Below are 72,089 nucleotides of genomic sequence, written 5' to 3'. Positions count from 1 at the left end.
ACCCCCACCACCACCACCACTACTACTACTACTACTACTACTACTACTACTACTACTACCACCACCACCACTACTACTTCTGCTACTACCTCTACTTCTACTAGAGTTATTTTTTAGTAGAAGGAATGAACTAGAAAAAGAAGAGCATCGTAGTGAAAGGGTTGAATTGTGTTATTTTTTTTTTTACCACGTGCTAAATATATAAATAACGCGCGTGATGTATTCCTAGCGACGCGCGCCGTATCCACGTGTCCAGTCCACCACGTGTTATTTGCCGACCACGTGCTTCGTCTTTATTTATAATGTGCTTTATCTGAGAGAGAGAGAGAGAGAGAGAGAGAGACAGACAGACAGACAGACAGACAGACAGACAGACAGACAGAGAACTAGTGAAATGTATAAGTGAAAAATAAGTGTGTGTGTGTGTGTGTGTGTGAGGGAAACACACACACACACACACACACACACACACACACACACACACACACACACACACACACACACACACACACACACACACAACTCTACGCTCACAAGTTGCCTTATTTCACTCAAAGTACCAATGAAAGTAAGAAAAATTAACCATCTTTATCACATGGTCTTTTTTCTAGTATTATATTCTAACTAAACCCTTTTTACTCTAACTTGGCCTAAAATTACCATCTCTCCATCTTGAATACTGAGGTGTAGCAAGAGATTAACGCTAGAATATGATGCTAGTCACGAAGAAGTGCTAGGGAGAGTGTAAGAGCGATAGTGTTGTCATATTGTCACTAAGGTATCTGTGAATTTATATGCTACGGGACGAAAATCTTGGGAGTTTTGAAATTAAAGATATAGAATCAAATGGTTTTATTCAGCTGAGAGAGAGAGAGAGAGAGAGAGAGAGAGTAAAAGTCAAAAGAAAAACTAAGATGATACTGAAGAAATTATACAAATATAGTTAGAGCATTAGAGAAAACAAAAGTACACACACACACACACACACACACACACACACACACACACACACACACACACACACACACACACACACACACACACACACACACACACACAGCAAAAACCAAAGGCATCCTCCCACAACAACACACACACACCGACGAAAGCAAAAACAAGGGTAATTCTCTCTCTCTCTCTCTCGGCAAAAACAGAGATACAGAAATACGAGAAGGGTAATGAAGGAAAAAAGCGATGGGGGAAGAAAGATAGCAGCTGAATTTTATCTTTAATGAGAGAGAGAGAGAGAGAGAGAGAGAGAGAGAGAGAGAGAATTTTAACCTGAACGAAAAACTGGATAATATATACTTCAGTGTATTCATTATGAAAGGGAAGATGAAAGAGAGTGAGAGAGAGTGAAAAAGTGAGTGAGGGAGATTGAGAAAGAGAGGGAGTGAGAGGGGGAAGAGTTTAAGAGGGAGGATGAAAGCGTGTGAGGGGGGGGGATGAGTGAGGGTGTGTGTGTGTGTGTTTGTGTTAGAGAGGTTGTGAGATAATCAGAGAGAGAGACAGAGAGAGAGAGAGAGAGAGAGAGAGAGAGAGAGAGGCTGCGAGGTGAGCGAAATGGTGTGAGAGAGGGAGGTGTTAGTGTGTGAAAGAGAAATATTTTAAAGAAAATGTGAGTGGTAGCGTGTGAGTGAGAAAGTGTGAAAGATTGTAGCGATGTAAAAGGTGAATGTGAGAAAGAGTGAGAGAGTGTGAAAGGAATCGGGTGAAAGAACAGCGAGACAAACGTCCTAGATGTATGAACATAAGAACATAAGAAGAGAGGATAACTGCAGTAGGCCGGTTGGCCCATGCTAGGCAGCTCCTAGAAGAGTAACTGAACTACTAGAATGAGATAAGGATAGCAAAGAAGAAGGCTGTCCCCCGCCCTCCAAACCCTCCAGCTGAAGCCGGCAGGAAAAAGTCAGAAAGAACACCACGCAGTACAGAAAAACTGGCGTGGACATTTTACAGGAAAGTGTGAAAGGAGAATAGAGACTATCATAGTGTAACCTGAAAAGGAAAAATTATGAATTAGTATTGGTTATAAGATTTTCTTTTTTCTATATCCACTCCTTATTTGCCATATGCTTATCTAGCCTATGCTTGAAACTCTCAATGGAAGAGGCAGCAACTACTTTACTAGGTAGCTTATTCCATTCGTCTACTACTCTATTACCAAACAATTTCTACCTATTTCCTTATTGAAACGGAATTTTTCTAGTTTGAAACCATTATTTCTAGTTCTATCCTTATGCTCACTTTAAGTACCTTGCTAATATCTCCCTTATTTATACCCTTCATCCACTTAAACACCTCAATTAAGTCTCCCCTTACTCTACGCCTCTCTAGCGAATGCAGACTTAGTCTTTTCAGTCTGTCTTCATATGACAGGTTCCGGACGTCATGTATCATTTTTGTCATTCTTCTCTGTACATTTTCTAACGAATTAATATCCATTCTATAGTAAGGACACCAAAATTGTACTGCGTAGTCTAAATGTGGCCTTAGTAATGCTAGATAATGTGGCCTTACTAATGCTAGATAATGTGGCCTTACTAGTGCTAGATAATGTGGCCTTACTAATGCTATATATGTGGCCTTACTAATGCTAGATGAGGTGAAAAAAGGAGAGAGAGAGAGAGAGAGAGAGAGAGAGAGAGAGAGAGAGAGAGAGGTATTACTGTGAGGGGTATGGAGGGAAAGGGAAGGAAATTAAGGAAGAGAAGAAGGTAAGGGGAAGAAATAGGAGAAATGGAAAGAAATGAGATGAAGGAACATCAGTTGGTGATAAAGGAAAGGGGAGGGGAGGGGAGGGGAGGGGAGGGGAGGGAAGGGAAGGGAAGGGAAGGGAAGGGAAGGGGAGGGGAGGGGAGGGGAGGAGAGGGAAGGGGAGGGGAGGGGGAGTGCCAAGGGGGGTTGGGGGTTGGAGTGCCAGACTAAGGGTGTCACGTAGCAGTGCCGCCCCCTAGCAGGCATCATGTGGCACACACACACACACACACACACACACACACACACACACACACACACACACACACACACACACACACACACACACACACACACACACACACACACACACACACACACGATAACATTAACAAAAACACATAAATACACCTGCTGCACATACACATATACAGTACTTGCAGAAACACATGGACATAAACACAGATTTTCAGGCACACATTATCTACGCAAATGCACACACACACACACACACACACACACACACACACACACACACACACACACACACACACACACACACACACACACACACACACACACACACACGACCTCATACACATTCCTAAAATAGGCCCTGCAGCCTTTGCCCAGAGTCGGACACATAAAAAAAAAAAAAAAAAAAAAAAAAATACGCACATCATCCAATACGCATATCACGTATGAATTACATCTCTCTCTCTCTCTCTTTCTCTCTCTCTCTCTCTCTCTCTCTCAGCAAATTATAACTTTAACACAGGTCTTAAAGGAAGTTACGACGCTCTATCTTAAGGTGGAGTCAGATTTTATTGTTGGGGGAAGATCCTTTATTTTCCTACTTGTTTGGGTATTTAGAGGGTTTAGATTTAGCGTCCATTAACCCCTTTACTACAGGAGGATTATCGCTAGCTGAATAAAATCGTCTGGAGGAAGCAAAATAAAAATACTGGTTGACGCGATAGGTGTTTTTTTGTAGTTGTATGGAGGTAACAGTTTCATGTCAGTGGGTGATGTGGGGAACTTTGTATTTGTAGTGTGTGTGTGTGTGTGTGTGTGTGTGTGTGTGTGTGTGTGTGTGTGTGTGTGTCACTATGAACTTAATTTACTCGTATTTTTAGTATTCGAATTCTGTTTCTCTTTCAGCTTTCAAGCCGCACTTTTTTTCTGTAGTTGGTTTCTTTCCTTCATGTTTGTCACCTGATCACATTCTTGTTCCCCCCCCCTCTCTCTCTCTCTCTTAAATTTGGTCGCATCGAGAGAAAATTAAAGATACCAGTAAGTCTTATAATGAACACGCTAAATTCTAAACTATACTCGTCCCTCACCTTTCCCACCCTATCCTTCGACAAGTGGGTAGTGAATTGGAGGAGGAGGTCAAATGCAACTTGTTTTCAATTTTTTTACGCCCACTTAAACCTGCAACAAAAACAATCTATTTATCTATCTCTAGCCAGTTGCCTTAATCCCGTAAGAGGCACCCGCAAACAAATCGCCTCCATGTAGCCCTGTCCACCGCCCTTTCGCTGCCCTTCCCCTAGTTTACACCCTCCTTTCTCATATATATATACCTCTTTACTCCATTCATCGATCTCATTCTCGGTCTTCTCCTCCATCTCCCCCCTCCACCTGACTCACATACACTCTCCTAGTTAGTCCCTCACTCTCCACCCTACTCCTCCTCTGCCATATATCTATCCAGTCTATCCCTCCATCTCATCCTCGGCAAAAATAATTCTGTAATAAGTTTTCAAAGTAATACGATGGCAGGAAGTTGGGGGGGAGGCGGAAGGAGGGGGGATGTGTTGACCAAGGCTAGGGGGGGGCGTGAATATGTGAACCAAGGCTAAAAGGGGCGGAAGGAAGGGGGGGGGCGTGAATATGTAAACCAAGGCGCCACCCGAAAAATGTTGAGAGCCGCTGATGTACTGAAACTTTTGCCTGTGACTGTACTGTTTAAGACCCTGTGAACCAAAAAATCATGACTCGCTCTTTCTTCCCCCCCCCCCTTTCTGTACCCTGCCTGCTGACTTTCTTTTCTTTTTCTTTCTTTCTTTCTTTTTTCTCTTTTTTTTAGGTTGGGGATCAGTTTTCTTCTTGTGCGTGTCCTCTTGTCTGCGCATCTGTCTCTTGTTTGGGGAGCTCAAGGTCTCTCTCTCTCTCTCTCTCTCTCTCTAAAATCGATACTGCATTCCTTACTAACATACAAGAGGACATTAAGGTATAGAGTACTGTGCTGGAGAAATCGCTTCGGTAGAGCTGTTACAAAATCTCCGTACCTAGGAAAAAGTAGCCCCTCCATTTTCTTATCCACATTCTAGTCCATTATTATTATTATTATTATTTTTATTTTTATTACTGTTATTATTATTATTATTATTATTTTCATTATTACTTATTATTATTATCATTATTATTATTATTATTATTATTATTATTTTCATTATTATTTATTATTATTATTATTATTATTATTATTCCCTTCGACAAGGAGAGTATATATGTTTCCACCCCTGTTTATTTATTTGTTTGTTTGTTTGTTAGTTTGTCTGTTAGCAGGATTACTCAAAAACTAAAAGAGAGATATGGACCAAATTTGGTGGGTAGACAGCCCATGTCCCAGGGAACAATCGATTAACTTTTGGCACCGATCCGGGTCGTATTACAGATTCTGGATCCGGAAAACACTTTTTGCGAAACCCTAATTAGTGATGAGAAAACCTATGCCATTATGAAGAATGGCTTGGAAATTACGTTGCCCTTGTCGGAGAGAGGCGCTCCACTGAGTGCCCCTCTAGTTATTATTATTATTATTATTATTAGTAGTAGTAGTAGTAGTAGTTTTAGTGCCCCGAGGCTCATCTGATCGTGAGCCCGGTGGACTGCAGGCTGAGGTTACGTTTCTTCCTCAGTCCACCATACAATAATAGATGATAGGGAGGGGCGTGAGGGGTGTTTGTATAACCAGGCAGCCCCACCGCCCAGTTCTATCAGTGCCACCACGTGAAGGCGTCCCTGTACCACCGAATGATATGCTTAAAGTAGATATTTATGGCTTTATTTAAATCTGTGGTACGTATTCTCGTCAGTTAATGAAGCTCCCTATCACCTCTTCCTTAGCGATTTATTTTTGGATACGACTGGTTCATAAGCTACCAATTTGTATGTTACTTATACTGAAAATGGTGATATTGGAATTGTTTAGATGACACAGGAGAGGATAGTAAGGTGTAATAAGCAAAATGAACCGCTTAGGAAAAGGTGTTAGGGTGCTTCCTTAACCGCTGAGAACATGGACCTTGGGTTTCTGAAATTGGCGGTAGTTTAGTGTTCTCTTGTGATAGTCTCGGCTAGATAGATAAATAGTGTTAGATAGATATTATTTATTGCGTGATAAAGATTTCAAAGATTTCAAATATCAAGATTTATTATTATTATTAATTATTATTATTATTATTACTACTACTACTACTACTACTATCATCATCATCATCATCATCCGGACCTCCTTTCCCACCCTAGGGCAGGGTGAGGAATAGTTTATTATTATTGATATTATTATTATTATTATTATTATTATTATTATTATTATTATTATGATTATTGTTATTATTATTATTATTATTATTGTTATTATTATTACTATTATTATTATTATTACTACTACAACAACTACTACTACTACTACTACTACTATTTTTATCATCATCATCATCATCATCCGGACCTCCTTTCCCACTCTAGGGTAGGGTGCGGAAACTAGGGCAGGGTGAGGAATTATGATTATGATTATAATTATTATTACTTGAGAGGAGCATGTGGAGTAACGTGGAGGGACAGGTTGACGAATGAAGAAGTGAAGGAACGTTGTGGGGTAGATGTGGATGTGGTTGAGAAGATTAGGAGAAATACACTGAGGTGGTTTGGACATGTGGAGAGAATGGAGAATGAAAGACTGACTAAGAGGGTGTATGTAGGTGAGGTGGAGGGAGGGAGAGGGAGGGGTAGACCGAGGATGAGGTGGAGGGATGGAGTTGAGAGGTATATGAGGGAGGGGGGGGTGAATTGGGGGGAGGGTAGTCAAATGGTGGGTGACAGAGTGACTTGGAGGCGTTTTGTCTGCGGCCCACCTTTGCGGGATTAGGGCGTCGGGCTATAGATAGATAGATAGATAGATTATTATTTAGGGTCACTCAGTTTTAAGGTTTTGGTTATTTTTTCCGTTTTCTATGCCACACATCACAGAAAATGGTTGAAGATTAGGGAAACTAAAGAGAACGAGAGTAAGATAGTGTGTTTGTTTGCTTTTTGTGTTCGTTTGTGCTTGGCCTTCATCGACAGTGTTTTAGAGAGAGAGAGAGAGAGAGAGAGAGAGAGAGAGAGAGAGATAAAAATGAGAGAGAGGGGGTGAAGGGAGGGAGGATAGGAAAATTATGAGAAACGGCTAAAAAATGAGAGAGAGAGAGAGAGAGAGAGAGAGAGAGAGAGAGAGAGAATAAGAGAAAAAATGAGGAAGAAGAATAAAATAGAAAATGAAAATAAAATAGATAATTGTATATATATAATTAGAGAGAGAGAGAGAGAGAGAGAAATAATAAAAAAGAAAAACAAAAATAAGAGAGGCGGGGGAAAGGAGGCTGGGAGGGAGGGAGGAAAAAGAATTTTGAGTAAAGGAGAAAAAGGAAATTGAGAGAGAGAGAGAGAGAGAGAGAGAGAGAGAGAGAGAGAGAGAGAGAGAGAGACCAAAAGACAAGGAAAAAATGAGAGAGAGGAGAGAGTGAGGGGGGAGGAAGGAAGGGAAGCATACAGTAGGAGTTGGATGGAGGGGTAGGGGGTGGGGGGAAGTGGGAGAAAAAAAGGGAAGGGGAGAAGGAAGTAGAGAAGGGACGCGGGTGATCGGGTCGAGAGAGAGAGAGAGAGAGAGTAGGGTAGAGAGGAAGGGAGAGAGTATGAAGGGAGGAAGGGAGAGAGACGGGAGGGGGTGGGAGAGAGGGAAAGGTGGAGAGAATGGGTGAGATGGAGGGAGAATAAAGGGAGGAAGGGAGAACAGAAGGAGGGAGGAGAAGAGAGAGAGGGAGGAAGGGAATTTAGAAGGAGGGAAGGGAGAGGAAGGAGTTGAAGGAACGGGGCAAGGTGAAGGAAGGAGGGTAGGGGAAGGGGGGGAAGAGGGATGGGGAGGGAGAGGAGAGAGGGAGGGGTAGAAAGGATGGGGAGGAAGGGAGGGAGGGAGGGAAGAATTAGGGGAGAGTGCACAGCAATCTTAATGTTTGGTTCCGTTACCTGGTATTCACCTCTCTCTCTCTCTCTCTCTCTCTCTCTGACTCACCCAGCTCAGTAAATCATCGCTTTGTCAGTTTAAATATTATACCACATTATTTATTCAACCATAACAAGGATGGTTGGAGCAGTAGTAACACGCTTAGGCTAAAAAATAAATCAATAAATAAAAAAATAAATAAATAACCGTACTTCGAGCCATGCAACGGTACATAAGTGAGAGCTGGCGTGTTGTTGTTGTTGTTGGCGTTGTTGTTGAGGTCCTGGGTTGGTATTCACAGAGGGACTTAAGCCATATTTACGATAAGAACCACTGAATACCGTAGTAGTGAGTTAATATCCTGTATCAGTAAGTTATTTTGTATTTTTCACATAGCTATCTGTAAGTGTTTAGTGAACAAGTTTAAATAAATGTATATAAAACGAGTTTACACACCTGGTAAGAATCTTTATAAATGCATCGCCCAGGTAAGGAGGTAAGCTCAGTGACCCTCAGTGATAAGGCTAGCCAGTGTTGCCGCTTTACATATTTAGTGCGTATTTTTATATAGATTTTGTTTGGGGTAAAAAAAAAAAAAAAAAGAAAAAGAAAGAAAGAAAGAAAAAAAAAAGGCCTACTGTATAGACTTTTGTATCGCTAGACATTTCCATAATAAGATACAGACTTTACTTTCCTCGTGGATAAGAAGACACGCGACACACATTGATATTACTTCAGGTGTTTTATATATTTTTTGAAGTTCCCCAGTAAAAGAAAATGACAAGGGGTGTGCGATGTACCGGCTGCATTTGGAGGTGTTTTCATCAGCCGGTTTCATTTGGAGGTGCTCTCATCTACCGGCTGTATTTGGAGGTGCTCTCATCTACCAGGAGCATTTGGAGGTGCTCTCATCTACCGGCTGTATTTGGAGGTGCTCTCATCTACCGGCGGCATTTGGAGGTGCTCTCATCTACCAGGAACATTTGGAGGTGCTCTCATCTACCGGCTGTATTTGGAGGTGCTCTCATCTACCGGCTGTATTTGGAGGTGCTCTCATCTACCGGCTGTATTTGGAGGTGCTCTCATCTACCGGCTGTATTTGGAGGTGCTCTCATCTACCAGGAGCATTTGGAGGTGCTCTCATCTACCAGGAACATTTGGAGGTGCTGTCATCTACCGGCTGTATTTGGAATTAGTCAGGCAAGCAAAAGCTGCCTTAAATGCAGAAGAGGTGCACAAAACGACATAACCTCACTTGGAGAAGCTTTGTTGTGGCCTTAAATCTGGCTTGGGTTCAGTGTTATGTTGAGAGAGAGAGAGAGAGAGAGAGAGAGAGAGAGAGAGAGAGAGAGAGAGAGAGAGCAGTGGGAAGGAAGGTGGATATTATGAGGTCAAAAAGGTGAGGTGAGAGTGGTGGTGGTGAAATCCTTTACTTACGCCTTAACAAACTTGTACCTTAACAGAGATATTTAACCTCTCTTTAGCTGATCTGAAGAGGGGTTAATTTGACTTGTAACCAAGGAGATTCGTTCTTACCTCATAATTAAGGTTTATCAGATTTCATGCAGCCATTATTTTGTATACAAGAGAGGCCAGTCCCATCAGTCCACTTTTTCGAATTAACACACACACACACACACACACACACACACACACACACACACACACACACACACACACACACACACAATGAAACCACAGTACACACACGGATTAGCCTCAGTGTGCCCTTGACCGGTGAGGGAGACGGACGCTGCTTCTCCTCGTCCATCCCCGTGAGAGACAGCTATTGACAGACGAGTGTTTTGGGCCATATTTGCAATTCATCCGTAGAAAGAGGAAATAATAATGAAAATATAACGTAAAGCTAGCATTGCACAGCCCATTGTTGCACAGAAAAGCTTTATGCAGTGTCTGAGTTGCAAGATAGATCAGATATTCATATAAAAGCCTCCAGTGTTGATCTATGGGTGATGGAATATGGAAAAACTTTATTAACAACGTGTATTGCAAGATATATACGTGCATCATTAATTTTGCGTTGTATGAGTGTATAAAATGTATGGGTTGCAAAGTATACTCGGGTTCACTCTCTCTGTCTCTGTCTGTCTGTCGGTCTCTTTCTCTCCGGACTTAGAAAATCAGTGTAGTGAATCCGTAGCAACTGACAATGATGAATTTATATAGCCCTAGATTCCCATTTTCTGCGCATTTACTCCACTGGTTTTTCAGTGTTCACAAGAAAAAAGGGGGGGGGGGAAGGAGAGGAGACAAGTTTTAACGGTGACTACGAGAGAGAGAGAGAGAGAGAGAGAGAGAGAGAGAGAGAGAGAGAGAGCTGCCGTACACCCCTGACAATTTTTGGTGTATGGAAGAGACATAATGATAATACACCCAAAAAACAAATATTATACTGATGATTTAATACACATGAGAGAACAGTCCTTTTTCCCGTCGGTTAAAGAAGTTCCCTAGCACCTCCTCCTCAGCGATTTATTTTTGGATACGGCTAGGTAATTTAAGTTTGTATGTCATGATGAGTATGTTGGTATTGGAATGATTTAAGTGACAGAAGAGAAGGAGCAATGGGCAAATTAAATCGCTTAGGAAAAGGTGTTAGGGAGCTTCCTTAACCGAGGAGAATAAGGGATTTGGAGAACAGGAATCCACCCTTAAGTTGAAAGTAAAAAAATATATATATATCGTCTAGAAAAGGGGAAAAAAACGAAAAACAATGAAACAAGTGACAATGAGAGTGTACGTTGGTTTGTTGGTGATTGTGGGATGTTGTTTGTGTTTACTCCTCTACAGCAGCAACAACAACAACAACAGCATCTCCTCCTACAGTGGCATCTTCTTCCCCTCCTCCTCTTCTTCCTCTTCCTTGGTCGTGGATGTGGTGGTGGAGGACGGGAAGAGAAGGGTGGGCATCAAGCTTACTCAAGAGGAGGTGAAGTCCATTCTTGAAGCGAGAAAGGGTAAGAGGAAGATTGGGAGGATGTGAGAGAGAGAGAGAGGGGGGGGAGTGGGAAGGAAGGTGGATTTTTTGAGGTCAAAAAGGTGAGGTGAGAGTGGTGGTGGTGGAGAGAGAGAGAGAGAGAGAGAAGAGAGAAGTTTTCGCCATTCTCTCTTGTACCGCTGTTTATCTTTATTTTTATTTGTTTATTTGTATTTTGTATAGTGTGTAGGACTGAGGTGAAATGAGATTTGTGGTTGTGTATGTGTGTGTGTGTGCGAGTAATAGGTAGATAGATAGATGAATAGATAAAAAGACAGATACAGTAAATAGGGACACAAATTCATAAACACATACATATGCATACATACAGTCCATCTTGAGCCCACAGCAGACCTGAGAGGGAGAGTGATAGCCACAGTTAACCTTTCCCATGCTGACCAAGTACTTTTATTTCAAGTACCCTCGCCCTCTGTCCCACACCAGCAGCCCCGAAGAACATAACGAGAGGGAATGATGGAGGTGGGTGTAACGGAGGGATGGGTGGTTCCACGTGGCATCCCCCCGCCCACACCCACACCCCCACCCCCGCCCACACCCTGGCCACCCTCAACCTCTCCTCCTACCAACCGCAGGTATGTTAGTCCATTGCCTGAGGACCGTGATTATCGTGAGCTGTGTATTTATATTTACCATCTAAGCAGTATATATTTTTTCAGTTTTTCATCGTATTGTTCTCTTGTGTGCCTTTTTTTTTAATATCAATTTATTTTCAGTATAATTGGCATAAATGACAAAGGGGATAATATTTACGTTTGATATAAAGACCATTAATCCACGGGTATACGGATTTCACCGCATTAGTGTGCCCTCTGTTCCTCTGCCTCCACTTCCTCACTCCATTGTACTTACACATCATTCTCTCACCTTCTCTCCACTCCCGCCCTCCACTCCTTCCCTCCTCTCCCTCCACTCCAAGCCACCCCCACTCCCTCCACTCCAAGCCACCCCCACTCCCCACCACTCCACGCCAGCCTGCCACCTACCACTAACCTGACCCACTAACAACTACAGTTACTACAGCACAACCACGCTACACCACACTTCACAGACACACCAGTACAACCACCACCACATCTACACAGCCACACATCCATAGCCACAGCACTTACACAGCCACACCACACCACACAACCACAACTACCATACAACCACACCACACAACCACAACTACCATAGATCCACACCACGTCCACAGTCACAGCACTCACACAACCATAACCACACCATACAACCACAACTACCATACAAGCACACCACCAACCCACACCACAACAACATAACCACAGCCACACCTTACTACCACAACCACAACCACAGCAACCACCACCACCCACTCAACCACTTAGACTGCCTCTTAGTTTACATGTTCGCCCCCCTCCCCTCCCGCCACCCCTAACCGGTTTTAACACCTTTGCTGGTGGTCGGGTCGGTATCGTGTGTGTCTACCAATCCTCCAGACCTGAGCTCAGTCCCATACGAAGGCGATCATTTAAGAGGGTTCATGGGTATATTCTTTTATGTTGAGGTTTCTTGAGTGATGTATGCCTCTCTCTCTCTCTCTCTCTCTCTCTCTCTCTCTCTCTTAGCCTGTCTGTCTGTCTTTCTGTCCATCCATCCATCCATCCCTTCCTGTCTCACCCTCTTCTCTCCACAGGCCAGAGTGTACCTGAAGGAGCACCTACAGGAACTAACCAATCGCACCCTCAACTTAACAAGACGATGCGCGGCTCGACCTGGCCTCACCTCCGCCCCGCCTCGCCCAGTCCACCTCCTCTACCACCGCCACCACTCCACCCACACACTCCTCTGCCCCATATATCAGGTCAGGAGATGGGGGGCACGTCAGTACAGGTCATTTGAGGTTACTGCGGGTCGTTTTTACTTTCTCTATACTCATTGTTGTGTCAAAGGTGGCTGTTGCACGTCTGAACGTAATAACCAAACTTGAGCTCTTGTTCCCGGACATTAATCTGAATTCTCTACACCCAGGCTAGATCTATCCTGTCTTTCTGTGGCCGAATATATCTGTGCTACTTACTTATGCCTTAGTTCTGACTATCCACCAGACTTGCCCTCGTGTTCTCTCTGGCAAGGGCTATCCTGTACTTCTCTGTTCTTTTCTTTAATGCAAGAAAGAAGGAACCAATGATCAGAAGTCCGCAAGATTGTTCCTTCCAAGAAAAATAAAATTAAAATAACAGAGACCCAAATTCAAGATCTGTTGATTTCGAGATGCCTGGACACACGGCGTTTAAAAGAGTGGAGATCATAGGCAGTAGGAAGTACAGACAGAGGAAGACAGTTCCAGAGTTGACCCGTCGCATATATCCCCAGTTTCTGCTATCCAAAATTCTTCTCTCTCTTACGTCTAAAGTGGAACACATTCTTTCGATCTCTGTGTTCTCTGAAATGTTCCTTTTTATAGATTTTAGTGTTCACCACCACCTCTGGCTCTCCCTTGGCTTCTTCATTCTATCTCTCCTTCTGTTTATGACCTCCGGACTGTCCCAGCATCAAGAAATTAATGGCTAGTGACGGTGGCTTTCTTTTGCTTCAGATTTCCGTGGAAAGAAAAAAATATATGGTCTGTCTAGATATGTATGTACGGGTATGTACAGTATATGTATGTATGTATCTATCTATCTGTCTATATATCTGTCTGTCTATTTATTTATCTATCTGTATCTGTATGCCTGGGTAATAATCAGAGGCATCCAGATAATTTTTTAAAGAGTCTTGCATTGTGAAGTGTGGCAGTATGAAGTGTGACTGAGATGTAGCGGGGTGAGGTTTTCATTTTTTATTTTAATTTACCTACATTTTTATTTTTTTACCTCCTTCCTTCCTTCCTTCCTTCCATCCATCCATCCATCCATCCATCCTTCCCTCTTTCCTTGCCTCCTTCCTTCCTTCCATCCTTCCTTTTTCTTTCTCCCTTACTTTTTACTTACTTACCTACTTGCTTATTTTACCCAAGGTGGTCCCAGCAGAATGGATGAGAACCTTCCTATCAAGAACTATAGGCGGAAAGGACGACACCGGGGCGCAGGTAAGTCTCTCGTAATTAGCACTCCCAGGTGTGTCATTCGCTCTTACCTGCACTATCTCATCAGCGTATGTAGAGAAAAAAAATGGATGCTTAGAGAGAGAGAGAGAGAGAGAGAGAGAGAGAGATGCACTGAAAGATTGTCTAGTACTATGATGATGATGATGATAATGATGTGATACTGATCAGTGATAATAGTCTTAAGGATGGTGATGTTGATGATAAGTGATAAGGATATAGGGATGGTGATGATGATGATGATGGTGATGGTACTGAACAATAATAAGGATATAAGGACGATGATGATGATGATGATGATAATAATAATGATGATGATGATGAACACTATGATAATGACTACTAATGTAAACAAGCATCTTTCTACAGCAAGAGGAGGGCGGCGGCATTTTTGAGAAAAGTTTAAGGATTCTTCTGGTTCGTCACCCCTTTACGAGGTATGTGGCACAGTCAATAGTCTCTTTACACGCTTGTGGCTTTAAAGTAAGAGAGTCAGAGACCAAACAGCTTCGTTCTCTCTCTCTCTCTCTCTCTCTCTCTCTCTTCCCAGATCCCTTAATCCCGTAGGGGTGGCCACAGACAAATCGCCTCCATGTCGCCCCGTCCCCTGCCATTTCGCTGCCCTCCCCCTAACTGACACCCACCTCTCTCATATACCTCTCTACTCCATCCCTCCATCTCATCCACGGTCTCCCCCTCCCTGTTCCTCCCCTCCACCTCACCGACATACATTCTTCTAGTTAGTCTCTCACCCTCCATCCTCCCTCTCTCTCATATACCTCACTACTCGATCCTTTCATCTCATCCTCAGTCTTTCCTTCTCTCTCCACCCTGTCACCACACTCACATAAGCTCTCCTAGTTAGTTTCTCATGATATTTGAAGTTTCGGTGCAATATTGAGCCAAAGGTACATATATTATTGATTGGTTTCTACATATTTCCTCACCAGACACTATCATAGGAATGGAAAATACAGTAATGTCCTCTTCCGGAAGGAAACTAAGGAAGAAGCTGATGGTTGTGTGTGTGTGTAAGTAGTGTGTGTGTGTGTGTGTGTGTGTGTGTATGTGTCTGTGTGTGTGTGTGTGTGTCTGTTTCAACATATTTCCTCACCAAATACTATCATAGGAATGGGAGATACAGTAATGTCCTTTCCCGGAAGAAAACTAAGGAAGAAGCTGATGGTTTTGTGTGTGTGTGTGTGTGTGTGTGTGTGTGTGTGTGTGTGTGTGTGTGTGTGTGTGTGTGTGTGTGTGTGTGTAAGTAGTGTGTGTTTGTGTGTGTGCGCGTAACTCTCATTCCTTCCCTCAGGCTAGTGAACACCTACTTGGACCTAATTAAGCAGCCAGGTAGCAGGGCGTTCAGAAGGGCTTTTGGAGAGACTAGCACACCTGGCGAGATTCCCACCTTCTTGGACTTCGTGAGGCACCTGGTAGAGAAGATTAAGCTTATACACAGTGCTGATGAGTGGCTGGCGCAGGTGGGTGGAGAGAGGAAATTGTCAGTCAGGTGGGTGGACGGAATAGGGAAGGAGTATTGAAGTGTTTGAAAGGGGGAGAATGGGAAGAAAGAGAGAGAGAGAGAGAGAGAGAGAAATTAAAGAAAGTGTATGAAGTATTGGAGAGTGTGGTACAGTATAAACTTAAGTACCGTATGTAGATTAATGTGGTCTTACATACAATAAATCTTGGGATGGAGGTGTTAACAGCTGGCGTGTTGCTGTATATAACCCGTTCAGTCTGAAGTCCTAAAAAAAAAAAAAAAATGGGGGGGGGGGAGGAAATCAAAGTCTCCCAGGTCACTGAACCCCAGTTATTGTAAAAGTAAATAAATAAATAAACTGTATCGTACCTACTCAGGATGTGTTGGATGTTGTTCTCTTAAATTGATCTGACGGTAGCCATGATGGAGAAGATAATTTAAAGTATCTACCAATGCCAGTGAGAAGTATTTGCAGTGTATCTTCCTTACCTCTTCCCCCAGGACGTGTGTTGGCTACCCTACTGGGTGACGTGTGACCTGTGCGCGGTGGAGTATGACCTCGTGCTGAAGGCTGAGACCATACAGCGTGATAGGAGGTTCTTAAGGGCGCTCATTGCTGGAAGGTTGGACTCCGGAGAGGTGAGTTTGTATTCCTGTCCGCTGTCATCTTCCCTAACTGAGAAATGACTATTGTGAATGTGAGCTCCGTCAGCGAAAACGGGCGGATTGAATTCACCCATGCTTGTTTGTCTGTTTGTATACAAGATATCTCAATAAGTTGTTATCGGATTGCCATTAAATCTGGTAGATAGGTGGACATTGGGCCAAGGATGAGTAGTATAGATTTTAGGGCGAATCCAGATCCGGATATAGGAATAAGTGAATTTTATTGGCGTCTGCGGAATTATGCACTCTATGTAATTGTATAAGAGGGCAGATTGAGACCGTAGAATTAATTGACTGTGAGACAGTAAAAGTCTTCGTCTGGTAGGAAGGAGGAATTACAAAGTGTATTCCGTTTAATGTATTCTCTCTCGCAGGAGGTGCAACTCGAGGACCTGCCCGAGGATGACCTAAACCTGGAGGAGGAGGTGTTGGCCAAGTACCTGCATCAGTTGGACATAAGGGATATGAGCTTCCTGACGGACCTATACGTTCTCGACCTCATTCTCTTTGATTACCAAAAGGAGACGTTCTTTCACTATGCTAGTAACTGGTGAACGTTTGAAACTAGTACGTTCTTGACTTCCTTCTCTTTGACTAGGCTAAGGATCCGTTCTTTCCCTGTGCTTGTAAATGGTGAATGTTCAAGGTAGTACGTTCTTGACTACGTTCTCTTTCAGTATTTTAAGCAGCCGTTCTTTCATTTTACTAGGTAATGGTGAACGTTTGTGGCTGACTGATACGTAAATGTTTTAGTCGATATTGAACGTTCTGGGAGACTTATACGTTCTTGACTTTGTTCTCTTTGGCCGCTAGAAGGTTCCGTCCGTTTGCGATGTTATAACCAGTGAACGTTTTAGGCCATTAAGTTTTTCATTTCTCAGTACGTTCTTGGTTTTTTCCTCACACTGACAACTGTTGAACATTTTAACCTCTTAATGATTTATTGACTTTTTTTTTACAACTTAGAGAGAGAGAGAGAGACTTAGCCAGTAGGAGATGTAAATAGCGTTTTATTCCCTTTGTTGTGATTGTGTTTATATATTTGTATTTGATGATTTTATGTATCAGACTGGTCACAGGTTCAACATCCTGTTCCCTGAAGCCCAGCAGTCTTCCTTCGTACTACATACCCTAATGTCAGCACTTTGGCATTAACGCTCACCGTCCATATTGAACACATGCCAAGGCTGTCTAATCCAGGACTGGTGCATTGGGTTAAGCGGGAGTGTTCTTATGACATGGCGGGTCTTGTGGAATATCATGAGAGTCTGTTTTAAGAGAGGCAAGCACTTCAAACGCAAGTGCTGCAGCTGTGGAAGGGAACACAATGGCCTCTCATCCTTGTGTCCCCATAAACCAAGGACGACTCGGCACCACGGCACACTGCAGCTCAATCCCAAGTAGCACAACACCACCGCCAGCATCGACCAAAGTTTGGGAGGCACGCCTACAGGCCTCGAATTTCCTACAGCTGGGGAACACACCCACTGCTGCATCTGTGCATAGTCAGCCACCAGTACGTCCTGCTCAATCCTTGTCAAGTCAGCCTCCAGATGGCGATTCCAGCCAGCACGACACCAGTCTGTGGGATGTTATTAAAGGGATCTCCACTCGGCAGTGCAGGAACTATCCCGGAGACTCCAGCGAGTCAAGACGCGTTTGCAGCACCAGGAGGACTACTTTGTCAAATGTAACATAGAAAGCTGGGATTCTGCAGTTGCATGCAGCCCGTCTGAGGCTTCCAGTCCACTAGGTTATGGCGGTGGAGAGGAGCCTGCAGGTGTACAACCAAACGCAGGGAGGGCTCGAGAAGGGGAGAAACTATGGCGACTCCCAGTGCCCAGGTTGAAAAGCCTGTTCCAGACTGGGGCAGGAGTAGCAAAGAGGCTGGAGCAGCTAATTGAGAACCTGAAGTCCAGTGGTTAGATCCACGTATACCTTCCTGACCTGGCATGTAAATGGCTTACGGACTTGCCTTACTGACCTACACTCTCAGGGCGGCGCCACACCAAGGCCGGTATCAGAGTTATTCTGACGCGAATTGTCCGATTATGTACGTTAGGAGTAATGTTGGGAAAAGAGGTAGGTGTTCTTATTCCAACATTGCCTCTAACAGAATCGGACAGATTGCCTCAGAATGAGTGTTCCTGCCTTGGTGTGGCACCGCCCATTTGTTACAGTACTGCACATAAACCAGTCAGTCGTCTTACAGGAGGTAGGCCAGCCGTTATGCGCCCCACGTGAGATGTTACAGTGTTCTATAACTTATCATGTTTACTGAGCAAATCTCATGGTTAATCAAATGAAAATCTGTGACTTTCCGTTCTTCGTAAACCCTGAATATGTACCAAAGTTCCAAAAAGCACCACTTATGAAATGTATAGTTGCACATACAGGTAGTTACTATTATTCAATCTGTCGTACATTTCCCGGCAACATTCAGTATGTTATCCAGTACTATACACATTTTGCTTGTACATTTACATCATAGCAACACACAGCCTACGTCTTTCACAACCAAGCCATAGACGCTAACATATACTGTATACCACTCACGCCAGTGTAAGAGAAAACACTGGTGTGTACCACTGAAGGACTTGTGTAAAACAGATAAATTTCTTTAAGTAGTGAAGTTGAGAGAGAGTGATCGAGAGGGAGAGAGTGGTGTCGTGTTGGTGGGTGTTATGGCCATCACCCACCGACCCCCTATGACCACGGCCTTCGGTGGTTTGATATCATCTTGGGCTGTGGCAAATGCTACTGTGCTGTACCTCTGTTTTGTTCTGATACTGAGTCTTACCCCTGTATGTAATATATCTTCTAAATTCATTTACATTTTATGGCACGTAATGTAGCTGCAATTTGCTAAAGGGCGTGTGACAACACCCACGTATGTGTAACCACTGACTGTGTAAAACTATTTTTGCTGAAGGTGTGTGGCAAGACACACCAGCTTCATTTGTTGTATGAGTATTGTGTTTACAACAATAAATATTCAGTTAGTCTATCAAGTGAATATGTATAAGACTAGTTTACTGTAACTTGAAGAAATAACTGGTCTTTGTTATCACATTTGTTCTTACAGTACAATATTTTATTTTTTTTTAGAGTAGTTTCACAGTTATACAAAAAGTGGCCTGAAAGTTTGTCCTCGCACCAGCCGTCATAGATGAAAGGTTAGTTGTATCCATGCCGGAAGGCTGTGTAGCGCACATACACTGTGCACCACATAACATCCACACATGATCACCACACTGCGCAAGGCATCGCGGCAGGCAGGCCTGCGTGACCCAAGTGCCCTAAAAACCATCACGCCAAGCTGCGATCGTGGCTCATGCCGCAGCCAGTCACAGGACAACCAAACGACGCTACGAGTGTGGAGACGTGCCCAATCCAATCACCTTCGTTCCTGCCTAGGCCCATGGCACCAAGGCTTGGCTTGGCTGGCAGGCACAGAAAACTCAAGAGGCGTCCTCCTGCCTAGTCCACTCCTGAGAGTCCTGCCCACGACGGCACAGCTATCCGGGCCTCTCGTCTGCAGCGGGGCCCTCACGCCCTTGGCTGTCTTACACACACACACACACACACACACTACTGAGTTTACGTATCTTCCTCTCTCAATAATCATGGTAACGGTCCTTGTTTTAGCGCAGACACAATGTGATTCTCCTCTGTGAATGTGTGATGATAGTGTTGGTGACTTGTTGATATATCTTGCTAATACACTCCACACTCGCCCAAACTGAGTTTACTATCATCCCCCATTGTGAGTATAAAACATAAAAAGTAGCACTAAAGCGCTACACAGGTAACAAGCTCACATACCAAAAGGCGCTACACACCAGCGAGACGCAACCTTCCCCTGACCTTCCCCTCAAAAATGGCTACAGCTGCATCTCAAGAAGGCCTACGCAGACGACCCCGCCTTGTGTCAGGTGGAAAAATCTATAACAACAACGACCCCGCCTTTATTTATTTTAATAATTTTCTGCGAAATTGTGTTACTCTCACCTCTTAAGATATTTTTGCATCGTTCTTGCAGTGATCGGACTTGCTTTCTTGATGACTATTTTATATAGAGATTACAAAGAAGTATGGCTGAACGATGGCTTCAGTTTATGCCGCCATGATGAATGCAGCATCCAGTTCATCGAGAGACGGTAATCTATACAGTGGTCACTACGCGGATACCTAAGCAGCGTTTTTTATCACTTTCTCTACCGGCAAGTGTGTGTCAAGACTAAATATATGGCTTTGGTGTTGCTATATAGTCTAGAGATTAATAGCATACCAGAATACCGAAAGATAGAGGACGTTGTGGTCATATTTTGCGTAGTTAAAAATGTAGTGGAGTGCTACTTAGGGTGGCAGACATTGTTTGCTCGCCCATTTGATCTATTTTACCGTAGTTACCAATAGAATTTCTTGATGGGTTTTAGTAGCAGTAGGTTTTTTGGATCCCATAGGTGACTAGAGTATTGATAAATTAACTTCACTTTTGTGAGAACGAGTAATATGATACTTGCCATGCTAATGGTAACATTATCAGTTTAACATTGCTGTGGCCTAATTAAGCAAGTACTTTATTATTTCACATTTTGATCACTGTTTTGGTATTTTGCAGGTTTTGGCACATGCCCCATAGTTATGCTACATTACATGATGTTGACTTGGTTTGTTTAGGTTAGGTTAGGGTAGGGTAGGGAAAACATTTTATGTAAATTATAGATCTGTATGTAGCAAACCTTGGTATTATTGTAGTTTTGGACAAATGTGGAATGTACAGTTTTTGCTGCATAATTTGTTACTCTCACAATATTGACTTTTGAGTAGCTATCACACTCCCATTCTGAAATTGGGGGTATTTGTACAAAACTATAATTTTTCAAAATTTTCGTTTTCTTAGGGGATTTTGTGTGTTTTAATTTATCCATTTGTACAAGATTTTACTGTTTGGTTAGAGGGGAGGGGCTGTGATAACTCAGAAATAAGCGATATAATTTTGCATCAAATTTAAAAGTCAAATGAAATATGCTAAAGCATAGAAAAAGCCATACCACGTTGAGTACACCGCTTCCCGTCCGATCAGCGAAGTTAAGCAACATTGGGTCTGGTTAGTACTTGGATGGGTGACCGCCTGGGAACACCAGATGCTGTTGGCATAATGTTCTCCCTACGTGTCAAGTGGGGTTGGAGGAGGATTAGTGCCCTTCCATGTAAAACAATTAACTCTAAGCCCTTGACCACCCTGTTTGGGATACATGGCATCTGGCAATGAATGATGAATTTAGAAAAAGAATTTTCAAAGCTCCAATGGGGTATTTTTTTGACCTATAATTTTTACCCAATCTTTTGAATCCCTGTAGGTACCAGTACTAGATGATTTTGACAGAATTCAGTTTGCAGTATACAGTAGTTTAAAATGTGGAAATGATTTAGTTTAGCTCTGTGTCCTACTTTTCGTACTGTTATTGCTTATTTTTCTATCGTATTTGTATTTATTATTATTATTATTATTTTTTTTTCTCTCTCTCTCTCTCTCACTCGTTTGTAGGTGTCGTGCTCTATATTGAAATGTTGCTCTTGCAGGACCGCCCACCGCTGCAGTGATGGACACGACACGAGGCAGCAAAGAGATGGTCCTCTTGGCCGGTAACTCACACCCAGAGCTGGCGCACCTCATTGCCAGGTCAGAAACACACACACACACACACACACACACACACACACACACACACACACACACACACACACACACATTATGGTACCATATTTATGAGCATTTATGCACACAACTGAAAATTATAAAACACACACACACATTATTGTACTGTACTGTATATGAACATTTATGCACACAACAGAAAATTATAAAACACACACACACACACACACACACACATTTTGATATGGAATGAAAATTTAGTAGTTGGTGTTATGTACAGTAACTTGAAAGAATTGTTTTATATAAATTACTGTTTATGAAGTTTATTTTGTATTACTCATTTTTGCTTTTCAGTTTGGATTTTTATTGTGCTCCGAAAGTACAGCGTATTTAATTTTTGGTACTTTAATATTGTATGTTAATTATTGATGACCTTACTGAATTTGATTTTACATATTGAGTCATATCTGAGTAGTGTATTTTGTTAACGTTTATATTTCGTATATCTTGCCCTCCTTAGATATATACTGTACAAGCAGTTACTACAGTACATTGTAGTGTTATTATGTATGAAGGGTTTATTTTTATTTTAAACCAGCGTAAGGTATTGTTTGCATATCTGTATAGATTTTTTTCTAATGTACCTTATGCACTGTTTACCGCACTTGTGACAGATAGTGCCAGGTAGTAATGTTGTATTAAATGGCTGTAATCACACATGAACCATGCAGCACTGTTTGGTCCAACCACCTACCATCACCGTGGTCATACCTTCACTAATACAGTACCTGAGACCTGGTTATCTGTTAGGCCTACTTCAGGGATCAGTACATGGAGGAAGGCGAAAAGCAGAGTTCAGGATCCTGTACTCTGCTTTGGCCTTTCTCTGTGTACTGAATATTTTTGCAGTCTTCACTGCTTTCTACACAATACTTAAGGTATTGTCTGTTTGAACATGAAGCTATTGGCCACACTCTTTAACCATTAAGTAAAAGATTTGTTCAAATTACCACACTATGAAATATAATTCCTGTTCTTGAAACATGGAGTAGTTGTAGGTTTTGCAGTAGCAGGTATGTCTTGTCACTGCTGATGCTGTTGTTGTTGCAGTAGCCCCAGACTCATTTGGATGTGAACTCAGTGAACTGCTGGCTGCAATTGCTTTTTTAATGCAGTCCAGTATCTTTCTTTAGGGAGATAAGGAGTAAGATGCAGTACACTGCTAAATAATATGTACTATGCATCATTGTCTCAGAGAGGAGAAATCATCATCCTAAAATACTTTATGAACATAATGTTGGTGTGGCTGGTTGCTTTGCGTTGGTTTTTGAAAGTATAATCCCCCTTAATGTGGCAGGTGGACTGCTTGCCTGTAACATCATCGTATTAGAGATTCATTATCATTACTACAATAATATTTACACTTAGTATTGCACCTCATAACTCTCAAACTCTGCAGCAGGTGAGAGTCAACATGTCAAGACAAATGTGGTTCTAGAATTAGCTACTAACTTGCTTGAGTCTCTGACAGACATGACAGCAGATTTGGAGTTGATCCTGCATTGCAACACTTATGGAGATATACAGTAAATTTTTTTGAGGTCATGTGTGGTAGTCTAGTTGGTAATGCAATTGTTTTCAGTAAGAGTGAATCAGTATGAATTTGAAGTACGGTATACCGGTATGCAGTACTGAAGTAGCTTTGTTGCATTTTGGCTGTTTTCCCCATGTCCGTTGAATTAATATCTTCAGTTCAGTGATTTATATATATATATCATCAGGGTACATCCAGACAGTAGGGATCTTGTGTAGTGAAGGGGTTAATGAAGGTTATTTCTAATGTCTCCATTTCAAAGTCTCCTGTTGGCTGAGTTAAGTTGTTTGAAGTTATTTCGAATGCACTAAAAGCTACATCACTGGATTGAAGGGGTTAATACACCGGTCTGTTCCACTCTTCATAATTTTCCTCATTGTTTTTATTACTGTACAGTATTTGCTTTTAGTGATCTTTTCAGATCCCACACAGGTCTTAACTGCATTCTGTCTGTGCATTGTTTTGAATATCATTTATATCTTGTACCAGGATAACCTACACAGTGTGGAACAGCCTACCAATTCCACCAATGTTTCGTAGTGTTGGTTGTAATATTTAAGGATTTATTTAAGAAGATTCACGTAGACAGTAATATTCACTAAGTTCTTGGTATTGGTAACTTTTTTCATTCACTTTTTATTCTGTAAGTCCGTAAGAGAATGCCTATTACAGTTCCATTGCTTCTGGTAAGGCTGATTTGCCAGTTTCTCACAGTTTGCAGTACCATAATTTTGTACTTATAAATCTGTTACACTGTAGAACATATTTGTTGCTTATATTATAATGAGGACTGACCTTATTCCTGTTATCCCCATTGCACTTTCACTTCAGTTATTACAACCTTGCTACTAGTAACAGTAATCTCCACAACATATACACCCTCCCTTGTATCACCACACTGCCATTGCAATTCGTCCTACCACTTAACCATCCCTGCTCTCATCAGTTGTCCATTTCTTCGAGAGTTGTATTCTCATTAGCTTAGACTTTCTTGACTCTCTTTCATAGAAGTTTATCTTCTCTGTTGCACTTAAATTACTATCTTGTATAGTATTCCTGTTTTTTCAATACTGACTGAATATATACCCCTGTATATGACTAATAGGCAGTATTGATGTGCTGTATACAGAAAAGATGTAGTAAGGAAAAGTTGTTAGTCTCCAAAACTGATGAGAATGTAACCCTAAGTGCCATAGAAAATTAGGTCCTGGATATGCCATTGTTGTTTAGACAATTACTATACTGTTTTGTAATGCCAGTTTGAGATCATTAATGCCTTCATACTTAAGGTTCACTTTAAAAGTTGTATCTGACTTGGTGCCAGATGTTTTTATGTAGCCCAGGGGAGACAGTGTCAGGCTGGAGTTGTTAAAACCTTCCCCAATGGACCGTTCATGTGGAGGATGCCATTGTAGTCTGGCTAATGGCAGTTTCAGTCAGCTTGGGAAAGGCATGTAGAGATCTAAAGGATGAACATAAAAAGTTATTTCAGTACAAGTTGCGAGATTTGTTTGTTTGTTTGTTTGTTTGTTTTTCCCTTTTGTGCATACACTTACCTGAACCCTTTGGCCATGTGCTTTTTGAGATCATCTGTAGGGGTTTTGTTGTATTGTGTGTGTTGTGTAAGTGCATTGCATGAAATACGAGTGAAACACACAAGGTGTATCCAAGTACAGAACCACCCTGACATTATGCTGCCCACCTTTTGTATTGTCAACAGTACCTTCTTTGCTTAATGACAACAGTATCATTAATCCTCTGCAGCTTAGTTGTTTATAATTAGCAGCATTTTATCATCTGATGGTAGCTAAAATAGGATACTGGTGCATCAGGCAGCCATAAAGGATTAATGCAAATGCTGCTATTATGGTATGTGATTATCTAATGCTTTGAAGCATAAAAGTTTCCCCTAAGCCGATTAAAGATTATGTCTGTAAGCAGAATATTATCTCAAAATTGAGACCATTTATGTTTTATTTTATTTATTTTTTACTCTAGATGTAAAACATTTCTTCCAAGTTGATTGAAATAATCTGGCAATACGCACATTGGAAGTACAGATTTGTTGATCTTGTAGAACAGGGCAGATCCCCTCCCCTCAAGTCCTTTTGGTGCTAGATTATGTCTCAACAATAAATTATCTAGTGTTGGCTTAAATTAAGACCCATGTGCATAAACAGCAGTAGAAGGGGTATTTGAGGTAGTTCTAATACTATGATTGTTGAGCTTATCACACCTCAACAAAATTATGAGGTATTGGCCTGGATAAGATAGCCATGTGTACCAACAGCCTCAGAAGGGTTAACCTGCCGAGCGTGGGGGTGTTTTCTTCACTTGATTCTTGTTCTTGCTGGCTCATGATGATTTTATCCCCCTGTGGGTAGACTTCCTGAACTGGAGGGATTAGATAAAGCCTTAATAAACTACTTTAGTATTTGAGACCTTTCCTAAATGGAGTAAAAGTCAGGAAGCATTAAGAACGGGTTACCAAAGGTGTTGGTGTGTATGCATCCCCGGTCAGGTTTTTTACATACTGGTATTGTATTAATATTTTGAGTCTTTAGTTTTCTTATTTTTGTATGCAGTATTGGATTAAAGAGTTCTAACTTTTGTATATAGTATTAATTTATTTTTCATCATTAATAACTTTATGAATTCAGTACAGTTCTGTATAGTATTTTTGGAGTTTAAAATTTTCAGTGTTAGAAGGCACAGAGGACTTTTAAGTTCAGGGTTTTGAAAATTTTTTGAATTTTCCTCCTGACACCTTAACTAGTTGCTGTATGTTTGGATATAAAGAGGTATATTTATTTAGTTTACTTTTTTAACATTTGCAGTTTTATAAGTGTAAAGCAACAGTGTTTTCTATTGATAAAAATGCATTTCTAATCATGCTGTAATACAGTATTGAAAAGTTTAAAAATAATGAAATGAAATTTAAAAAAAAATTATGCAAGTACAGTACAGCAGTGAACCGTGCACAGTACATTGTAGTGTAATGTACAAATAAAAAAAAAAATATTTCATTAAGTTCGTTATATCGTGTAATTGTCAGTATACTGTTGGATAAAGGTAAGTTAAAAAAAAATTCTAATTATTAAAGTAACAGTACATATAACTAAAAGATAAAATACTGTAATAAGATGGAACTAAGAAGCCCAGACATCAACACAATAAGGATTTAATGTAAAAATTTAAGGTTTTTAAAAAGAAAAAAAACTAGGTAGGTTAGTTAAAAAAGAATGTCAACAATCCAAGTTAATGGCACCTGTAATACTTTGTAATTGTTGATTCAGGATCACGTTGTAGTTGGCTCGTTTAGGGTGACGTACAGTATTAGCTAATGTGAAAATAGAACATTGCATCTTTTAATATAGGGGATTAAGTTTTTGATAAATTCTGAAAGACATTGAATAAGTTATAGTAGTAGTGTATAGAGCAGATTCGTGTTTGTTATTCCCCGGAAAATTCAGCATACGTACTGTAATAACTTTACTGGTTATGTTTCTTTCTGAATTTTTGTGGTTTATGAAGCTCATTCTCTTAGATGTTAATGATTATGTTGAGAGCACATGGTAATAAGGCAGTTTCTTGCATTTTATACTGGTATGCATTAGTGCTTGTTCTGTACAAAGTATTAAAGTCCTTCAGATGGTGAGGAATTGGAAAATGTGGGTACGTTTAAGTACTTGGGTAGTGTGATGAGTAAGGATGGAGGTTTGGAGGGTAAAGTGCTTGAAAGGGTACAGCAGGGAAGAAAGGTTGCTGGTTCTTTGAAAGCAGTGATAAGAAACAGGGAAGTGAGCATGGAAGTGAAAAAATTACTACATGACAGTATTGTCATACCAACTCTAACGTACGGAAGTGAAGCTTGGACGTTGTTGGAAGGACACAAGTCAAGAGTGAGAGCAGTGGAAATGAGTTATTTAAGAGGAGCCTGTGGAGTCACATGGAGAGACAGGCTGACGAAAGAGGATATAAAGGAGTGTTGTGGTGTGGATGTGGATGTGATAGGAAGCATTATGAGGAACACACTGAGGTGGTTTGGCCATGTGGAGAGGATGGAGGGTGAAAGACTGACGAAGAGAGTGTATGTGAGTGAGGTGGAGGGGGGAAGAGGGAGGGGGAGGCCAAGGATGAGATGGAGGGATGGGGTGGAGAGGTATATGAGAGAGGGGGGTATGAGTTGGGAGCAGGGCAGTGAAATGGCAGGGGACAGGGTGACTTGGAGGCGATTTGTTTGTGGCCACCCCAAACGGGATTAAGGCGTCTGGCAATAGATAGATAGATAGTTCATTAAAAGTCTTAGGTTTATAATATACAGTGCACTCTCACACAATGTGAGTTTATGAGTGGTGGAAACCCTTACATTGTACGATTTCACATTGTGTGAACCAAAGAATTTATGGGAAAAATGGTATATGGTGGACAGCCCACCCAGGGCTTGGTCTTCGGGTCCCCTTCCAGCCTACTCTACCCTGCTGATGCTTTGTCTAATAGTACTTCTAGTTGGACCAACAATAAGACAACAAATAGATCACCATGTACCTTTATTTAAGTGACATCTGGGCTTATTAAGAAGGGAGGGGGATGGGTATCCGAGGCTCGGGATGTCTACTCTTGCCCCGCGGGGGGGGGGGGTTGTCACTGTCACTCTCACTGTCACTGCTGAGGTCTCCTAGAGGTGCCATAAAGCCTTCAAGGTTGACAGCTGAGACCATGATGAACAGGTGGGTACTACAGTACTATGATGCTAAAACAGACCACAGGATGCGAGGTACATGTGTTCTCACAGGAATATGGAGGAGGAGTGTCTGTTGACTTAGGAATGTCAGTAGGTGGCATGCAGATAGCTTGCCAGCTGCCTGCCATTTTGAATCTGGCTAGTTGCCAGTCACCTGCCTTCATGTGACTGACTCGCTTTGACCAGCCCGACACTCGTAGTAATGGAGGGAGGTCCATTTTTGCCTTGGAATCATACGGCCGATTCGCATGTTGGGATGTTCAATTCGCAGATTTCACATTTGATAAAAATAAGCATTTTCTGGGTTGACCTTGCAGTGTAGGTGATTCGCACTGTGTGAGTACGCATTGTGTGGGGGTGCACTGTATAGTAAACTCCTAATTATCCATTGTAGTTCAGCCATGCCCTACGCCTTAATACGTGCAACACTGAATATTGCATGGTACTTCTCCATCAACTCAACATTCGATGTCGAGCCGGATATTGTGTTACTATCTATCTCAACTTGTCTATCCTAAAAACTTTCCCATGAGTAAAAGATGAAAACTAAGGATAAAATACAAATAATGATGCAGTACAATAAAACAGTTTAGTAATACAGTGTCGGTTGGTTACCGCTTATGAGCTGGTTGATGTGCCTTAGCGCCAGATATTGCATAGAACCGCCAGTTACATGCTGTTTCTGGATGTTGCATAATTTCTCCGGATATTGCTTTAATAGAGCTGAGCCAGCAGCGCCGGATATTGCGATTACGGATAATTGGGAGTTTACTGTATTGTTTTTGCTGGTCATGCATTTAAAATTAAAATCTATCAGTATTTTAGGTGGTATGCATATGTTCATTGTGGGTAACTGATCTCTCATTTGGTTGCTTGAGATTCTTAGCCTCTTCATTGTGATCACATGTTTCTTTTTATTTTTGCTACCTTCAAATAATTTTGTTCAGTTTAGGAGGCCTTCCATAGTAGAGGTAATTTAGGTTTTACCTAGCCAAATTGAAGTTTCTGGGAGGTACCAATAATAAATGGGAAATGCTGTCTGTAACTGCACTGAAGGTGTTAAGGTATCCCAACTTGCAGTACAGTAGTCACAGTAATTGTGGATTAATTATTAATCCATAACCAGGTGGTCCAGCATTGCCTTTTAACTTTAGTAAACTACTGTATATTCTGATTCCCTTGAAGACTCCCTAGCTCCTTTTCCTTGGTGATTTATTTGATATACATCTTAACAAACTTAGTATCCTGTGACCCTTAACTGAAGAAAATAATCTGATGTTACTTGAACAGAAAATTGTACTAGCAGATGAATATTTTCTAGTTTTATGTACTGTATAAAATTGTCATGAGTATAGAGTTGCATTGAGGACATAAAAGGAAAATCTAAACATTTGTTGTGCAAAATAAATTGCCAAGAAGTATTGTGAAATCTAAGCCAGTGAGAGTATGGCCTTAGTAGCATGGCATGATATAGTACAATAATACGGTAGTTCTTTACAAACCTTCACAGTTTTTGATTACATTGCAGTGGTATCCTGATGGGCAGTATAATCAGAAGCCCCAGCTTTCAGGAACATGGATTTTATAGTGATGGTTGCTAGTGTTGGGCCTGTATTCTCATCAGTTTTACAAAGGTATTAATAGTATGCAAGGGAACAGTAAAGCTTAATAAACAGACCAAATCACTGTGGAAAAGGTGCTAGGGAGTATGGACAAGATTATGACCTATAGTTGAGGTAATGGTTTCTGGATACTTTCCTTGTCAGTCACAGTTTTCCCATACAGTCGTCTAGGGAGGCACCTGGGCAGCATGTCAGCGTACCACACCAGCAACCAGGAGAGCATGGTGGAGATTGGAGACTCTGTTCGGGGCAGGGATGTCTTTATTCTCCAGACAGGCACCAAGTGAGGACCCGATGTGTGAAATGCCAGGGCCTGGACTGTATTCCCGTTGGTTTTAAGGAGTCTCTCCAATACCTCTTCCTTATCAGTTTATTTCTTTATCTGTTTCATTAATATATTTGTTAATTGTTTATAGAATCCATCTTGTTTAAAAAATAAAAATGATTTGTAATAAGCAGAACAAATCATGAAGGAAAAGGCCTTAGAAAGGTTCCTAACCTCTTGGGAATATGGCCTTGAGAAACTCCAGGTGTGATTCTGGATTTCCCCATTACTGAAGTTTGTTGCATGAAGCTGAATTTCAAGTCTAGGGTCACATAGTCACTGTATTGCCAACGCTTAACCCTTTTACATCCTGATTCATGTAGACTTGGGTCTTTTACGTTCTACGGTATGTGCTACGTACTCTGCAGCTCAGTCTTTATGTGTGGTTAATCTCATCAGCTGTCAAGTCTTCGTATTCTGTTTGCAAGTCTGTCCATGAATTCCAGTAGTAAAATTTGATTGAAATTTGTTATATAGTTTATCAAAAATTATACTTGGTAAAATACAGGTTGGCCCATGAATAGTGCTTCATGAGAAACTCATGTGGCAGTATCTTGTCTGCCGTGGGGATGTCTGAGTCGGCTAGTACAGGCGGGTCCCATTGTACAGACATCTGCTACTCGAGAAACCAAAGATACGAGAATGGACAATTTAGACCCAAACTTGATATTGCGAGCACAAAATTCTGATGTTGCCGTGGAAGTTAGTTAACCTAACCCTGTTTTTCCCATCAGTTATGTACTGTGTTGTATGAATTTTCGCTGTCCAATTCCTCACTCTGTTATTCAAGTTTTCACAGTGCGAGCAGTCTTCCATTAACAAATCCCACTAGTATAGGGGTCGTTGTGACAGTGGGAATAGGAAATGATTAAACAATGCGGTTTAGATACTGATTATACAGACTGAATCATCCCCATAGCACAAAAGAAATTACCTAGTGGAGAGGAAGTATAATGATATATATGTGCCACCCTGTATAAAGAGACTGCTATTATTACCGTACACATCACTTTAAATTTTCTGTAGTGGTTGTGATATGTACCACTGCTTTATTCATGTATCAGTTCATCTTATACTGGAGCTGAAATATGATGCCTCTTACTACATTAAAACCTCACTATATTGGGCTAAGTAAGAGAAAACCCAGTTGAGTAAAAGGCAAATTGATATATATGCAAGTTTTTCCTGTATGTTTCAAATTACAGTCTCATTGTACTGTATCTGGAAAAGGTCTGTTTCAGCCATATGATTCTTGACTGTAGAGCAAGGTATTAATGTTGATAAACTGCTGAACATTGTGCTGCAGAATATTGTGCATAGTGAAATGTGTGTGGCTATTAAGAGAGCATTATACAACATATAATGAAAAATACTGTAGTAGTTACACATTGATTACACTAGACTGTTTTTCCTGTTTAAGACATGTCAAATGTATGGTAAGTGAAGAAAGTCATCATCTGACATTTAAGGTACCCAGTAAATCAGAAGTTTATGGATTGGTCTGATATAGTGAGGTATTAATAAAGTCTGATAAATTATATTAATAATGCAATCTTCAATCACCAATTAAATCCTTGTTAAAGGAGCCAAGCTTTTCTGTTCTTGGTAAATATGATCCGGTTTTTGGAGCTTGTTCTTGACAGTTGTAATGAGAGGTTAAGGTGAAGTAAGACAGTGGAGTAAGCCTTTTTTATATGCCATTGGTGGATCTTTTAAATGAGATTTTGATATATCATTTTACCAACATCCTGGCACAGTGTATGAAAGTATTGAATGTAGTGGAAAAGGAATACAGTATAGTACGTATTCATTTTTTATGTACTGTATGTATTGCCTTGTGCATAGTTTATGTATATGTTAACAGAATAATAATTTTTACTCAAGTTTTATGATAATACCTTTGTACCTCAGAGGGGGTAGTGTGATTTTTTTTTTTTTTTTTTTTTTTTTCATGACAGTGTTGTATGTGTGTTTTTCATTTTAACTTTGAAACTTATAGGATCAAAGAATGTTAGATAAGTATAGATTTACTTTTTTGTTGTACATTGGAACAGGTTTATTCAGTTTCAGAGTAATGTACAGTAGTAGGGGAGAAAATTTTGCTTGATACAGTATTTCACTGCATCTCCTTGCCAAGTACCCTAGCCTCAGGCCCATGTGCTCCAGATGGGATAATTATGAAGACATTGCCCCTCAAACACCACAGCTTTTTTGTTATGAGTGTCAGCTTTCAGTATCTGCGTAAATACAGTACATCATTAGGCTCATTTACCATCCATGTGTCAAACATTAAGTACTGCACTGTATAGTGCAGTACAGTACTGTACTGTTGCACACAATTACCTTTGCCAACAACACAACATACGCTCTTTGAGAGCTTTGTGGGAAAGCCCGGCTTCGGCCATGGCCTTCCTAAGGGACTCGGGGCTGTTCGGCCCGACTGCGTAGGGAACAACTACCTGTACTACTACTACTACTACTACTACTGTACTGTACTGTATATGGTGTATCTTTGTAGGATGCACTGAAGCTGAACAAAGTAAGTTAGTTATGTTAGTTAAATGCTTGCATAAGCAAATGTGATACACTACACCCTTATTATACAGTCACTCGGTATGTGTTTACCGGTTTGGTCATTTGCTCATACACCTGTACGATCAATAAGAATTTAAAACCTTTTTTCATTTCACAATAGTTCTTTCACTTATATGAGTGCAGTGATGCCCAGTTTCTTGTTGTGCAAACTTTTTCTTTGCTTATACAATCGTCACATTCCTAAAGTTGCAATATGATCAGTCATTTTACGATCGGTTTTCAAAAAATGCATCCTAGTCGTAAAAAGAGAGTGTGTTGTACTGTATTAGTATGGTATACAATGTAACACGTATGTAGTACGATGTGCCTAAAAGATAAGCACAGTAAGTGTTTGGCATTAGATAGGCAGTTGAGCACCTGCATATGTGATGTAATTTACTTTTTCATATTCTTTGAATTAGATGATGGATGGATGAATAGATTATGCATTGTTCTGTTAAGATTTGTTTATGATTAAGAATTTTGTGATCATGTCTTAGGAAACCAAGTGAAGGAACCATTTTATTGAATATTTTTCAGGCATTAAAAGCATTAGCTGTTACTTCACAGTTGGTGTTTAAATTTGAGTGTTCTACTGATTTTAAGCTCACAGATATTCAAATTGCCAAGCTACCTGTATGTTTGGATGAATAATCAAGGTTTTGTGACATTATTTAATTTTTTGTGCATCATCTTAGGACTTATGGATTGAAACATATCTCCAAGGCTGTTACATTTCCATACAGGCACAAATATGTTGTGTTTTATCATGTATGTAAGAAAAGATATCTAACGAAATATGTACAGAACGGGTATCACGAATACAGCCTTAATGTCTGGATTTATTTCTCATTTAATTACAGGTACATGTATTTGTTCTAGATACAGAATGTCATTAGTTAGCTTTGGTGTTTATACCATATTAAATGTACAATAGTGTATGTTAAAGGTTTTGCAATACGATGTACCTGTATTTTGTAAAATTTGATATTATCCGGCCATGCTGTATAATATGGCAGGACTTTAGAGTGATAACATTTATGCATCATTTTAAATGCCAGAGCAACCAGCCAATTGTGGAATAAGCAAAACGTGGATCTTCTGGTATATATTATGTGATGTTTTTCAGTAGCTTCAGTGGTGGTTGAAGTGAAGCTGCCTTTCAGATGAAAATGTTTTTTGATGCTGTATATTGTGCATTGAGGGAGCATGTGTATGATTATCCTGTGTAACAGGAATTCTTTTGATTACATTGGTGTGCGGTTTTATCGTGTGTACTATTCCATGTATTTTGTTTTGTGTTGTTACTAATTGTCTGATTTAATACCAGATTTAGAACCATATTGCTGTCTTACTAAGGAAGCTTCCTAGCACCTCTTCTGTTATGATTTGTCTCATGAATGTTGTTTACATGTCTCATATCTACATTGATTGCTAAAACATACTCTACCCATCTGTCTTTAGCGAGATGCCTTTGTTCCAGAGGGGGTGGCCACAAAGAAATCACCTCCATGTTGCCTTTTCCTACACCATCAAGCTGCTGTTACTCCATCTGTCACCAGTTGCATATACTGTACCTCTCTGCCCTGACCCTTTACCCTATCCTTAGTCTTTCTCTCACCTTCACAAACTCCACCTCAATCACATGCACTCTCCTAGTCAATCTATCACTCTCCATTTACATCACATTGTCAGGGTACTCCTCATAACACTTTCCAGCACATTCACATCAACACCACAGTGCTCTTGAACATCTTGATTTGTCTGTCTCTCTTCATGTACCTCCACACACTGCTCTCATGTAACTTATTTCTGCATCTCTCACTCTTCACCTTTGTCATTGAAAGTCCAAAATATCATGGTAATTCGGTGTCAGTACAATAGGGCCTCCATTTGTGTGGTTGATGCATCACAAAACAGTACCTCTTAAGATCCCGCCCCCCCCTCCCATTGTGTATGTCTTATCTGTATTAAGGTATGTACAGTATATTTATTAATCATCAGTGGGCAGAATAAAAGGGTAATAATTTCAGATAAGTTTTTATCAGGGCTTCAGTGTTAGAGTTAGGGACTGAGCAGTGTTTCGAGTGTCCGAACTTAATTTTCTACTTCAGGTGTTGCACAGACTGTGTTCGTGGCTGCATCAGGGACTAGTTAAGCATAGGTTTACCTCCTTGCTTAATATGAAGGCTTACATAATGGACCATTGACTTATGCATTTTCAGTGCATTTCCATATACAGTACCTTAATCAGTTAACTCTTTTCATATGTTTTTTCCAAATTCATAAAGGCAGCATACAACTTTACCTTTGCTAAATACTTTCCTAATAAAAATATCAAAGAGAAAATCTGGTCTACACCCCCCCCCCCTTCCCTTCGTAAATCCCCCATGTTCCGTTCCTAATGTTCCCCGGGTTCTCTCCCTCACTTTGTCTGTGAGACTCCCTCAGTAGGGAGTTTATATTTTCCACTACACTAAGAAGTTTTATACTCCTGTGATTTTGCCCTGCTCCTGCTTGCCCTTTCCTTTTATACAAGTAAATTATTATTCATGACATCCAACACTCTGACAATTTTCATAGGCCAATCTTCACATTCTCCGAAGCTGTTCATTATCTCGTCCCCCATATTTCAACATTTCCCTTCATATCCATCATTCCATGGTACCTTCCTAACATATTAGAATAACTAAGCTTACTGGATATAGAGATAAACTGGTGAGGAAGAGGTGGTTGGGAAGTTCCCTAATTGATGAGAGTATGTAGTGTAGAGGAATTTCTTGTTCTGCTTAACAGCCTCAGCCACATGACAAGAGCCAGTGACCACTACCACATCATCTGTACCTGGCTTGTCTTCATAGCTTGGCTTTTATTCAGTAACTTTATTTACAGATAATTGCTTTATCGTATTCAGGCTTCTACACGTCTGATGATCTTAGTATGCTACAGTGGCTTGCATGGTCGTTCATGTAGTGTAAATAGTTGCTAACTGTTTTATTTTGTACATATTTGTGTTGAAAGATACCTTCATGTCTCTCCTCAGTATCAGCATTACCTTTGTTCTTTTTGTCAGTTTAGTTTTATTTGAAATGCTTCTTTTGGAGTGTGTTATAGGAAGTGCTGAGGAGCTTCATTGGAAATAGCCATCCATGCCCAGTACAATACTCAGCAGTTTTTTCCATATTTGATGTTCAGAAAGTCGGTGGATGGAATTATATTTCAGATATTCATTAAGCACTATATACACTATGGGAGCATTTACAGGAAAACCTATGTTACAGGTGAGCCATGAAGGTTGTTTTGATCTAATTTGTACCATTTTCTTTTTCCCTCTGCTGGCAACTGCCTGATTTGCATTTTCCCCTTGTTTTATGGAGTATGTTGTTGTGGGATCTTTGCAGCCGGCTGGAGGTGCAAGTGGGGAGGGTGGAGGTGAAAGAAATGGCCAACCGAGAGACCAGTGTAGAGATCATGGAGTCGGTGAGAGAGAAGAGCGTTTACCTCATTCAGACGGCCAACCCCAAGTAAGAATGCTCTTGGTGGGATGTTCACTTCTCCTCAGATAATGTACATTTAAAGATATTATTATTATTATTATTATTATTATTATTATTATTATTATTATTTTATTTTTATTTATTTATTTTTTAACACTTGGACACATTTTAATGCCTGTTCACACCTTGACTGTTACTGCAGGACAGTATGTTCATGATGTGGAAGATTGGAGAAATGGGAACCTTTTTCATTTCAAAAGTTTCTATAGAAATATTTCCAATACATAAGAGATAACCATACACAGGTACAGTAAATCAGCCTTTTTAGTTGTAACTGAAACGGCTAGAAGACTCCAGGTGCCCCCATTCACATACTGTGATGAGTTAAGACACCCTGTTTTTGGCCATTGGATTGTGCTTTGGCTGACCACCTCCCAGGCAGGCAGGAAGTAGCAACCACCAATGAGACAGAGGTTGCATCACCCCATTTATAGTCTCTCATCATGCGTAAGCACACCCTTTGTACTGTATCATAAAGAAATGTGGAAAATGTGAAAAATTTGGTGAGATTCTGGAAGGCGCATTGCAGGTGATGGGCCAGGTGAGTAAGTACCGGTACTGTACGCAGCATTGCACTGATGCCTTGCCAGTTTCCAAGCCTCAATAACTACCATTCTTCACCACCTCATACATTTGTTTTACCATATCTAGCCACCTTCTTCCTGTCCTACCATACCTCTTCCCATTTTCAAACTCATTCACACATACCCTTTTCACTACAATCAGGTAGTGTTGAGGGCATATTAGGCATATTTGTTGGGAACTGCTGTGCCTTGAAGTGGATTTGTAAGTTTCTGTTAGTGTTGATTTATGAAGCTGAGCATGAATCATTAGCAGTATGCTGTAGTTGTGGACAGTGTTATCGATCCAGTTTGTCGTCATACGATCATGACTCTTACAGAGTACTGTACTCTTGAAATGTTGGTGGGCTCTTATTTATTACTGAGTTCCAGAAGCCACTGCTGACATTCACATCATATAGAAGTGAATCGATATCTATGTCTGCAACTGTATGTGGAGGGTGTATATATATATATATATATATTGCTGGGTATTTTTTATTTTGTGACCTGAATTATGCCTTGGGGTGATGCCGTGTACAAAAGCATACCTAAAATTTCACTTCCTTCCTCTGCTGGCAAATATTTCTAATGGTTTAGTACATGTCTTTGTGTATCGGTGATACTCTTTGATATAATGCATCAGGAAGGAAAGTGATGGCCATGCCTACATGTGAAGCAGATGCAGTGAAATGATTGGTGGATTTGCACTTACCTGTACATGGTGGTGGAGTTCAGTGTGTTAGTATGGATTAGGACCAGGTGGGTGTAGCAATAATAAGCTCTGTGAACAAGAAAACTATGCTATACAATATTTACACTCTTGTTATATTGTGATATTGGACTTCTTTGTTCCAGCTTAATAGTATTTGAGAGTCAATTATACTACTGTTTTGGCCAGCTCATTACTTACCTTTGCTCTTAAGGTATTATCAGAGAGCTGGCACAGAATGGAGCAAGGTGGAGGAGTGCTTTCAGGTGAACCCATCTGACCCAAATTTCATTGAAAACAGATATTAAACTGAAACTGATGATGAAAATGATAAATCTGGTGGCTGCATTTAGCTTTTATGGTGAATACAATAAGAAAGTATTGAAGTGCAGTTCATTTGTTCTGATAAGGATGATATGATACTTTCAGGATGTACACGCACACCATAAAGTATCTGAACAATGTAAACACCTTGCATTTTTAAATAAATGACCAAAAAATCTGAAAACAGCTCTCCTTGTGTGTATCTGACAGTAATGGTCACTACTTCAATCACCAGTGTAGTGGTGTGGGAGTTTGTCATTTCCAGTAATGCATACCAGCCATTCCAATATGACCTACTACACTCTCCTCATTTTCACATTTGTTGTGTCCTGATGATCAGTTACTTTATGGCGAGGGTGTACCTTTATTAGTCTTAGCAAGAGATAAAGGCATGTACTTTCATTGATTGAGGAAGTTTCGTAACACCTTTTTGTAAGCAGTTTATTTTCTTTATTACTCCAGATCCTTCCAGCGTTGGCATATTCTGTGTAAATAATGTACAAAAGGATATTAACCACCCATATCCAAAAATAAATCTTTAAAGAAGAGGAGTCAGGGAGCTTCCTCAGTCAAAGAGTATACAGGCCAAAGTCATCTCTATAACTGCGGCCCAGGCTTGAAGAATGATGCTTCGTGGGATGTACGGTGTTTAGTGCGCTCGTTCTGCCCTGTGTATAATTTATTAGCTTGATGTTTATTATTTATCTGTTTATTTATTTATATACAGTACAGTTTTTACTTTTTCAGAATAGAAGTGCAGAGTATATGTGTAATTTTCTCCAAGACAATTTGTATAATTTTCTCCAAATCTTTTGTGCAATTTTTTCTAAGCAATTTTGTGTAAATTTTCTCCAACCCATTTAGTGCAGTTTTCTCCAAGATATTTACTTTGAATGTTGTGGAATATAATACTTTTAAGTTCTTTTCCAGAATTTTTATGTGATGGTCAGATTGATAGGTACAGTTTTCTAGTACTTAGTGCACTGACTCTAGAGCAGTTTAGTAATAAGTTGACACCTGTCTCACTGCTGCATGTTTATTATCATTAGTGATCACGTGTCAGAAGAAAGGTACCTGTATAACATTCCTTTAGTAAACATGCTCTTTTGTATGTGAATGGAAGATTTTTATGTATGCCTACATACATATAATAATGCTTGTTTAAAAAACTGTTAAATGTTGCAACATACACTGCTGTCAGGATGTTGGTAATAGAACTCTGTTTGGCACATTGCAGATAAAGTATCAAAACCCAGAATCATAGAAATTAGAGTAAGCCTTTAAAGGATGTATCGTCAGTCAGTAATTCTGTAACTCTTTACTTTATAGGTTCTTGATGCTTTATTTCCTGTGTGGTACACTATGATGTACTCAATACTCCTTGTTTTGTCTTAACTTTACCTCATATGTTAGGCTGTGTCCTTGTGCTTTGCCACACTCCCATTTTACACCATAATGTGGTGTACTTTTCTTTTTGTGTATGTGTGTGTGCACGTGCGTGGGTGGGTGGGTGCGTGTGTGTTCATTTGCATGAGAGAGAGAGAGAGAGAGAGAGAGAGAGAGAGAGCTGGTACAAGTGCCCTTATTGTTTGCTTGTTGAAGCCTACTGTCAGGGAACAGTCATAAGCCATAGTACCTGCTCACCGAACACTTCTATCCATCCCGGAATGGAAGGAAGTCATAGCCAGCATTACACACTGAACAAAAGCCTGTTGTTGTTGGTTTGAATCATTAATGGACTGTGGGAATAACATTGTCGTCATTTGTTGGGAACCGTTCGTTAGGCAGTTTAGAAAACTTGTGAAGCACTGCCTCAACTTCGTGACACATTTCATTTCATTTACTATATCTTCTGATAAATTAATCATCTGAGGAGAAACTTAGGAAAAAGCCAAGCATAACAAAGAGGGATTTGGTTATTGTTCCCTACCTGTCAAGGAGTGGGTTGGTGAAGGATCAGTGCCCCGCCCGGTAAAACAACTAAATCAAAGACAAGCGGCCACCCCTTATGAGATTAAGGTGTCTGGCTGTAGATAGATAGATAGACAGATAGAAATCCTTTTTATCTGGAGAGACTAAATGTAGCCATCATTTACCCCTTGTCTACGAGAAATTTCCCAAAAGCTAAATAGAATCAGATACCAAGAATAAAACAAAAATAAAGTCACTAGATTGAAGTGGCCAACAGGGCAACAGGTTTCCCTTCATCATGTAGCTCTGGCTGTGACTTTATTTTGAGGATGAGCAGAACCTGTGTTTTATGAACATCTTTCTCAGTAGCCAAGTTATTTCCTTATCTTCCAAATCCAAGTTATACCTCCTGATTTTCGGGTTCCAAGTTACCCTCCAGTTTCCAAATTACCCTCCAGTTTCTAAGTTACCCTCCAATTTCTGAGTTACCCTCTAATATCCATGTAAACCCTCCAGTTTCCAACCTACCCTCTAATTTCCAGCCTATCATCCAGTTTCCAGTTTACTTTCCATTTCCAAGTTACACTTCAGTTTCAATTTTATGTTCCATTTCCAAATTACCGTCCAGTTTCCAAGTTACCCTCCAATTCCCAAGTTACCTTCTAAGTTACCTTCTAATTTCCATGTTGCCTTTGAAGTTACCCTCCAATTTCCAAGTTTCTTTCTGATTTCCATGTTACCTTCTAAGTTACCCTCTAATTTCCAGGTTACCCTCCAATTTCTAAGTTACTCTCTAATTTCCAAGTTACCCTCCAGTTCTCAAGTTACCTAAGTTAACCTTTAATTTCCATGTTACCTTCTAAGTTACCCTCCAGTTTCCAAGTTACCCTCCAGTTCTTTAGTTACCCTCTTAAGTTACCCTCTAATTTCCATGCTTCCTTCTAAGTTACCCTCTAATTTCCAAGTTACCCTCCAATTCCTTAGTTACCCTCTAATTTCCATGTTACTTTCTGAGTTATCCTCAAATTTCCAAATTACCCTCCAGTTTCCAGGTTACCTTCCAGTTTCACCTTCCCAAGTCCAGGTTATCCTCTGGTTTCCAGGGTAGCCCTCAGATTCCAAATAATCCCTTCTCAAATTACTCTTCAATTTCCAAGTTACCCTTCAGTTTTTAAGTTACCCACCAATTTTTTAAGTTTCCTTTCATTTTAAAAGGTACCCTTCAATTTTACAGTTACCTGTGTCTTTCCAGATTACCCCTCCTTTTTCTACATTACCCTCATAATTTGAAGTTATTAAAAAAAATCAAGAATGCTAATTTTAACTTACTGTGATAAATCCAACTTATTCGCTTCTCCCAATTTCCTGTGTTATCTTTTTCCCTGTTACCTGTGTTATCCCTTTCCCAATTACCTGTGTTTTCCCTTTCCCAATTACCTGTGTTATCCCTTTCCCTGTTACCTATGTTATCCCTTTCCCTGTTACCTGTGTTATCCCTTTCCCTATTACCTGTGTTATCCCTTTCCCTATTACCTGTGTTATGCCTTCCCCATATCCGTGTGTTACATGTCTTTCCCATATCCCTGTTTATGTTACTCTCTTTTTCATATTGAACCACATAATCTTTCCTAGCACCCCACAGCATGGTAGATTGTGTCCACTCCTGCTTTGAACTGGTTGTGTGATTGTCATGTATTTTGTTATGAATACTTTAACATCTTGCACTTTGTTATAAATACCTTAACTCCATGTGCTTCATTCTGAGTACTGTCATTTGTTCTTTGTTTTAAATACCATAACTTGTGTCTTGCTATAAGTATCATAGCTTGTTTTGTACTTTGTTATTAATGCCCGGAATTTTTTGTTCTTCTTCATTAGTACTGCTCACTAAGTCCTAATTATAGATCAGTGTCTTTCATGCTACTTTATTATTATTATTATTATTATTATTATTAAGTGCACAGGTAGCAACATTAAATCCTTATTAATGTTTCATTGCTATCTTTGAAGCCAGTTTGCTAGTTTCTCCAATTTACAACACCTGTATGATAAGTTGTAATATTTTGAATGTACTGGGCTGTTAATGATGACTGTCTTTAGTGTTTTTTGTGGAGTTGTCTTGCTGAATTGAAAGACTTATTACACTAGGAATATACCGCAATCCTTTATCCGATTTAATGAAAAAAACAGTACAGGTATCTAGGAATTTCTGTATGTAGTCTGCAGTTGCTTCACGTAGTACATTGGATGCAGTGCTGTATAATTTAACCAACACACGATGTAATTTTCCTTTTATTCTCGTTACCTAATGATTTTATTAATCTTAGCAGAAAAATTTGAACTGGAACGGATGTATACAACCTTAACCTATTCTGAATGAGAGGTCTTTAATCTGTTTTTGTAAAATCATTTAGAGGTAGCTAGAATAAATTGAAAAAAGACATCTGTGTTAAATGAATTTTTTTCCCCGAGTAATTCATGCATAATTGCAATAATTTGTTATTTCTTATTTTTTTGGAAGCTTAGTAGTTTTCCTTAAGGTATTCATGTATGAAGTCCCTATATTATTGCCCTGACCCTGCTGAAGGTTGTGCCAGTACCATGCCGTAAAAATGCCTTTCAGATGATGTAGATTTTATGCATGAGAGTATTCTGCATACCCCCTTTTCCATCCTTTGGCTGGAAGGAACTATACTCCATTTATTTCAACCTGGCCCAGTTTTTTTTTTTACTTCTCTAGCATATTTTACGTAGCTCAGTGACAGAACATGTCAATACTACAGCTCTACGTCCTTTCCATAGCACGTCTACATGATAGACATCATATTCTTGTTTTAATCTCTCGTTACAACTCAATATTCAAGGTATGGAGATGACAATTTTAGGTCAGGTTAGAGTAAATAAAGGTATAGTCTTACCAAGGGATGACTAGTTCATTGTTGAGCAGGTAGTTTGAGGTTTTGCTAGAGTGTGTGAGGAACAGTTTGTGATGACACTGCTATGCATGCCATCTAGAAAGCTCTGAACTACTCATCCTGGTTCTGAATCATCCTGTAATTGTTTGTCTATAAAAAATCGAACAGTGGACATTGTATGTACAGAATGTTGAAATGAAGAGCTTTATGTTGTTTTCCCATACTTCCATTTTGTCCATCTGTCACTAGAATCAGTCACAGATAAGAAAACTTTGTTCTACATTGCCCCAACCCATGTGAACACAGGAAGTTGGGTATGGTGACAAAGATGATAATTTTGTTAGTGATGTAATACCAGTACAGTAATTCCTTGGTATGAGTTGCCATTTATTCATGTTCTTTTTTGCTGTAATTTCATATTTAATTTTCAAAAGGATTGCTTTTTGATTTTCCATTACAGTACTACTTGTAAAATTGATTATCCAGTTTTCCCAACTTCACACTACCATTTATATGGAAAAAGATGTGAAAGTTTGGAACAGAGTCCCTATCTATGTTGAGTACTACTGATGTTGTAATTACTTAAGTTTAGTTGAGCAGAGTGCATCACAAGCATATGTCCCTTTACCTCTACATGTACCAGTGTTTATTAGTGGCATGCCTTATTTCAATCCATGGATGTGAGATTTTAGTACAGTGTTTGTAATATAGTGAGATAACAGAATCATATTATCTCCTACCTGTTTATGAATCAGTTATCAACACACTGTACTTTAACCCAGGGACGTTAACAACAATATTATGGAGCTGCTGATCATGGCTTATGCTTGCAAAACATCCTCTGCCCGCAACATTGTGGGCGTCATCCCATACCTCCCATACTGCAAGCAGAGCAAGATGAGAAAGAGGGGCTGCATTGTCTCAAAGCTCCTTGCAAAGATGATGTGTAAGTAGAGGCAAAGGATGTATTGTATGGTATGTCTGTTGTCATCTCGTATGGTAATGTACAGAACAGGAATTGAGCGTCTTCCTGAGATTTCACAAATACATTATGAATGCATTGAATAATCCAAGATATGCCAAAATTTAATCAAGGTGTTTGGTATTGATATATAGGGAATCATATATGATAAGTTAAAGTAGTGTTTTGTCCCTTCATTCTCATAATTTATTCTAAAATAAAGTCTTGCTGTCTCCAGAAATTTTATTCAGGTTGCAAGAGCCCCTTTTAGAAAAGGAGTTAACGAATATTATATCTAGAGACCTTTGTTCAAAAAATTTGTCGAAAGCAGAATAAAGTACTGTAATATGGAAGGAGCAAGAGGAAAATAAAATACACGTCACTGGATTGGAATGGTTAAAAGAGGGCTGACTACAAATACCGTACTCCAGAGTTGATATGATACTGATGCATGGAATAAAGTGTGTGTCCTTGCCCACAGACAAGGCTGGACTGACCCATGTGATCACAATGGACTTACATCAAAAGGAGATCCAGGGATTCTTTGACTGCCCTGTTGACAACCTGCGAGCCTCACCCTTCCTCCTTCAGTATATCCAGGAGAGCGTGAGTTTACTGTGCCATGTACCTAGTACTGTATGTCCTCATGTCTCATTTTTCATTTTGAAAAGCATTGTACACATGATCAGTGTATGTATTTTCAACCAGATGATCAGTGGCTTCACAGTAAGCATAGTTGTTGTTCCTCTTTTTTTTTTTTTTCCCCCCCTAAGGCATATATATATGTGGTTTAATAGTTCATTTCAAATATTGTATGATGTTCTGGTATAAAACAGTAGGCATACACATTCTTAAATAAGGTATTGAAGGGTATTTTCACATGCCCCATCTATTGTTTCAAAATGCAAAGATAGGAAAAGTGCAGATTTTTTTTTTTTTTTTTTTTTTTTCCGGTACATACTTGCTGTAACGTCTGTATTCAAGATGTGGGGATAGCCCATTTCCATCATTATTGAAAACAGACAACTATAGAATGACTTTTTGCCCACAGATTCCAGATTATCGCAATGCTGTCATTGTGGCTCGGGACCCTGGCTCAGCAAAGAAGGCCACCTCATATGCTGAGCGACTCAGGCTAGGTTAGTATCCCCATGTGTGTTTGTATTTTAATCCTTTGACTCCTAGGATTTCTCTCAACTGTGGTGTTAGCTTGAATTGTATTCCTAGGTGTACCAGCCATAGAAGAGGTTACATGAGATTTTATTTTATTTTTTTTATTTTTTGCCTCATACTGTTAGGATACTCCTGTGACTGATAAGCCTTTTCCTGTCTGTAGTGTTAGTTTAGATTATATTCTTAGGTTTACCAGTTGCAGAAAAGAAGTTGCTGTAGGTGAGGTAGTTTGTAAGACTCGGACTGTTAGAAATTCCCAAAACTGATAGTTATGTAGTGTTTGTCTAAATAGGTGTGTCGGAGAAAGATTCGTCCGATACAGCTGTTAAGCCCTTGTTCGCCAACATATATTGGAGCTGTACAAAATCATCTGGTCTTAGCTAGAAAATGATACCTAGGTGCACCAGCTTCAACAAAGGAAATAAACACTCAAGCCCTTTGATATGTAATAGCCATCATAGGAAACTCCAGAAATTTATGCAGTACTTTGTAAAAAAAAAAAAGAGATTGATCTTTTTCTTAGTCATATGGTAGTAAACCCTGTCGTCACTTGTTAACCCCTTAAACGCGGCCGTGTACAGTCGTTCCCCCCCGAGTGGCAGGGTTGTATCGCGGTCTGAGTACCTGTAGGAAAATATTCGCCAAAAATCAGAGATTAACCCTAGAACATTATACTTGGTATGGCAGATAGTACGTACATTCAGCTTTCTGCAGAGACAGGTGTTGAGCCTTCGTGGACTACCCAAGGACTTGTGGAGACTTGCAAAGTTGGGTAACCAAATCTTCACTTTCACACCTCCAGCAACCCGGTTTCCCCTCTACCACAGCCTCATTCTGTCACAGTAAACTTTATACTACAACGTAAAGGTAGTTAGGAATCCGTATTTGTACAATAAGCACTGAAAATAAGGCTAAAATCAACGGAGCGTACGGCCGACATGCACTGTGGCGGCGGTCTTCCCGTCACTCAACAAACATTTCCATTTTCACAGCTAAAAACATGTATACTACATTATTTTCAATCATATTACTTCCCAAAAGATCACCACGGCTCCCTTTTTATTCTGCCTTACGCCCGCCACTTTATTCTCGTTCCTGTCGGCCGCTTGCACTGACTGGGAAGAGCTAGAACTCGCCATAATGTCACTTTGAAAGCCTGCAGTAAACTGACGCTAAACAGGGGCAAACCGTGAGAAAAAAAGCTAGTGTTACAACTGGGGAAACAAGCGTTTCCTATTAGCATAAACTGCTTGTGAGAGGAGAGCGCAGATTTACAGTTCTGAGTGCTCAGAGCGCTGCCATGTATCACAGCCAGACTGGCCGGGCCGTGGTGGGGGGGGGACTGGGGGAAAACGCGATATTTGGCAACAACTGAGGTCAGTAGTACAAAGGTAAAGTATGCTAGTTGTAGCTAGAGGGTGGTGGTACTGATAGACAATACCAGCTGGAGCCTTCTTGCCCGCGGTTATTCAAAATTTACTAGAATCGCAAATGCGACGATCCACCGTTATGTCCTTATTGCCGAGCGTCGCAAACGAGACAATCCGCGTTTAAGGGGTTAATGGTAGCAGATCTGAGTGTGTGAGAGAATATGATCAGTAGGAGTGCAGAATAAAGAGGCAACTACTTGTAATAGCTGAAAGTTTCATTAGAATTGTAGTAGGAAAGAAAAAGGGCCTGTACTTGATTTAGCGAATGATCGTCTTTTGACAACAAAAGCCGAATTTCTTTTTAAGGATTGCGTGAATGGGGGCGCTCACCATCCACTCACCCAATGTAGTGGTGCTCTTGGGTGTCTGCCCCTTCCTCTCCTCCATCCTTCTTTCCTTCCATCCTCTTCTGTCTTTCTTTCCTTCAGTTTTTCCTCGTTCTGCCTACGGGTGACTTTACACTCCCTCTTTGTCTGTCTTTCCTTCATTCTTTCCTCTTCCTTCTGCCTGTGGGTGACTCTACACTGAGTGACAAGCCAAATGGTTTCCGGTACACCAGGAAATCATTTAGTATGCTGGGTGGTAACCACATAACCATATTTTGGCACCTGGTGGTTTAGTGGGTAATTATTGCGCTCCAGTCGGATTGAGCTGGTGGAGGTTTATATCCAAGGGGTGGTTGGAGTTTAATGCTCACATAATGCCACTCAGGGATGAGTCTTAAATGTCAGGACCAACTGCCTAGCCCTGGGCTCCTGCACTTCTCATGGGGCAATGTAGGATTGGATGATGGATGGATGGACATATGGATGAAAACATCAGGCAGAACGATAATTACATTAACAGTGAACTGTTCAGGATTCAGTTTGGTTGATATAAAATCCAGTCAGAATTAACTCAACATTATCACAGAACTTACAAAAAATTGAGAAGGTGTTCTGCATTGTGCAGTACCAGTACTGTATAATGGTATAGTCGTTCTTAGTTAGGACATCTTAATTGTTAGAATCATATTTTTAGTTATAAATTGTAGATTATAACTAAATCATCATCATTTATTCATAGATGTTATATAATTACTGGATGGGTGTGTATTTTCAGTACTATCATTCTTACCTGTTATGTGTAACCAATATCTCCTTTTCAGAGTAGATATGAAGTTTGGCTGTGGCACTGAATTAGTTTGAATATCTTACAGTACAACTCCATTCATCCACCAAAGCATGTTGGGTCACCGGTTCTAGTTTAGGAAGTTGGATATTTACTGTCAGGCTTGTTGGTGTTGATATCTGCTAATTTTTGTTTATTGAACATGTATTCCACTTAAATTCCAGTCCTGCATTGGCCCATCAGGAGCATAGGGGCTTTGAGTTAGCAGATTGGAATAATAGAAAAATAATTGTTCTCTTAATCTGAGCAGGAAAATTCATGCAGTTAAGAAAAAATAATTGAATTTAAGAGCGAAAACACAAGTAAATGGACCTGGTTGGCTTGCTTATTAATCATATTGTGGATCATTGGAGTTGTACTGTAAGCTTTGACTGTGACACCTCTACTTAGACAGGGGTTGCAGTTGCTTGAGAGGACTAGATGAAGTGTGCATGGAATATTATGGTGTGTCATAGGAACTGATAGTGTAGATAGATTTTTAACTAGATAGACTTTTTTCCAGAGAACCACCTGGAAACATTTGTCTTTTGATTTATTGATAATGGTGTATAAGGTGCTGTAGATATGTGATTGATACTTTGTGTGTGTGAAAAGAGTTAATGTATGTCAAAGCCCCAGTTATCAGGATATTAGAAGAGTCTTTACAAAATAAGTAGAGTATAGAATCACATTTTTCATGAGAATTGCTGTAAGCAGACCAAGATATGTCCTTACGTAAACCAGCCCTGTTGATTCCAATACTGTACTGCCTTTGTGCAAAAAAAAAAAAAAAAAAAAAAAAAATTATTCCTGTCAGATCAGGAGGTTTTGTGGCATATCTTCCGTAGCAGTATTTTTCATACCACACCATACTGTTCTGTATGTTGCTTGTATATTTCAAATATTGACTTGGTGCTTGAGAGGGATGCCTTCATTAAGTGGCACTGACATAAATGAGCAGCTTTGCTGCTGGGTTATACAGATGTCCCTCATCTCCTTCCCTATCCCTGGAAAGTGAAATGAACTGCAGGGACAGGGTAGCCCAACCTACGATCCACCAGGGCCCATTCCAGTTGAGCCTGTAACCATAGAAACAACATATATGGCCATAGATTGTTATATGCATAATACAAGAGAATATTAATGTGCCTCGTGCAGAAATGATGTGGAAAGGAAGAGGTACCAGAAAACCTCCTGAACTGATGAGAGTATGGAACAGTGTATCCTGGAGGTCATTATGTCACAGTCATCCTGTTAAGAAGGTTCCAAGGAGGGAACGAAATACCAGAGAAAAGGATGATGATGATAATGATGACAACAAATTAATATATGAAATGAAAATGAGGCAGCAGTGGGCAGTGTTAGGCTTCAGACTTTCAGTGCTTCAGGCAAGGAAACTGTATATCCTATTATCAGCAACAAGGGATAGACGAAACAATTCTGCAAGGCCTTAATGATAACCCACAAGTTCCAAAATGTATATAACACATTTTTCCACACAGATAGAGGGAACAGGAAAATCAGCTGTATAATGAGTGTCAGAAAAGGCATTATGTTATGAGAACTGTCCTTGGTGAACTGCCCATGTTATTGCTGTGTATTGTATCATCATCATCATCATCATCATCATCATCAACATCCTGACCTCTGTTTTCCCACCTAAGGATGGGATGATCCGGGATTCATAAAACAAGGAAAGTAAAAGTACAAAAGTGTGAGAACTGTGAACAGCATGCCCAGTGTAGTAAAAGGAGACTAAAAGGGGAAGGAGTGGGGGTCAGGAAATCCCTCACCCTCCTTCCTTGTACTGGCAAAGGGATGTGGTGGCTCTGTGCTGAAATGCCTTGCCTTTAAGAATTTCCCATACTGAGGTTGGCCATGATACAGCTTATTTTTTCTGTGGGCTGGAGGTAAAGCAAATGCCAAAATCAGGTAATTGCTTCCCACTACCTGCTGAAGACTTGGGGTAAAAGAAATCTGTAATATATAATAAATGTAATAATTTCTGAGCCTCTTCTTGGGCTCTGCTTACGAGTACTTGTGGCTGAGTTTCCTGCTGAAGAACACAACCAGCATTGTACTCAGTTCTGGAAAATTCTAATAAGTGTGATTAATTTCTTTTAGGCTTGTAGCACCAGATTGGCTGCATCAAGGTAGGAAAAAAATTACAGCTATTGTACGACAAACTTATTTACTGAAAAGTTTATCTTGGGTTTAATTTTTTTGATGCAATAAAAAATACAAAAAAAAAAAAAGGCTGACCACAAAACATCCCATAGAAAAAAGAAAAAAGAAAACCAGACTGAAGATTCATTTGTTATGAGATGCCTGGACAGTTAACATATAAAAGACTAAAGGTCATAGGCAGTGGGAAAGATAGATGATATAACTGAATCTCCTGTCAAGTACGGGTGAGATGTTACTTGAGGCCTGGATGCTGATGTTTGATTACAGTTGAGTTCTTCAGCCATACCCTCAGGTGTACTTCCTATGGTGGGTATGTCTGTGTATAGGGATATGTTGATGTAAAAATCAGTGTAATATATGTGTAATTTATTTGAAGGGATGTGGATGTTAGGTATCAGACTGTCAGATAAAGTATGGAGTAAACTGCTGCACATTCATTAATTTTGAATCATACTGCTGGAAATTGTCTGAATACTGATATAAAGTACAGTGAGACTCCTTTGTTTGGTCCCAAATTGGGTCCAGAGCACTGGAAGTGTTGTTAGGTGCAACAGTACTTTGTTGACAACACAGTAGGTGTTGGTTTATATTACATTTCTTCACCAAACCTAAACTTGAGTAAAAGTGGACATCTCCCTAAGTTAATAAAATAAACTAAAAGGGTTATTGATAATAGTTTCCAACCCCTTCATCCCCAAGATTTTCCATAGCAAGATAAAAGTGTCAGACAAACCAAAATTTTAAAAAATATCATAATTGAGTTATGAGGTATTAATGTTTTCTAAGGATTCAGGGATGAAATAATATGTAGGTGAAATAAAGGGGGCTTACTGTGCAGATCTGAACACACATACACATAACACATACATACTTGTACATGTATGTATTCTTGCTTGGATGACTCTGTCACTTGCCAACAACTAGATTTGGCTGTCATAATTGATGCTAAAAGATAAATTCCATCTCTCCCACTCCTCCCCCTCCCCCAACATTGTGTAGGAAATGGTAAGTATGTGACATTTCCCGTGGTTTTTGGCACCAGATGTTTTTTTGCTTCGTATGTGTAGTGTTGTGAGTAGCACTGCTTGTAGGTTGGTGTATCACTGTCTTCCTCTCTTTCTGTCTATCCTCAGGCCATCACCTGGAAGGGTAATCATTATGAGAAAGTGATAATGTTTTCCCTTGTAAATGCACAGTCAGTCGTGAGGGTATACGGTGGTATATTTATGAGTATACTAAACCCCTTCAGTCCTGTGATGTATTTTGTAGTTTGTTCATGCTAACTTTGTATGATATTATTAAGCCCAGAGAGAATTTTCTATATGGAATGCACAGCCTTCATTAACCCTCTCAGTACTAGAGATGTGTCTTAAGCTGAATGAAGTCATCAGTTAGTAGCAAGAATAAAATATGAAAAACTATATTATCAGACAAGAGGTTAAGTCAGAAAGACCAGAGATGGTTTCTGTAAATTGTTGGAGTTGATAATATACAGTGCAGTATAACAAGTATACAATACAGATGCATAATATACCATACATACGTGTATTATTTATTGTGGAATTGTTTAAGGTATTTTGTCATATTCAGGCATCGCCCATAGAACAGTTAAGATGTCAGTGGGTCAGAGAAGAAGTTTAATGTGATGAGTTATTTCTGTGTACAGTTGTAATATACTGTAACTTGTGTCATTGTTCTTCAGTAACCCCAGTCTGTCTGGCCAAGCAGACATTTCTACCTCAGGCAAGCAACTGCCGCTGCAGGGCCATCTCATACAGTGAACTGATGTTTCCCTGTGGGAGACAGTGCCTCATCACAGTGAGATGTGGGGAAGACTGTGAATTTTTAGGTTCTGGGTGATCATGTAATCTGTATTAATACCTGTACCTGGCCATAGCTGAAAATCATTTCAAACTAACTTCCCACATTTGCATCAATCTGTGTGTGTGTGTAGTGCCAGGTATTGGAGAACTTGAAATTAGTTAATTGAGTACATACAAGCTGTTTGACAAGTGGGTGCTTTTGTGTTAACTTATTTAAAAAAAATATATATATACATATTGCACCTGCCTCCAGATGTAGTTATTCAACTGAGGGAGAGAGTTGGCTATGAGGGCATTAAATAGATTGTTTCTGATCACTTCATTATAAATGGTCCTCCTTGAATAATATTTGTCTGGAAGCAGGAAGAGTAAAATGAAATACAATATGCATAATAGGTTGAAAGGGGTTAGGCTCCACAGATAACCAGCCCTTCTGTGTGAATTGTGTGAATAAAATTGCCAATTTGTAAAAGAGTCATAGGAGCAAGGAAAATTGGTATACAGCACACGTTATCTAGACTGCGAGGTTTAAATGTCGTATATTTATACAGTGGATCTAGTTTTGATAGATGAGCTTATGCAGAGTTGCAGGAACATTGTAAAGTATTTTGTCTTTTGAGCACTTTGTTTTGGAAATTATTCTAGATACCAGGAAGTATGTGAATAATTGATACGAGTTGATTGTGTGTGTGTGTGTGTGTGTGTGTTTTATAGATATGTTGTGGTAGATTTTGTCACTCAAGATGAAGAACCATAGTATTTTTTTTTCAACTGTAGTCAGTATCACAGTGCTTGAGTACAGGTGGTTGGAGAAGTGGTCTGTTGTTTGAAAGAATGTGAGTTCAGTCCCAGGCTGGGGCAGTGAAACTGTATAGTTATTTGATTTTTATTAAAACAGACATCGTTAATGTTTCACAAGAACCACTGATGTGTATTTAAAATGCTGCAAATACTGTCACACCAGTCCTGAATAAGATAGCCCTAGCATACATTTTTGATGGATGGTGGGTGTTAGTGTTGAATTGGTGACATATGAAGGTGGGGGTGCTCACCATCCACTCACTCAATGTAGTTCTGCTCTTTGGTGTCTGCCCTTTCCTCTCCTCCCCTCTTTCCTTCCTTCCTCTTTTCTCTTTCCTTCATTCTCCCCTCTTCCTTCTGCCTGTGGGTGACTTTACACTCCCTCGTTTGTCTTTCTTTCCTTCATTCTTCCCTGTTCCTTCTGCCTGTGGGTGACTCTACACTGAGTGACAAGCCAAATGTTTTCCTGTACACCAGGAAACCATTTACTATGCTGGGTGGTAACCATATAACCAAATTTTGGCACCTGGTGGTTTAGTGGGTACATGCAGCGCACCAATCGGATTGAGCCGGTGAAGGTTTATATCCAAGGGATGGTTGGGGTTATTGCTCACGTAATGCTACTCAGGGATGAGTGAGGCTGGTTACTTTCATCTTAAATGTCAGGACCAACTTGCCTAGCCCTGGGCTGCTACGCTCCCCATGGGGCAACGTAGGATTGGATGATGGATGGATGAAGGTGTATGATACATAGGAGGACTGCTAGGCCTTACTCCTGTTCTTAATAAGACAGCCAGTGTGGTGATATGAAGGTTTACGAGACACAGAAGTACTGCTGAGCCTTAGGGAACAGGCTGTTTAGTCTTTCCCCCGAATCATATACATTCCTGCACCATACCACAATGCCAAGTGTATAAGTTGCCAAAGGTAGCGCTGTAGACTCAGTGTTTTGTTGTTTGTTTGTCGTCTCTCGGTTTACAGTTTTCCAGCACCGCTTGTTTTATTTTATTTAGTGTTATAGCACACTTGTTTATTTGTATTGATTTGCTTGTTTTCTTACCTGTACATGTAACCCCTTGGCATCAGGTGATATATTGGTTTATTCTTGCTGATTCCAGATGATTTTTTCAGTTTGTGGGAGACTTTTCAAACTGGAAGGTTCAGGTATAGTTTTAATTGTCCTTCAGTACTCAGGTTTAATAAAATCATTTGATAAATTTGTCTGTAGATAACACTGAGTTACGATAGGGTATATCATGTGATTGAAGGGTTATTGCATTTTACTGGTTTATTTTTGCCCCTTCCAAACAGTTGTATTCAGTTGAGGAGAAAAGATTCCTACAGGATTTAGGTTGTTGCCATAATCAGCTCCTGCAGTACTAGGCTTTAATAAGATAATAAAATCATATGGATGCAGCAGGATCAAAGAAATATGTCATGTGGTGGAAGTTGTGTTAATGTTTGATTTTCTTTTTTGTAGTGTTAGTAGTCCTGATTTCTCCCACATGTAAAATAATAAGGTCCCTCTGCCTCCCCCCCCTCTCTCTCTCTCTCTCTTTTTTTTTTTTTTTTTCAGTAGATGTAGTATACTTTATAGTAACTTTTTTGTGTAGCATAATCTTGTACCTTTTAACCCTCTCAACCCAAGGATGTTAATATTTTGTTCTTAATATCTCCAGCGATTTTATTAAACTTGAGATTTTTCAAATTAGAAGTTGGATACAGCTTTCATTAACCCATTCACAACTGAGGTCTATCAAGTTGATGAAAGTCGTCTGGTGCTAGCAATAAGATAATACAGCACATGTCAACAATTGGGTTGACGGAGAGTTAGTGCCCCTCCTCGTAAAACAGCTGACTCAGATGACAAATGGTCACCCCGTAGGGATTGTGGTGTTTGGCTGTAGATAGATAGATTGCATGGACTAAAGGGCTTGAAAACTTCAAATGGTTTACTTTTATCTTCAACTGTTGCTACCACCAGATAATTTTTTTCAGCTTTGTGAAGACTGGAGGAGTTAGCTGTAGCATTTCAGTAACCCCATCACTAGTGGAGCTGTGTGCTAAGTTGAATATAATCCTGTGGCAGTAGCAAGAATAAGATATAGGAATATATCATGGGCTTGAAGGGGTTAACACACATTCTTCCTTTCAGATAACACCAAGACACTGATGTATTGCAGTCCACAGGTGACCGTTAACAGTAGCAGGGTTTTCAGGGATATGTTATTCATTGACACCATTCTTCTTTATTTGTTTTTTTTTTTTATAGTGTAGCCTTTTCTGTACCTGTATTTTATTTTTCAGTGTTAATTCATGATTGGTTCTTTGTTTTCAAGTATCATGCATATCTTAACACATAATCATGACCCCCATACTTGCACACTTTGGTTCTGCATTCCATGTCATCATTTCTTTGGCTAACCTGTATCATGACTTGAAGTTAATACAGTACTCAGTTACCATACTCTTGTTCATAGTACCATTTGTCTTCAGTAATGTTTACCAACTTCACCAGTCCTTGAAATTCTCTCAGCTCTGCCAGTAATACAGAAGCATAAGTATAAAGACAAGCATGTAAAGGCAGTACTGTATTATCGATGCTAAGAGTAAGACAGAAATAAATTACATCACCACCCTTCAACAAAAATATTTTATACTTGCCTTATATATATGTTGTAAAGCACTGGTCATAGGAAACTAAGAAATATGTTGGCTAACATGTTTGCTACCTAAGATTAAACCTTGTTGGGATGGACACGTGAGTAGGTATAGTAGTACATCAGTGTGTGTTCTTGGATTCATGTACTCATTTGAAGCCTCCTTGATGACACATACAGACATGCTTTCTTGCATGCACTGCCTCTACGAAATGATGGCAAATCTGTAATGGCACACTAACCCACCGCCTTCCTGTTCTTTCCTTGTGTCCACATACAGTACCATGCTTTGATGGGGATATTCCATTCCTTTATTGACAAGATGATGTCACATTGCCTGGCTGCATAGATCAACAATCATTCAGGTCTGAAAACTCAGTTGGAATATGCAGCACTGTATAGTACTCTGTAGCTGGGAACAAACTTACTGCTACACCCAAATCATTTACTGGTTACTGCATATACAGTAATTCTTTGGCTCCTGGCTATTAGCTGTAAGTTTCTTTGTGCGGTATAACACCCATTTGTGCTGTATAATGCTAAGCATGCTGCACATACAGCGCCACTCCTACTCACAGACATACCTCTGTCTGTTACCACATGTTTAGTTGCTAGTCAACTGCCTTTAAGCTAAATGTCCAGTTTTAATCACCATTTTAATCCTTCCCTATATTGTCTAAAAAATCCTGATGGCCTTAAATCCTTCAGTATGATATGTTTTAAATTTTATTTTAGCTTTTTCAAGACAGTTTTAACTTAGGGGAGACTTGCAGTAATGGGGTTACTTTCCTATACTGTACTCTTTAATTTGCTTGTCATCATGTTTTTTTATTCTCTTTCATTCTCATATTGTGTGTCACCCAATTTTTTATTCATTTATTTTTAACATGTAATATATGGGTTCTGTTTCTGTGCATATTATCCATAGTGTTAGTTATACAAAATCATATCTGCCATTGTTCAGTGTGGTGTCCTTCCTTTTACGTCAGTCATCTGTTTTGTCAGGTTTTTATGCCATATTTACACTACGTTCTTGTACCCTTATCTTTACCTTTTAGTTTTGTGTATCCCAAGTAACCTCTCATAAACCATTCTTTGAACCCTTCGCATGATGACATACTTTCATTTTAATCAAGCTGTTGCCTGATTATTTTATTCAGCCTTGGGATGACTTTTATTTGTGGTAGAGTTAATGAAGCTTTATCTACTGTAACCCCTGCAGTTCATGAAGTTGCTCCAAAGCTATGTAAAATTGTCTGGTAGTGGCAAGAATATGGAAGGTGTTGTCATAGTGAATGGGAATAAGCCTGAATTTCATTACTGTATCCCTATTGCATCAAAGACACTCATGCTTTGGTCTGTAACTTATATCCTTCCCCACAGGCATTGCAGTGATCCATGGAGAGCAGAAGACAAATGAGGATGAACAGGCAGATGGACGCAACTCTCCCCCGCTTGTAGAGCACTCACGTATCATGGATGTTGGTGTGGGGGTGCCTGCTCTTGCTGCTAAAGAGAAGCCACCCATCAATGTTGTTGGAGATGTGGGCGGCCGCATTGCAATCATGGTGGTATGTGAAGAAGCATACAGTATACAGCAATATCTTTTTCTTCTTCTGATAGTATAATAGGTTAATAGGCTCCATTAGAATGTGAACTTTAGTGGCATATGTCGTAGGGGTGGTTGGGGATCATTGTGTACATGATACTGTACTGCTAATGGAAAAATGACTACTCATTCACCTAATGCCCTTCCCCCATGCTTCTGTGGGGTAGTACGGTTATATATGTGGGTGGGTTTTAATTGGTGATTCAGTACTCCTACTTTTCTCTTCACTCATTGTTTGTAGATCCTGTCTCACCTTATCTCTTAAGCAGGGATTGGTGTGTCTCTTCTAGATCCAAGTACTCCATCTCTTTGTAAGGAATTAGGGTTTGGATAATTATATTTTTTATCATTGTACTTAAGCTGTTGTTCCATAGCTATTGTTGTTTTTGTTGTTGAGGGTCCAGGCTCATCCGGACATAAGCCCGTTGACAGCAGGCAACCAGCCACTTTGGCTAGTCTTTTGTTGAGGTTGCACTGAAGAATTGTCTGTGTTGTGAGAGTGAAGTGCATGAGAGTTATAAAGGAGTTAAGTATTGACATTCGCACTCTTCTGGTAACAGGATGACATGATTGATGACGTGGCATCATTTGTGGCAGCAGCTGAGGTTTTGAAGGACCGTGGGGCATACAAGATATATGTCATGGCCACTCATGGATTGCTTTCATCTGATGCTCCCAGGCTTATTGATGATTCACCCATCGATGAGGTAAGTGTTTGGGAAGGTTTTTGTTTGGTGGTGTAAGATGTAGAGGAAGTCTGTTGATCAGAGGGTGGAAGAAAGTTTGTGCTGAAAGGGTATGTTGATATTGAGAGAAAGAAAGTGAATTAGCTGGTGAAAGGATATTAGTGAGCGAGTTTGAGGTTGGGAGGAAGTATAAAAGGCCAAAAAGATGATTGGATGTGTCGGACAAATAGTTGAGAAAATATGGCATAGAAGTTCAGGAAGCAAAGGTTTGGTGAAGGATGGAAAAAGAATCATCAAGTTTGTGTGATGATACATGTAACAGGGCCAGCACTCCTCTCTTAACTTGGGTGTCAGTCAGCAGTATACACAGTATGTCTTTGTCAGTATTGCCAGACGTACAATAATTATTGTACAAATACGATAATTTGGTACTATGTACGGTGTACGATACCATGCATACGATAATGCAATAATTTATGTATTTGGGATGATTTAATACGTGTAGTGGGTGGTATGCGGGATGATGAGATAGTGATTTTGGGAGGAGACTTAAATGGTCATGTAGGTGAAGCAGCACAAGGTTATGAAGGAGTGCATGGGGGAAGTGCGTATGGTCTAAGGAATGCAGAAGGGGAAAGGATACTCGAGTTTGGGGAGGCAACGGACATAATTGTGTGCAACACATATTTTAGGAAAAGAGACAGAAGGTTAATTACGTATGAGTCTGGGGGAAGTAGCAGTCTGATAGATTATTTTCTGGTTAGGAGGGCTGATAGGAGGTTGGTGAGGGATGTTAAAGTTATAGAAAGTGAGGAGTGTGTGCAGCAGCACAAACTATTGATTTGTGATATGGTGCTTAAAGAATAAGTGATGAAAAAGAGGACTTATGTACCTATAGTCTCACCAATCTAAAACCAAGGTTTGGGTGGGGTCTGGCGCTGGGTGCAGCCATGCCATACTTCCTAAACGAGCGATGAGTAGATTCTGTTATATATGTAATAGGCATCACAGATAGGTACACACATACTAATACAATATAAACGTAAGTATTCTAGCATATCAAAGGAAGGTAAACTTGTAATGCATATGGCTCTTGTACATCAATAAAGAAACGTGGCATACATATTTTACAGTGTTGCTGAAAAAAATGTAGTTACTTTTACCGACTTTCACGGTAGTTCTAAGTTGGGTAAGTAATGTAACAATTACGTTTATAATATAATTTGAAGGAATCAGTAGAACATACGCTATTTTCTTAATAGAAATAAATAAGTTAAAACACTCACGAGCGGCAACATCCAGGCCCATACTGGGAATTGACCCATTAGAGGGAGATTTAAGCTTCTGTCACGTGCTTCCACTGTTCACTTTCTGTTATATATATAACTTAAATTATATTTATGACTTAAATTAGTTTGTCTTTACACACACACAATCATACACAAACACACACACACACACACACACACACAGAAGTGGGTGAAGTCATGTCAGGCCAGGTGGCGTGATGTGAGCGGACGAACTCTAACTGTGTCAGGTCAGCCACTAGCCAATCAGAGTATAGGAAACAAGGCAGCGCTGTACGCCGGGAAATCCCCGGCTGGACTCCACCCAAACCTTGGTTTTAGATTGGTGAGACTATAGAAGGAAAATATGGAAGCTGAAAAACCAAGTAGTAAGGGATGCCTTCTATAGCGAGTTGAGGAGAGTGGTGGCTGAACAGGGAGCTGTAGACAGAGGCGTTAATGAACAGTACAGAGCCCTCAAGAACAATTTCTTGAGAGTTACTGATGTAACATGCGGTTGGACAAGAGGACCACCAAGACATAAAGTAACTTAGTGATGGGATGAGGGTGTAGAAGTTGCAGTTAAGGAGAAAAGAAGGCTTTTTCCGGGAATGGAAGAAGGGTTGTAGCAAAGAGGAATATTTGGCTGCCAAGCGTAGGGCTAGAAGAGAGGTATACAGGGCAAAGTCTGAGTCACAGAGACTATTACTTGATAACCTAAATCATGGGGAAAGGAAAAATATGATATTTAGGGTGGCAGGTAAAGTGAAGAGGGATAATTGGGATATTATAGGTGAGTAGTGTGTGAAGAATGATGAAGGAAGGGTAGTGGTGAACAGTGAGGATATTAAAGATGCATGGAGAGAGCATTATAACCGGTTGTTGAATGAGGAGTTTGACTGGGACAGGGAAGGTTTGGAGCCAGCAGATCCAGTGTCTGGCCCTTGGCCTTTGATTGATGCTGCTACTGTGAGTGAGGCAATAGGCAGGATGAGGGTGGGGAAGGCAGCAGGTGTGTCTGGGTTGACTGCCGAAATGGTGAAGGCCTCAGGCGATATAGGGGTGAGTTTAGTCACTGACCTGATAAATAGGATTATTTATAAGTGTGTTGTCCCAGATGTTTGGCTGAAGAGTGTAATTGTAAATGTGTATAAAGGGAAGGATGATGCCCTGGAAAGAGGAAATTATAGAGGTATAAAGCTTTTAGATCAGATAATGAAGGTAATGGAGAGAGTTTTAGAAGGTATGCTTAGAGAAAGAGTGAATATTGATGAGATGCAGTTTGGGTTTATGCCATGTAGGGGGACCACTGATGCTATATTCATTGTTCGACAGCTTCAGGAAAAATATATTGGTAGGAGAAGGGATCTTTGTTTTTGTTGATTTGGAAAAGGCCTTTGACAGAGTCCCTAGAGAGGTGGTGAAGTGGGCAATGAGAAAGCTTGGCTTGGAGGAGTGGCTGGTTAGGGTGGTTATGGCTTTGTATGTGGGTGCTCACACCCAGGTAAGAGTGAATGGAGATTTGAGTGATGAGTTTTCCATGAATGTTGGTGTGCATCAGGGGTCAGTCTTGAGTCCCATGTTGTTTATCATGGTACTTGAAGCCCTTTCACGTGACAATAGAAACGGACTCCAGTGGGAGTTGTTGTATGCTGATGATTTGGTGTTGATTGCAGAGAACAAAAGGGAGGCGGAGGAAGGGTTTAGGAAGTGGAGAGATGGTATGGGGCAGAACGGTTTAAGGGTAAATGCAGATAAAACAAAAGTGATGATCTAGGGTTGGTGGCGGTACTGTCAAAGACGAGGGAGAGTGGCCATGTGCAGTTTGCCACAAGGGCGTGGGAAGTAATTCCATCTTGTGCGGTGTGTGTGATAATTGGGTGCATAAGAGATGTAGTGGCATCAGAGGTAGACTGGGAGATAATGCTGATTTTATGTGTACGGCGTGTCGGGGTGAGCAGGTGGAGATTGTCAGCCGTGAAAGGATTGAACTTGCTGGTGAATCTCTTGAGTGTGTGGAAGAGTTTTGTTATTTGGGAGACATGTTGTGTGCTGGAGGTGGGGCTGGAGCTAGCTCTGTGGCTAGGGTGAGAAGTGGTTGGAAGAAGTTCAGGGAGCTCTTGCCTCTCCTGACATTGAGAAGACTCTCCCTACATGCTAAGGGGTCTTTGTATGCAGCATGTGTTAGGAGTGTAATGCTGTATGGTAGTGAGACCTGGGCAGTGAAGGAGGAAGATATTCGCCGGCTCAGACGTACAGAAATGACAATGATTAGGTGGATGTGCAGTGCGTCCCTGCGTCCAAGGCCTGGAGGGGCTGGGTTAACGATGGAAGAATTGAGAGGTAGGATGGGACTGGCGTGTATTGGTGTTGTGATGAGGAGAGGTAGATTGAGATGGTTTGGACATGTGGAGAGGATGGGGGATGATAATTGGGTGAGGAAGGTGAGAAGTGTTAATATTGGGGGTGGGGTTACGAGGGGTAGACCGAGAAAGACATGGGATGAGGTCATTAAGTGTGACCTCAGGGTTAAGGGACTGAACAAGGAGGCTGCATTGGATCGTGCAGTGTGGAAAGCCGCCATTAGGTGACCAAGGCCGACACATGCAAGCAAGTTGGAGCCTTTAAAAACGAAAACGAAAACATTTGTGCAATATTTCATTCAAATAATGTGATATTGTTTCCACAATTAAGACTTTGGAGGATTTTCATTAAATGACTTGCTTGTCTAACATTTCATAAACATACGACATGAGATTCTGGGGAGCATAAGTGCCGAATGTGCCGCGTACTTACAAACTCACGTGTTGAGTTCCTGTCCGTGTGTATCGTTCTCTGTGTGGGCGTCTTAGGTCATAGGTCGAAGCCATAGGTCGTGGCCTCGCATAGGTCTATCCCTATTTAGTTCCCATTGGCCTGCAGCTGGTGGAAGCACTGGGTTCTATGAGTTGGGTCTGTAAGGGATGTTTTATCATGGCTGATTCAAGTGGAGGCTTGTTATATTTATTAGTTTCCAGTAACTTCTGGTCTTCTCCATTACCTCACTGTGAACTCACCTTCACTCGTCATTTTCTGAAGTTTGTTTCCCTTTCGGAGAAAATGACTTGTTCTCTAGTCCACGGCTTTTTCTTTTTTTCTTTGTGGGGATATGCTTTCGAGTGTTTCAGCAGGCCTAATATATGCTCTTATTTATTTATTTCAAATATGTGAAAGAAAGGTAAACTTGCATAGAATGAATTCTTATAACCAGTGTGCAACCATAGTTACTCAAGGTGGGTTAGCCTCTGCCTTAAGTTGCAGGCTAAGTGTAGGTCATTAGCTTACATAATTTAGACATTAAGTAAAGTTACCCTTAAGTAGCCAATGTGCATTATTCATGTACGAATATGCAGTAGTAATGCAGCCAGACGGGATAAATATGGAGGAAAAGACTTTAGTTCAATGTGTACGATAATTCTGATTAAAAAACGATAATTTTAACATGCCTTGTACGATAATATGGGCTTGGGAATCTGGTAACGCTGGTCTTCATCCACAGGCACTTGGGAAGCTCATCTAGAGAGAAAAACATCTGGATGGTTTTGCATGTTAGTTTGAGCTGTGAATTTCAAAGGCTTAGTTGATGAGTGAATGGATGTAAGACACATTTCACTGGCATTGGACAGGGCGACATGGAGGCGATTTGTTTGTGGCCACCCCTTATGGGATCGAGGCATCTGGCACTAGATAGATACTGTAGATAGATAGGTAGAATTCGCAGGATACTGATATTTCTACTTTTGTGCCCCAAGTTTCATGTTTTTGTATCCCACTACCCATATTTCATGGGGAAAAGAGTTATGATAATGATGATGCCTTGTGCAGTTAATTATACAGTAAGACCTCACTATAACGGACTAATTGGGGCCCAAGCCATTCCGAAAAAGGTGAAATTCTGATAAAAGTGACATCTGGGCTCCCCCCGTCAACCTGGACTTTTCCGATATATCAGACATTAGTCCGGATCGCATGAATGGTTTTTAAACTGTTTTGACTACCATGGCGGTACTGTACTGTGTTATAACTTCACTGCATTAATCAAATGGTATACTATATATAATAATACAGTACTGTACTGTACACTGATGAATGTGTCTTTTATTTACCTTATTGTGGTGCATAGCTGAAGTGGTCAGGCAATCTGGACCGCTTCTGGCTTTATCGGACTTTTTCCGATATACAGAATTTAGTCTGGTAGCTCCTCGAGTCTGATAAAAGCGAATTCTGGTCTATTGAAGTCCGTTATATCGAGGTTTAATTGATGAGGAGTCTAAACACAGTATAGTGTTTGGTGGTGATCTTTCCCCTGGAGTATGATGATGTCTGTTGCTGTTTATTGGGGTTAGGACCAGACAAATTTATTTTGCTAATGATAAACTTCTTGAACTGAAGGGGTTGTCAGTAACGGTGATCCTGGTGTGGAAATGATGGTCATGAAGGTCGGTTCTTTGAAATGCTGTTGGAATGAAAAATTTACTGACACTTCTGTGCCAGCTGGATCAGTGGATGGTGTTAAATTGAGAGAGAGAGGGAGGGAGAGAGAGAGAGCAAATGAAACACAACAAAAGAATATTAAATGGAAGAATACTGCATAGGAATGAGGGAGGAATGAGATGTGTGATGGCAGGACATAACGTTGCAAGGGGATTGTTGGTGAAATTTTACATGTGGTTATACTGTAAGTGCCAACCTGTCTTGGCATTTACAAATCAGAGAAGGTATGATTCATTGTCTTGGCATTTACAAATCAGAGAGTAGGTATGTTGTGATTGAGTGTGATAGTCTGTGGCGTACTGCAGCTTCATTGATAAGTATGGTGGGATGCCAGTAACTGATGAATTCAGCCCAAGTACAGTATAGTTAAATATTAAACTGAGAACTTCATGGGGAGAAAGGGCTTGCTTTTCATGCATTTTATTGTACTTATTTTATTGGTTAGCTTTCATCCATCCATCCATCATCCAATCTTACGTTGCCCCATGAGGAACGTAGGAGCCTGGGGCTAGGCAAGTTGGTCCTGACATTTAAGATGAGAGTGACCAGCCTCACTCATCCCTGAGTGGCAATACATTAGCAATAAACCCAAACCATCCCTTGGATATAAACCTTCACCAGCTCAATCCGATTGGAGCGACGTAATTACCCACTAAACCACCAGGCGCCATAATTTGTTTTATGTGGTTACCACCCAGCATGCTAAATGGTTTCCTGGTGTACAGGAAACCATTTGGCTCATCACTTAATGTAGAGTCGACCACAGGCAGAAGGAAGAGGAAAGAATGAAGGAAAGACAGAAGAGGGAGTGTAAAGTCACTCGTAGGCAAAAGGATGAGGAAAGACTGAAGGAAAGAAAGACAGAAGAGGATGCGTGGAAAGAGGGATGGAGGAGAGGAAAGTGCAGACACCTGAGAGCAGCACTACATCGAGTGAGTGGATGGTGAGCGCCCCCACCAAGTGAACTGTCAGAAGAAAAGAGGGGTTACCAAATGTATGAGAAGTGCATACTGATATATAGAGAAAAGCAAGCTGAATAAAATTGCCTGGCACTTGTTGGAATTATATGTTATAGTTATACTGATCATCAAGGGGTTAATGGTGTCAGTTTTATAGATCCCAGGCTTTTATGACCAACTCTCATATGAGTAAAATAGTGTGGCACTTGCTGCTGTGATATACAATACAAGAGATACAAACATGAGAGGGTTGAGTAATCATGAGACAGCGATATAAGCAGAATGCTTTACTGTGATAGATAACTGCTAATTATAGAGAGCAATAATACTTGGACCCACCGTGTCCTTCAGTGGGGAAAGGCCAGGATGATGGTGTTGGCCATGGCAGTGGTGGTGGTGGTGGTGATTGTGATGATGATGGTAATAGTGGTGGTGGTGGAGGTGATGTTGGTGATATTGTAATTCATGACATCAGACTAATTAAATTCAGTTTGTTCAATGATGACGTGAAGGAATGATAATAAGCCAGATCGCCTTATGATGATAATTGAGTGCTAACCTCTGAGAGTGTGTTGCTTGTATGATGTCAACATTATTCCTGACTAGATTAGCTAATGTTGGGGGCAGATTTCTTCACTTACCTCACTCACCAGCCCACTTTTTTTTTTTCCCCTCTCCCCTCTCACATGCTTTATCTTATTCCTTCCCCACTTATTTCTTTCCCTCTGTTTTCATCCTCTCTCCGTATCACTTATCCTTCTTTTTTTCCACACATTTTACTTCCCTGTTTCTTGCTTCTTCCCTTCCCCATGTCTTCACTAACCTTTTTTTGCCCCACTGTTTTTTCTCTCATCCCTCTTCCTCTCTTCCTGTCACATTTCATACTTCTCTGACTCCCCCCCCCCTCTCTCTCTCTCTCTCTCCCCTCTCCTCTCCTCTCCTCTTCTCTGTACCTTCCCTCTTCTCTTCCATGCCTTCACTCCCAGGTTGTGGTGACCAATACAGTGCCTCATGAGATTCAGAAGATGCAGTGCCACAAGATCAAGACCGTAGACATCAGCATCCTTCTTGCTGAGTCCATCCGCCGCATCCACAACAACGAGAGCATGAGCTACCTCTTCCGTAACGTCACCCTTGAGGACTGAACTGTAATCATCCCTCTCTGCCTTCTGTCTGTGCTCATGTAGTTGTCATTTAACTTTCTATCATACTGTAATACTTTTTCCACTTCTTGCTTATTTTCTGTATCATAATACTTTTGTCTGTTTTCATTGTCAGTCTGTCTTTTCACTGTGTGTTCTGTGCTTTTTTCATGTTTGTTAGTCCTGTCTCTCCTTTTTCAGTGTTATCTACATCATCGCATTCAAAGCATGAACATGACTTGCCAAGCTTCATGTTAGGCTTGTACCTGCCGGCCACTACAGCTCATTCATTTATTCATTCATTCATGTATTTGCTTATTATTTTTTTTTTATCCTTTGTCACTGTCAATGTGGCTTAACCATATTTGCTTCTAGTCTTTGCCACCTGAAGGACTGAGATGTGTCTGCCCCTCTGTGTGTTCTGCCTCTGTCAGTATAGGATACATTATGGTTGAAAAATTTGATTAAAGTTTAAATTTAAAATCCCATGAATTGTTCAAATATAAGCATCATACCCACATATGGATAAATAGGATCTTCCCAGTAAATGACATTTCCATGATTGAACACTTCCAGATTGAATTGCCACTTATTTTGGGTCAGAACCATACAAACATATACCTGAACTGTATGAATGAATGTCATTGACCCAAATGAACACTGCTTGTGCTGCATAACTTGAGTTTTGCAGCAAGATTGACTGATTAGAGATACATTGTAAGGCAGCCTGAGACTGCCATGCTTTCAGACATATATCGTGTTGTCCAGAAGTAGCTTTTTAAAGAGGAATTTCTTACTTTGAATCTAGAGAGGTAATTTATAATGTGTTCTTCCAAATCCCTCAGATTCCTATCAAACAAGTAAACATGACACCAACTATCTCACTTATACTCCACCTCTTCCCTACACACTTGATCCCAACTTGATTTCAGCCTATTAGGGAAGGTTTCCTGGTTGCAGCCATCCGTAATGGATAGGTCCAGTGCTACAGTCCACTATAAAGGATTGAACCTTGTGATTACTTTCTTCCACATTATCTTCAGTTGCTACTGCCAGTGACAGTCTGAGTCACCAGCCTTATGATAGCAACAGCATCATAATATCTTTATTCTTCTGTCATTCCATGTTTGTTCTCATCATGAGTGTGTGCCACTAAAGATCCATTGAACCCATATTCCCTGCTGCATAAACTTGTTGAATGCCTCCATCAATGTTCCCTCTGTCTCTGTATCTTTCATCCCATTAGCCACTGCTATCGCTCTTCACATATAAGCATTGTTCCCATGTCACTGTTACTTTGCCTGTCTATTGCATCTGTCATAGTTACTCACAGATCCATGGCTAAGTATATGCTGCATCATTGTTTGGTATAGTGTGTCATCAGTGCACATTCAGGGATAAGCTGGCCTGCTAATCCATGGTGTCTAAGTCACACTTGGGGTATGTACATGACTTTCCTCCTTAACACATCATAATTATCATTTTGGAGAAAAATTATTTGTGGGCAGAGAAACATTCTAAGCTTTTCTCAGTTTAGGAATAATAACCTGCAGAGATAAAAAATAAAAAGAGTTGAAATATTTGGAGAACTTTTTCCCTCAGCTGTGCATGCCATTATCTCTAAGTTCTGTCATTACTCTGAGCAGCAAGCTAGATTGTTGCCGTATTCAGGGAAGAAGTTCAGTCAGCATAGAACACAGGAATTGGTAGGATATTGTGCTTTTCTGTTTCCATTTTAACCCGTTAACTGCTCTATACAGCTTGGGCTGTTCCGAGTGCGACTGCTCAATACAGCCCTGGCTGCACAGGTGAATTTTGAATATAGTGCCATGATGACCAAGGCCGACCCATGCAAGCATGTTTGAGCCTTCAAAACCGAAACCGAAAAAAAACGAAAACCATACATTCCAATAGGGAATCAGACACTTCGATGTTCATCTGTGGCTTTACCAAGGTAAATATTGAGGTAATATTTCGTTATTATACTCTTTGGCGTGTGTTCTCTCAATTCCTAAGACAAAATTTGGCCTTTGGGAAATTTCATTTTTACCCGTGTCTGCGCACCACGGACACCTCCAAAAAACCGCCATGAGCAGTTAACGGGTTAATGAATCGCTCTCGTTTATAAATTATCTTCTCTTTCAGAACCTTTCATCATTTTCTGCATGTTATTTGATCTACATTTCATTTCTTGTTTGTGTATATTTGTGGTTGTTTTACTCTGGTCTTCTGTTTTAATGATTGTGTGTGATGTTTCTGTCACATAGGATTCATAGAATATGAAGGATTGGTTTTCTAATGACTTTCATGTTATGATGTGTTCTATTATTTGTTCAGTACAGTATTAGAGTTGTTTTGTATACAGTATTTTGAAACCATTATGAAGGATATGAAGTTTCAGCTCATAGTTTTTAGTTACTTATTTTAGGAGGTGAATTTTATGGTCTCATTAACCAGTCAAAGTTTGGACATGTTTTGGGGATAAGTCTTTGTGAGATTAAAGCTGCAGTACATTCATTTGTTCATTTCATACAGACACGTTTACATTTGCAAGCCAGCAGTTTGGCCAAATTCGTAAAAGGAGAGGTGAATTGTGCGGGAAATGTTATCAAAGGACTGTGATCGTAATAGTTTGATCGATTCAGTTACCTTTTAAGTTTTAGTGGACTATTTTAACTTTTGTCAGAGTTAAGTTGTAGTGGTTATTCAGTTTTGATCTATACCCCTGTTGGGAGTGTAACCCATTCAGTCAGATTTTTCTTCCTGAAATGGGCTTAGGAGGCTCTCTAACACACCTTCCTTGACAGTTTTTATTACTTCTTGCAGCTTGATATTCTTTATGTTACAGTTACCATATAAACCCATACAACCCAAGGATATCTTTTGTTTTTGCTCTTGCTATGTCCAGATGATATTATCCTGCTGGTGTGAGATTTTTTTTGAACTTGAGAGGTTACATATAGCCTTCATTGAACTCTGTTATCAGGGGTCTTTCACAAGTTAATTGAAATTGCCTGGAGAAACGAAACATAAAACATCGTTATAGTGAAGAGAATTTCATCGATACAGTTCAGTTAAATAACATACAAGTTACCTGTATTAGTGTGCCATATGCTTGTATTAACAGGCAGGGAAGAGGTGCTGGGGAGCCTGCTAAGATGACATATAAAGGCCTTGCACTTTAACCTCCAGCTACAGTTCCTCTGGACTGAACTAAGCCATGTGGGTTAGCCTAAATAGATTTCTAGTTGTTCAGTACAGTGCTAGAAGCAAAGGAAGGGTTACTCATTGTGGTGTTCAAAGACTTACAGTTAGAATTTCTGTGTTAAGCAAAGTCCTGTGCTGTTGGCTTGAATATCATGTAGTGTCTAATAGTACCAGTTGCAGCAAGAAGGTTAATTGGTAGTGGTGATTGGATGGCCATATTTGTAGACTGAACCTGTAAGCTAGTTTAGAGATACAGTACCTAAGTGATATATTTACAGTAGAGATCATTGATATATTTATACTCAGTAGGGCATATTATAACTGATCTTGTGGTTTATGGATACGGTACATAACCTAGTGTCATTGTGTGATTTAAGTTGGTAGATCTATTTTTAACAGCACAGGTATATAATACAGGTTTTTATTTGCATTATAAATAACCATGTTGTATATTAAAGGTGTATAATGTACTGGTATTAATAATATACATATAATATTTTGAGTTTCCTACAGTATAATTTTCCTGTGACATTTTAAATAGATTTTAGCACAGTGATCATGCGTGTGTGGGTGAGAATAGGTACTGAAGTGTTTATGTTACATTCTTTTATTGATATTCTGTTAATAAGAAGTCTTATTTTCAATTATTCCAGGTAGATTATGCATAGGTGAATAGCCAGTTACTGAAAGCAGGCACAAGATTCCTAGTTTTTCAGCACTGTCCACCTGCATGTGTTCTTGAGTGGCTAATGCACCTGATTTGAATGTCACTGGTCAGAGAAAACCAGAGAAAAATATAAGGTAATTAGAGAAGTGGAATGTAGATATATGTACTGTATGTAGTGTTGCCTCTTGACATATAGTAGTTTTGAAGCAAGGCAGTCACATTTCTTTTCATTAGTTTCATACTGGAAAATACTAACGTCATATGTCCACCTTAACTTGGCAGAGAATTTTGCCAGTTTTGTAGGTTATTTTCTGTCTGACAGTAGCACAGTAAGAACAGTGTGTACTGTACATCCTTTTCATAATACTTTTTCAAGATTGACGCCATATTCTATGAGTATTGGTACAGTTCAGGATCCTAGGCATAGAGATGGCAATATCAGGCCAAGTTAAGTGGACAGAATATAGCCATGTATGTAACCCAGAGAGAATTGTTGCAGGGCAGGGTGCAGGGCTGAGTGGCATGCATAGCAGTTCCATAGCAAGACATAATCTAAGTTCATTTAGATCCCAAGACCATTTTAGCACACACTTTTAAATCTAATAAGGTAAGCTCAAGTTTTGTGTAGTAGATTGCACTCTTTACTTAAACTCTTTGAAAGTAATTTTTATATATTTATGACATGTTTAGTGAAAGGAGGCAGGGTAGGCCAAGAGGAAGGAGGATGGATATGGTAAATGACTATGTAAGGAAGTGAGGTACGAAAATTGACAAGCGTAGGGATCGACTGGGGATCAAATTGGTAGGGTGAATCACGTATGGAGGAGTACATGACAAGGGTTTGATATTGCCCTTGTAACTTAATAGTCGACTGCTTGACCATCGGTCAGGTAATGTGAAGCACTTAAAGAAAAAGAAAAAAAAAAATGCAGATGGCTAGGTCATTGAGGTGGAGAAAGATTCTGAGTCTTGTGATGTGTGAGTGATTGTATGGTCCATTTAACAGGGCATGCTGTTGATAGTCCTCCCACTTGTGTACTTTGTCTTTCCTGGTTTCTGGATCTTTCCTCAACCAGTTTGTTAGGTGGGAAAAAGGTCAGGATGATGAACAACTTGACCCATTTGTAGCTTCTTGGATATTTTAAGTAGCTATAAATTGTTCTTGTGGTACAGTGCTTATTTTTAAAAGAAATTTTTAATTATTTTTGAGGTGGTAAACATTCTAACACATACTGTCACTGAAACAAGTACGTATTAGGTGTACAGTACTTGTTTTCTTCTGTCAGAATATATTTGATGTTTTTGTTCTTTGCGTCTGGTGCAGTGTCCATTTTATTGTCAGGTAAGTCTGTTCTGGTTGACATATCATGAGCTTTATATGGGGCTGTGCATCAATGACACCCTCATAAAACACCATTCTGGCTCAGATGTATTGTAATTTGTCTGTTCATCTGTTTGATTTCCAGCAGATTTAATGGGGGTATTGGGAGATGCATGAGAAACATCAGGAGATTATTCTTGGCCTAATTTTGAGTAGAAAATGCGAGGTGAATATCAGTCCAGTTCCTAGTTGTTATTCAACAACAATTACTGATGATCTCTTGGGTGAATTTTGAGGGAGACCATTCTTGCCCAGGTCGTCATAACTTCATAACATTAGAATTGGATCCACGTTCATATAGCATAATCCAAGAATAACCTCATAAAGCTTTTGACAGTTTTCCTGGGACAGCCGATGCATGCAAGCATGTTGGAGCCTTTAAAAACGAAACGAAACGAAATGAACTTCGTAAAGTATTCATCACTCTGTCATTCTCAGTTTACTTCCCATTCCCCATCCAGTTCACCACTTTGCATCCCAATTGTTATTCTCCCATTATTGCTTTAACCTTGTTATTGCAGAAAGTGGCTTTTTTATGGTGTTAGTCATAATGAAGCATGTATTACAGTAGGTGGATGTCTGAGAGTGTTGTTTAAAATCAGTGTTGGAGTGAAATTAGGATGTATGATGTCCCCATGGCTGTCCAGAATACAGTACACTTCTGTATATGTGGATGGAGTATATGAGAGTTTGTAATTTGGGTTGTGGAGAGAGGTATGAGGATGGTGGTGAATGGTGGAGGGGTTGAGTATCTCATATCTGATTTTTGGCTATGTTTCTGTGTTGCCTGGTAATAGTGAAATGGAACTTGCAGATTGGTGCAAAGTTTTGTGATGTATGGGAACACCATACTTTGAAAGTAAATGTAGATTAAAGTGATGGTTATTGAAAGCAATGATGACTGTCTGATATGCTTATCAGTGGAGAGAGATGAATTGGGTGAAGGAATAGAAAAGAGAGAGAAATGTGCAGAGGAAGTGGTAGATAGATTGGCACAGGGAGGGAGGTGGTTGTCGCTATGAATCCCTTGAGAACTGTGTATGGATTGCGCAGAGTGGTTAGGATAAGATACGATCATAGAGTGGCAGCATGTAGGAACAAGTACCTGACATTCCATAGTTTGGGGTGATATTTTCTTGTAGCTTAAAACAAATGAACCACAGAACACACACACACACATACTAGAGGATAGGATTGATTCAGATGTGCATCAGACCATAACTGCAATTAAATCTGATTAAACTCATGCCTGTAATAATAATTTGTTCTGGTGATTGGTCATTTTGCGCCTGTCTTTTGGTGCTGACTCACCTGTATTTTTGATATTTTTGGAAAATCGCATCAAAGACCTGAATAAAAAACCAGGGAAAACCAGCTTGAGATACCAGGCCCATGCATGAATGTAATAATTTTCAGTCCAATTTACTTAGAAAAAATAAACACAAGGAGTGAGGCTGTGGCAAAGAGTATTGGTAAGGAAAATAACACCAGAAATAAACAGAAAAAACAAAACATTGTCGCTTTGGTAAATGTAAATGTGATTTGTAAAAGACTGAAGTAAGAAAATCTGTTGACAGTAAGGTTAGTGAGTGTATAGATGTATGTGTCATATAAAAACAATGGATATGAGCAGGGTGATGAAATGTAATTCATCAGAAGGAAATATCTAGCAAGGAATCATCATCTCCATCGTCATCATCATCATCATCATCATCATCATCGCCATCGTCA

The 72,089-nt window shown here is 40.1% G+C and overlaps 1 protein-coding gene and 1 pseudogene across 2 annotated transcripts; both read left to right on the top strand.

Moving 5' to 3' along the window:
- Window positions 1-20,119: 20,119 nt before the first annotated feature.
- LOC145414424 (phosphoribosyl pyrophosphate synthase-associated protein 2) lies at window positions 20,120-68,812 on the top strand. Of its 2 annotated transcripts, XM_080283961.1 has the most exons (9): window positions 20,120-20,136; window positions 21,791-21,890; window positions 36,127-36,249; window positions 43,487-43,650; window positions 44,147-44,271; window positions 44,717-44,804; window positions 56,272-56,459; window positions 57,058-57,204; window positions 64,948-68,812. In XM_080283961.1, the coding sequence occupies exons 2-9, from the start codon at window positions 21,811-21,813 to the stop codon at window positions 65,104-65,106; spliced, it is 1,074 nt and encodes a 357-aa protein (XP_080140087.1). In that variant the 5' UTR covers window positions 20,120-20,136; window positions 21,791-21,810; the 3' UTR covers window positions 65,107-68,812. The 2 variants fall into 2 exon arrangements, with proteins under 2 accessions (XP_080140087.1, XP_080140088.1); XM_080283962.1 differs by lacking the exons at window positions 20,120-20,136; window positions 36,127-36,249 and adding an exon at window positions 29,990-30,109 and having other exon boundaries at window positions 21,796-21,890.
- Window positions 21,245-21,363, top strand: LOC145414490 (5S ribosomal RNA; annotated as a pseudogene).
- Window positions 68,813-72,089: the final 3,277 nt, after the last annotated feature.

This window comes from Coenobita brevimanus, chromosome 99 (assembly GCF_032717465.1).
Source record: "Coenobita brevimanus isolate Jiangsu-jjx chromosome 99, ASM3271746v2, whole genome shotgun sequence".
NCBI classification, from domain to species: Eukaryota; Metazoa; Arthropoda; class Malacostraca; order Decapoda; family Coenobitidae; genus Coenobita; species Coenobita brevimanus.
Note: the sequence above shows the minus strand (reverse complement) of the source record. Positions and strands in the feature narration are given on the sequence as shown.

Excerpts from the sequence above, each read along its gene's own strand:
- LOC145414424 (XM_080283961.1), top strand. The coding sequence starts at position 21,811 with ATGGACACGACACGAGGCAGCAAAGAGATGGTCCTCTTGGCCGGTAAC. Across the intron at positions 44,272-44,716 it reads TTCAGTATATCCAGGAGAGC|ATTCCAGATTATCGCAATGC; the intron begins GTGAGTTTACTG and ends TTTTGCCCACAG. Across the intron at positions 44,805-56,271 it reads TGCTGAGCGACTCAGGCTAG|GCATTGCAGTGATCCATGGA; the intron begins GTTAGTATCCCC and ends CCTTCCCCACAG.